This window comes from Lutjanus erythropterus, chromosome 21 (genome assembly GCF_056507025.1).
Source record: "Lutjanus erythropterus isolate fLutEry1 chromosome 21, fLutEry1.hap2, whole genome shotgun sequence".
NCBI classification, from domain to species: Eukaryota; Metazoa; Chordata; class Actinopteri; order Lutjaniformes; family Lutjanidae; genus Lutjanus; species Lutjanus erythropterus.
In genome coordinates, this window is record NC_139337.1 from 20,675,291 (window position 1) to 20,747,379 (window position 72,089).

At 39.6% G+C, this 72,089-nt stretch overlaps 1 protein-coding gene across 2 annotated transcripts; it reads left to right on the forward strand.

The window, feature by feature from the left end:
• Positions 1-3,565: 3,565 nt before the first annotated feature.
• Positions 3,566-50,791, forward strand: plod2 (procollagen-lysine, 2-oxoglutarate 5-dioxygenase 2). Of its 2 annotated transcripts, XM_084746862.1 has the most exons (20): positions 3,566-4,028; positions 21,207-21,298; positions 23,140-23,276; positions 26,331-26,494; positions 30,564-30,676; positions 31,728-31,791; positions 32,157-32,254; positions 33,430-33,531; positions 36,982-37,107; positions 37,213-37,334; positions 38,644-38,748; positions 39,709-39,834; positions 41,121-41,262; positions 42,052-42,114; positions 44,434-44,547; positions 44,858-44,923; positions 45,133-45,237; positions 47,313-47,459; positions 47,681-47,806; positions 49,166-50,791. In XM_084746862.1, exons 1-20 carry the CDS (start codon positions 3,926-3,928, stop codon positions 49,319-49,321), a joined length of 2,271 nt encoding a protein of 756 aa, XP_084602988.1. In that variant the 5' UTR covers positions 3,566-3,925; the 3' UTR covers positions 49,322-50,791. The 2 variants fall into 2 exon arrangements, with proteins under 2 accessions (XP_084602988.1, XP_084602989.1); XM_084746863.1 differs by lacking the exon at positions 42,052-42,114.
• The last annotated feature ends 21,298 nt before the right edge of the window (positions 50,792-72,089 follow it).

The following is a 72,089-nucleotide window of genomic DNA, read 5'->3' on the forward strand; positions in this document are numbered from 1 at the left end:
TTGTAGGGTTGATAAACAGCTGTATTTAGCTGTACATCCATGTGTGCTGCATTCCACTGTCTGCTACCGTCTACTGATACCCAGGCAGATATAAAATGGGGATGGTTTCGTGCAGGTACGCCTTGTTGTCCTGATGAGCTTGTGGCTTTCCACTCCATCCTCACCCCACTTACCACAGCAGTCTCTCAGCTTCTGTACCCACCAATTTCTGTAATTAAATGTAATTTTCTCACCCACATGCACGCCAAATTTAATCACCATTGCCACTGCCACCATCATGAGCACTTAAAACGCAACACATCTCTGCAAATCCTGACGTAGAGAGGAAAAAGACTGCACTGTGACTGGCCTAATATTTCTCTACAGTGTCTCACGTCTCCAAGTACAGGCCTCTGATGGGACATTAAACCGCTCATATAACTACTGGACCTTTTGTCAGAGTGTAATCAAATCCAGAGGACATTCCCCTGACTATTCCAAACGTTTGGTGGGTGTTCAGACAAACGCCAGTGAATTGATGCAAGACGCAGCGAATTCCCTAACGCACGCTGCCAAGATCCAGCATGAGGTTCTCTACCACAAACACTTATATTTTCCAGCTGCAGAGAATTCCCTCACCAGCCTGCAGGACAGAAATCCCTGTAAGTTATTTGTCACTGAGCTGTATGATTACAAATAAGTTACACTCTTATAAATGAGGGTTCCAAAAGGGTTCTTCCTCTAGGGCTGAGGTTCCACCCTGAACCATTTGCTTCTCGAGGTGTTTGTAGAAATGGTTTGTCAAGGGTTCATTGTAAGACTAAGGGAATCAAGGATTAGTAAAATCCTTAAAGAACCGTCAAGGGCTGTTTCTACCATAATATAAAAGGATTCTCGGTAGAACAGCCTGGATGGGTTCTAGATGAAACCCTGTGGGTGGGTTCTTGTTGGCACCCTTATAAGGTGGAAAGATTCTGGATTCTAGATGAAACCACTGGAATATAAAAGTGCCCTCGTAGAACTCCGTGGGTGATTCTAGGTTAAATCCATGGAATATAAAAGGGTTCTCAGTAGAAACCCCTGGGTTAGTTCAAGAACCCTTCTATGGTGTAATGGTTCCACCCAGAAGCCTCTCTGAGGATTCAATCAAGAATCTTTCCACCTTCTAAGCATGCTACCACCCACCCAGGGGGTTCTACCGAGAACCTCTTTATATTCCTCCAAATTAGCTCTGGTTCTTGAGCCGGTTCTGTTCAAGCTATCCAGTGAACCAGGGCACAGAGCAGAACCATTGTTGAGGATGTCAGCAACAGAGTGTATTGCAAAATGCAATGACAGGTCTTCTTTGGCTCCCAAGGAACTTAGAATCTTTAATAAGGGGTTCTGGGTGAAACCTTTCAAAGATGGTTCTAGGTATAACCCTTCATGTTGGGGTCTAGAAAGAACTCTCTGAACGCTTTCCATGTGGATTCCCAGGAACCAAAAAGAATTCTCCTATGGGGCACCCTTTATGGTTCCAGTTAGCTTCTTTATTTCTGAGAGTATTGGACTAATATCTTTGTAAATCTGGGTTAAGCCACTGTTGTTTGAACTTAGTTTGCGTGTGTCTGAGTTTCACAGTAGGGAGGATGCCTTTTTTGGTTGAATGTGTTTCTATTTGAGAGACAGACAGCAGGATTTGAGGTGGTAATTTCCTCGTGACACACTAATTTCCATAAACATGCCTGTCCAGCGCTCACTACAGAAAAAGAACGTCTCGAGTCCAAGTATGTTGAGTTTTCTGGCACGGTTCTGCATTTTCAGGGTTTATCAGGGCCTCACTGGAAAGAAGTAATTTCGCTCATAAAAAACTTCGACTTCTACTCCCTCTACATTCAAAACCATGAAGCGGGTGATGTCATTAAGTAAAACAGTCTGGGCACTGGCAGTCATCGCAACTGCTGCAAAGCCAGACTTAAATGGTTTGAGCCGGGGGGCAAGTCTGTTGCTTCTAATAAAGAATGAGAGACACAAATAAGACAAAGCTTTGGTTTCAAGTTCATCCAAGACACTGGGAGACACAGACATAATCTGACGGTAAATGGAAGATGGATTTAATGTCGGGTTTCTGTTTTCCCCGTCATTTCTCCCTCATGTGTTTATGTGTGTACGGGTGTATACGTTGCAGACAGGAGCAGCTCTAAAATCTGCAGCATCATTTAACTGTTTGATACACTGTCAACAGCTGGATGAGGTCATGGGGTTATTTACTGTACTGTACAGAGAAATGGTGGAAAATGGAGCTGACGTCACTAGTTGAATAACTGATTAGCAGAAAATAACAGAATAACAGAAAATTCAATAACTGATTGATTCCTGGCATTCCTAACATCTTGGGCTCTTTTTTTTTCGCTGTTTAGTGACAAAATGATTAGTTGTTTAATCAAGGATAAAGCAGTCACAGCTCCAGTGGAAAGTAACTGAGTACTGAAGTGAGTATTCAGACCCTTTACTTGATTAGTACTACCACACTGTAAAGTAGTTCCTTCATGAAACTGCTCACAACAAGGTCTGTGGATTATCTTGAGGTCATGATTTCTGGAAACAGACATTGTTTTTGATTCTTTCCAGTGTATTTCTTGGCGCCCTGAGCACCACAAGCAGAGCTGCATCTACTCCCATTACATTTGAGAAAAGGCAGACATCTCTACTGCTGATACCCCAAAAACTCTGCAACTCACACCAAAACAATCTTGATAGATAAACAGCACTACAGCCCAGAGGAAATCAATCCACTTTTGCTTTTAGAGTGAATTTTCCCTTTAACTGCATAAAAGAACATGGCACACTTAAAAATGAGCTCTACCTCTAACAACTACATCTAAATACTGCATTCATGTTAATGTATCAATAATATTAATCTAAAAATACAATATAGGCTAGTACTTTTACCACTTTTAGCAAATTGCTCTGCAAAAATCTTAAATGCAGGTATTAAGTGAAACAAAGTACTTTGCACTGGTGTTTGTACTTTAACTACTTTGCTACACTGTAAGTTCTAACCAGTTAAGTTTTCTTAAAAAATAGGAAACCAATTACACTGAGAAAAATAAGTAACATAACTGTGTTAATTCGTGCATTAGCACACCAACTTATCAAGCAAGTAAATATTATATAATGAAAAACTATGAGGGCAGAAAATACTGGAAACTCAGTGTAAGAAAGTAAAATACTAAAAATTAAGTCAATGGCATTATTTAATTTAAGTAAAGACAATGTTTGCATTTACAGTGTATATAAAGGCATTTTTATGCTATAAAACTAAATATACTGCACAGTAGCTGCTAAAAAAAAAGACAAGTGGTGGACAGTCTATGATCTGAAAAAGGCAAATAATGGATAAAAAGTCACTGCAAAGCACTTTTAGATGTGATTTTGTCATTTTCCTCGTCAGTGTGATGTGAGTGAATGAAGAGCCTGTTGTGAGCAGCGCTGGTCAGACAGGCGCTGGGCGCTCAGGGGGGAGGGGACCGGGGGGAGGGATATTTTACAGTCAGGGGGTGGTGGGGGTTCAAATACGGCTGTGTTTAGTCACACTTTCGCGCAGGGACGTCTCTGTGTCAGGGGGGGTTCACACCGTTATCCTTCACCCTCGACTTTTTCTTCCTCTTCATAACTTCACCGGGAACTTAAGTGGCCGCAGTTGCAATTAAGGAACCACGCCTGTTGCTCTCTAATTCCCCAGCATTGCACTACTTAAACTGCCATAGCCTGGAGCAAAAGAGCAGTCTGAGGAGCTGCTCGTCCAGAAAATCTGTTTTTTTCCCCCCTCTTCTGTATTATTTTATTATCGCGAGATTGCAGGGGTACATTACGACCCTCCAGGACTGATCCCGACCACTGCTTCTGGCTGGGAGGTACAGTAACAGTCCAGTCGGTCACCGGGAGGACGCACTACTTCACAGCAATGGAGTACCTCAAGTTTTATTTTGTGTTTTCATGCTGGCTTAAGTTTGCAAACTGTGTCTACCCTACTGAAACACCTCAAGGTCTTGCGCCTATTCCTAAAGGTAAGAAACGCGCACAAACTTTTTTCTTCTTCTCCCATTGTTCTCCCGAACTTAAACACAGTCTGTTGTACCAATGATGTCCGGAGCTCCATCATATTCAACAGCTTTCAGTCGCACATCTTTTGGCTGCATTTCAGAGCTGTCATGTCAAGTGTGCAAGGAGGCAAATATCTGTTGTTTAAGATGCCATTTAGTGGCCACATGATGCCAGCTTACTGTACAGGAGGCGCAGGTTGCATGCCAGGGAATCTGGCTGTGTCTCGCATTACATATGTTGGAGCGTTAAATGAAATGATAGGCTAGTGCCCGACACAAAAGAACTGTCTGCGGTTTCTCACAATCCTCTTTTAATTTCATGTTGTTCAGCTGCGTGCAGCCCGGCTTTTATACGCACATGCCAGGCTGTAAAATGCCAGTGCAAGAAATAACTAACCAAGTGGAGGCGCGTCTAAAACGCTTCCAGTAGTTTTCCTTCGCTTTGCATTCAGACTTGAATGGGACGAAAACAGGGCAGTCATACAGCTGTTAGACATGATTTAGCATAGATTAGAATGAGTGAGAAATTCATTTTATTTAAGAGCAAACATGCAAATTAAAGAAAATCTTACAGGAACTGTACTTATTCAAGTTTTAATTAAATTTAAAATTTCTTGTATTCATTTTCAGAATACTTAAGAACTTATAGACATGAGTTCCTCTAACTTGAAGTTTAGGGCTGCATCTAACGATTATTTTCATCGTTGATTAATCTGATAATCAATTTCTCTATTAATCGATGAATTAATCCTGTCACAATCAGTTGAAAAATAGTCGAGCACATGGATGTACGTCGTACATCTGTGTACTCTTCATGTTGGGATCAATTTTACGAATCATTTAATGATTATTTTTTATTATTATTCAATCAGCTGATCATTTTCTCCATTAATCAGTTAGTTATGTGGTGCATAATATGGTGAAAAATATTGAACAGAGTTCCCCAGAGTCCGAGATGACGTCCTCAAATGTCTTGCTTGGTCCACAACTCAAAGATTTCCAGTTTACTTTCAGAGTGGAGTAAAGAAACCAGAAAATATTCACATTTAATAAGCTAAAATCAGACAATTTGGCCTTTTTTCATCACACACACAGATTAATTGATTAGCAAAATATTTGTTGACTAATTTAATAACTGATCAATAATTGATTAATAGATTCATCTTTACAGCTGTATAGAAGTCTTGTGACTTGAACTGATGAGTTGAATGTATGCACTGTACAGAGTTCTCATCCCTCTCATTACATAACTTCCCAGCATGCATTGTTTTAGAGTTAAAACTAAAATGAATAGGGGTGTCAAAATGATTGTATTACATAAAAAATCGATTGAAGTGCGCATTCAAATTCAAGAATCGAATCGAAAGGAACAATCTACGATTCTCACAGTATTTTTTCTCTCCATCCTGGCCTAACTGGGGCATCTGGTGGGTTTCAGAGGACAAAAAAAACAACACAACAACAAGACCCAACAGAACTTACTGGCCATTTTATCACACTTGATACCATAAAGACTACAGAAGCTCTGTAGAAGAATTTGAAAATGTAAATGACAGTTGTCAGGGCAGAAAACCAAACCAAGCATCGGTTGTTACAAATCAAAACTCAGTAGTCTAAAATGGCATGACCATCAGAGCAAAACAAAAAAAAAAATGTGCAGAAGCAGTGTAGTCTCTGCTTTGGAAACGGTGAAGCTGTTATAAACCTGTTAAAATTAAATGTTTATGGAGGACAGCCAAGCGCAACCTGCTTGAGTGCTCAGCTGCTGAGACAACCTATACCCTGTACATGTATATTCTCCCCAAAGCACCCCAGATGTGTAATCGTTTATTGACTTGTTTGAAAGCCCTTCCCCTTTTAGTATGTTGCTGTGGTTAAATTGCTCCAAACTGCCTCATTTCATTTAAACAGACAGCTCCTTTTACAGTTACAGGGTATCTTGTAAAAACCTGCAAACAACAACGTAAATGGATACATATGGGTTTTTATATCAGCATTGGTGTCATAAGTACTGTGTGCTTAAAGATAAGTCGGAAAATCTACCTTTCTAATGGAGGAGGAGGCTGTCCACAATCAGGGCACAACAGCTGCCTTCAGTCTCCACAAGCTTGTTTTGTCCTCTGGTCTGGACTGACTTAGGGCGTCTTTTACACAGTAGTCACATTAACTTTACAATGTTTGCTTATGAAAGCCTTATCAGTGCACCTGGAGGGATTATAGCACAGCAGCAGCTTGTTGGGATGCAAAAACACACTAAATAAATCTCTCATGAATGGAGTTTGTTGTAACTCAGCACGGTTAAATGAAAGTTTTTCCTACTGGATGTAATTAATTACATTAACATATGATTATATCAGAATATTTTCATTTGTACTGTGCAATTTGCACAGACGTGTCTGCAAATAAATTCCTCCGTGTGCAAAATAAAGTGTGATCTAAACCAGCTTTCGCTATTTCTTTATGTGAAATCATTCTTAACCTAATAAAGACACTTTTATGCCCCGAACAAGCCCCTGGCGAGTAATTCTACGGACTCCATTAATAGTTCATACAGTATAACTACATGAATCGTTTGCAGTGTTACAGTATCTAACATTTTTATGAATCCCATTCACCAGATAGACAAACTCGAGACCAAAAACACATTGCATTAGGTAATAACACATGATGTGCTAAAGTTCTTTTGTTTCTGTCATTTCAATCCAGATGGGAACCATTTGTTTCTTTGTATTGTAGTAATGAAACACTCTATCCTACCACTTATCAGCCATTTTGAAGCCTGCCTGGATTGTAACGTCAGAAACACTTGTTAATTACACCTATTAAATGACGTTTTAACACCATGGAACTTGATGAGTCAAGTTTTTCCCCCCAAGTTCTCTCCGTCCCGAAGAAAGAAGGATGCAGGCTATTGTGGTGAAAAGTAAAGCAACTAAAGGCCTACATGTTCTCCTATAGAACAAAGTCAGCTGACGTGTCGTCCACCTCAGCAGGAAGAATAAGTTGCATGTACTGCTTTAGTGACTTTCCTTTTAGGTGGGGCAAGATGCTGGTCGTCATAGTGACGAGGCATTACACAGCAGAAATAGTGGTTAGTAAGGAACTAACAAAAGGACTATGGAAAACAATGTGCAGGTTGCATATAGATATTCATATTTCCTGATTTTTGTTGAACTTCAGCTGTGTATGTAGAGATGTAGGGAGTGTATTAAGATTTAAAGGCACAGTTCACCCCAAAATCAAAAATACATATTTTCCCCTCTCTGGCCTGTAATGCTATTCATCCATCTAGATTGTTTTGGTGTGCATTGCCTTGTTTTAGAGATCTTGGGCGTAGATTGAGAGGCATAGTCTGTCTTTTCTTGAACATAAGTTGGTGATGGAAGAAGATGGAAGTAAATGACACTTGGTCTGTGGTGCTTAATGTGCCAAAAAATGTTTACTCATGATAAACCACAGCCTTCGTTGTTAGCAGTTTCATGTAAAAAGTAGTATTTGAATTTGGCTTGAACTGTCCCTTTAATTCATAGCTGTATTGTAGTATAGACATAAATGGTGTTATTTAGCAGTGAAGGGGACAGTGGAAGAAGTAGGAATGCAGACCTCTGCCCGTTTCCCTCGTATGCGCACCTAGACAGTCGCTCTGAAAAGCGGACGTGGCTGTTGGTATGCCAGTTTTGGAAAGTTACAAAACTTGGGCGGTGCAGACCCCCACTGTCCAGACGTCTGAAAGGAGCCTTTCACTTCATTCAGACAGACTGTGTGAACAGCCCTTCTGACGGAGTATAAACTGGATTTTACATGTAGATCTGCCAGTCTAAGATGAAATAGTTTGCTTCAACACATAAATGCTCACTGAAATAACTTCTTAAATGAATTTGATTTGATCATTTGAGTCTTAAACGGACAATTCACCCCAAAATCAATGCTGTAAAGTGCTATTTATCGACCTCGATATTTTGGTGTGAGGTGCAGAGGTTTGGAGATATCAGCTGTAGAGATTTCTGTCTTCTCTTCAACATATTGGGACTAAATGGCACTCGGCTTGTGGTGCTCAAAGAACCAAAAAAATACATCTGAAAATTACAAAACCAGCGTCTCTTTCCAAAAGTCATGACCTCGTTGCTCAAGATAATCCACATTGTTGTGAGCAGCTTGATGTAAGAACTGCTTTCTTCCTTGTAGACAGAAAGTAGTTCCTCTAGATCCTGCTGCAGAAAGAAACTGCTCACAACAAGATCTGTGGATTATCTTGAGTAACTGAGCCCTGATTTCTGAAAGAGACATTGCTGTAATTTTTGGTCCTTTGAGCACCACAGAAGTGCTATCTAGTTCCATTATATGAGACAGAAGGCAGAAATCTCTACGGATGATATCTCCAAAACTCAGCAACTCACTCCTAAAAAGTACAGACAGATTGATAGCACTGCAAACCAAATAAAAAAATAGTTTTTGATTTTGGGGTGAACTGCCCCTTTAAGCTGGTATTATGGTATTATCCATGAGTGACTGAGGGCCCGTTGGGGTCCGTGTAATAAAAACTTTGTCATCAGAGGGTGTGTGAGTATGAACTGTGTGCTCATCCACCCACAATACCCGACCATTTGTGGTAATTGTGTGGACACAACTTTTCCACTACAGATGCAGATCTATTGTGTGTGTGTGTGTGTGTGTGTGTGTGTGTGTGTGTGTGGAGCACTTCATCCAAGCGGAGTCCAGAAAGTTGTATAAAAGAACTAATAGGCATCTGTGGGGTCCGCAGCTGTCCGTGCATGCATCTGTTTGGGACTATTAAAGAGGCCCTAGATCCTGACTGCTTGATAATCTATGAAGTTTGAACATGAAGATGTCGCTGTCTGAAAAATCTGTTTTATATCAACAATATTTTGCAGAGAGATGTTGAGATGATTTACTTGGAAGTTTTTTATTACTGACAGTTACTGGGCCGTATTTCTTAATGTGTGTGTGCATGTGTGAGTGTGTTTGTGTGACTATGTTTGGGAGACACAGCTAAATGCCATTCCTCAGTGTTACTCAGTGTGATCTGGGCTGCTCCACTGGCCCTTGGAATAGGCGTCTTTAGATTAGACCTTTCCCAGACATCTCTGACGTGTCAGCAGGCAGCATTTTATAGAGAAGAAAAGGAAACTCCACCTAAAGTTGTCCATGCCTTGTATACTGTATAATAGCGCTCTATTGCCTGTAATTCCAGTCTAACAAACTAACAAACCCTGTTGGCAGGCCAAGCCTGCAATCATGTCTTAGAACATTGTCACTATATCACCACAAGGTTGGTTCTGTGCCTCCGTTTCAGCCAAATATGCGTTGTGTTGTCTGCTTTTTCACTCCATCTCTCTCTCTCTCTCTCTCTCTCTCTCTCTCTCTCTCTCTCTCTCTCTCTCTCTCTCTCTCAGCACTGTCTGAGGTGTTTTTCTGCCAACTATCAAAAAGATAAAAACAGCAGGATCTCAAGCTGACTGATGTAAAGTCTCTTCCTCTTAATTAGTAGTGAACAGAGATGACGTTTCAGTCATGTTGTCAGGACTATGGCTACAGTACAAATATCCCTTTCCTCTACCTAGCAACTCATTTGTTTTCCTGTCTGATAACTGAGTAGCTGTTGATCTTTGCCAAAAACTATGTTGGCTGGATCTAGTTTTGATACAGCTGACAGGGTGTGCTCTTGCAGTTTCCAGGCATCGTTCAAATTCATAGATATTTAAAAAAAATGTAGTCATTAGTAATTGTCAAGATACCAAAGATACTAAAGCTGGAATATTTATTGTAACATAGTGATGTGAGTGAGTTTTTAAAAGGAGAGAAATGTCTACAGGAAAGTTTGACCACCACGATAAAAAAATCAGTCCGCACTTGTCAGCGCCGAGTCAAACCATGCCACGTGTGGATTTGCATTTTTCAATTACCAGTTTAAAAGCTTTGAGCTGTGCAGAGTGGTGCCAAGTCACACCTGAGATGTTCAGATTTGGGCCAAAGTGCACCTGAACTACCACCGAGCAGGTTGCGTTAAGGTCTTGTAACTGCGGCCAACCTGTGACAAACCCCACTTCTGCCCCTCAAAAAAACGTTATACAAGACTCGCTTTAGTTTTTCCTCTTCTGTCACTGTTTATACTTTCAGGAAGGGTTGAGCTGATGCAAACATTTTCAACCCAGTTTGATAATAAGCCAGATACAAGTCCAGAATTTTACCACTATGGCGCCACACATGACTCTGTTGTTCCCGAGAGCAACATGCAGCCCATGAATTAGCGTGGCAAGTCAGTGTTTGCCAAAACACATTCCTGTAAATGTTACACAATAAAAGCCTGGTTGAAAAAATAATGGGTTCTGTCCACTGACTCGCCAGAGGTGTGAGTGTTGCGTTTGTATTATCAGCATAATGCAAAAACTTTAACAGGACCAATGGGATCAAAACAAGGATTCATACTTAACTTTTCTGCTAAGTTACTGACTGTACTGACAAACTATAGCTGGCTAGCTAGTTCACTAACAGAACAAAGGAGGACAAGTTTATCAGAGTTTATTGAAAAAAGGAAATGATGGGCTCATTGTTAATTAACTTCCCAGCGCATGTATTTTTTACAAGCTAGTTAGCAACTTAGCTCTGCACCACTGGCTGCTGAACTATGATGAGTATTCTGCTACATGTGCAGAAGCTGCTCACAAACACAACCAAACCCACAATTAATCAATAAGTTTACTGTTAGGCGAATGTTATGTTTTGTTTATGATGCATCAGTTCAGAAGATGGTTGTTTATGTTGTTTGTAATTGTCATTTTTGTGCTGGATTATAGTTTTAACCTTATGAGTGAGGTGGTTGTTATATTTTTTGAGTTAAGCTGCATTTTGCTGACATGACTGCAGAGTTAGCTCCTGCACTGTATGTTAAGATGGGCTTAACCATGCTGAGAACCTCCTTTTGTCACTAACCAGAACATCTCATTAAAATAAATGCTGGTTCAGTTGGTTAGTGTTTCTACATTATATCTGACCAATAGAACCAGAAACTGATCCCAACTCTCTTTCAAGAATCTGTTTACTGTTTCATATTTTCCACCAGCTGTATGGGAACTGTGTTATGTTTCTGCTGATGAAAACCCAACTTTTATTGGTTTTTACCACTTCAAAATAAAAGCTTTTAAAAAGTAAATAACAGTGGACTTCTATTGTTAAGGATTTATAGGAACAATGCTCATCCAAGTTCTTACAGCCACTCGACTCAAGACAAGCACGTCATAAAGACACACAAATCCCTGCTGTGCTGGTCTGACGTGCCGAGTCAAACCGAGTCAGGCCAAGCCAGCACAAATGTATGGAGATGCCTTGCAGACTGCAGCGTTTTACTGGGAAACTTTCCCTTGGTTGAATCACAGCTTTAATACACTCACACTGGAGAGAAAACAAAGACATTTGCTTTTATGGAAACCTTCTGGAATATTGCTTTAGGTGATTGTTTAGGTATTTCAATTGCAGATTTTCAAACCACAGCCTTTGTTCTGTTGTTTTATAAGCCGGTGATTTCATTTTCGATTTACTAATCACTGAAGCCTTTTAAAACAAATCTGCTAGCTAAGAACATGCAGACGCCAAAACATACACAGAGGGAGCAGCTTACTATTTATCTTTAAGTATTTTCAACATGTGGCTAAGATGTGATTAAAATCCCTGGACTGCAATCTCTTTGCTGTAAAAATATTATCAAAATGTAATAGCTCATATCATAAAACTGTTCTGCTTTCCAATTGCAGTAATTTCAGCATAAAAATAAATTATCAGATTTATTAAATTGCACTGTTTAAACTTAAATTCTTAACTTCTAAGTGTGAACTAGGTGAAACTAGGTGTGTGTTCCTGTTAATAATGAGGGATTTAAAGCTCTACAGTGACACTGGACTGTGGCCAGCTGAGGAAATGACTGTTCTAACTGTAATCATCACTGTTGACAAGAGCAATGCATGACACAAACCAGATTAAAACAAGTTGTTTTTTTTCCCACATTCTAATTGTTTTTATTGGGTAAAATAAATAAGCTATTCCTGATTTAAAATGACGTGTGACGAGACTACTAAATTGTTTCCTGGCACAATGATGGTGACATCATGCCACATCCTAGGGCTGAAGTGCCTGTGGTTTGACATGTGTAATTGGAAACACAGCCTTTTTTTTCTGCGGATGCTCTACAGGGCTCGTGTATTATGGATCTGGTGTGTTTTATCAATTATGGTGGCTCTGAAACGTCGCTTGAAAATTAGCTTTATTTTAGTTGTGGACGGCTAAACAACACACAGTTTTTTCTAGTCCCTTGGGTTGCCATTCTTCAGATATGGTGACTACTGGTAATTACAAACACATGAAATACACCCATAGGTAGTGGTATTTTTTAGGTGAAAAGGAATGTCAGCATGCCTGCGGGCTCCAGGCTTTTAGACATCAAAGTGCTGCTTCTGTGCCAAACCTACTTGTAGTTACATTAAAATTCTAATGCATTCTAAAGATGGAAAATCTTTAAAGTGACTGTAGGTTGGATAGCATGCCTCTATGAAATGAATGGATGGCAGAGTTATGTGTATGATGACTTCACAGTCAAAGAATGACAACATATTGATCTAAAAAGACTGTCCTTGTTAGATGCATTCAGTTCCATACACAGTCCACAGATGTGTTCAACCATACTTCAGATTTTGATCCTGATCTATCATTCGGTTAAAGTAATTATTAATATTAACGTAAAATGCAGCCATTGGAGATGTAAACCTGTGAAGTGGAAGGTAAAGATGACAGCTCATAAAACCATTTAGAAAATAAATACGGTTGTATCAAAGCTTTGTATGATCACTCAACAGGAGCAATGCATAATCACATTCAGCACAGACATGTGGACGTTAACCTGCAAAGAGAGCAGGTTGTGCTAGCACTGCTAAAGTTAGCCACACTCTGTAAACCAACAGTTACTGGCCTTGAGTGGTTTCTTATTTTAAGACTAGTTGACTAGTCCAAATTTAAATTTCCATTTAGTCCAGAGGAAAATAAGTCACTAGGAACATCCTTAGTGACAACAACACCACTTCTTTCTTTAGCTCTTTTCCCTCCTTCATTACACCGCTATTTCTGTCACTTTTCCTGTGTACAACTGAGTGCAACACTATGAACACTTTCCAGGTACAACTGAGTGCAACACTATGAACACCTTCCAGGTACAACTGAGTGCAACACTATGAACACCTTCCAGGACAGACTCTCTGAAAATGTGCGTCATTGTCTCCATATTCAAATGACAGTGTCTCTCCCTTTACCCGGCCTTCTAGTGTGGCCATTATGAACAGGTATAAACACATTTAATTTCCAACATGGTTGGATAACACAACATGAACTACTTCTTTTCTAGCATAACCTGGCCTTTAAACCTTTAAGTGGCTATGATATATATTTTTATAATGAGAATAAGTCAGATGAAAATGTGAAAACAATGCAACAGTGTGAAAGGCGTTGCTTGTAGTAATGAATCTATTAGGAAGTATCATCTGAATTTGCAGCTCCTCTCAGCTTTACAGAGATTCATAGAAAATTTCAGCTCATTGTTTATCTGTCCGGTCCAAAAAATTACTCTCCCTAGAGTTGATTTCAGCTGCAGCAGGCAGCTGATTTCAGTGGAAAAGCACTAAAAATATGCTACTCCACTAACCAAATGGCAGACAGACACAGTTAGCAACTAGCTGGGAACATAGTGGAGCATTTAGCAGCCAAAGAGCCAGATATTGCCCTCAGGTGTTGGTATAAACCAAAAACCGAGTTTACAGAGTATTTTGGACTTTTATTTGCCAGGTGGCCAGAAACACAACTCCAAATGAATCATGAAGTTACTCTGCAACTGCTGAATGTCTAATCCAACTTCTGAGAAGTTCACTATGTAAGGGATGATGTAGAGCGAGCGGGTCACTGTAGAGAAATAAACCCTGACAGGGTTCTCTATAGTGACCCGCTCGCTCTACATTATCCCGCTTATTATACTGCTACTTACTAAAGAAATCAAAATGTTGATTTAAATCCAGAGATCAGCAAATGCACATGTTTGTGCTGATGGTCAGATTAACACTTTCCTAGTTCCAGCTTTGACCTAATATCCCAATATCAGCACCAGTTAAATGTTTTTATTTTTTAATCCATCATTAATCCATGTTTTGTACGATTTTGATTCATAAACTGAAGTATAAGAAGCACCAGAATTACAGTAACCTTTACCACACACAAGAACATGACGCTTGCCCTTTTCATATTTTGCAAAACTGGATCTAAATGACGCAGAGGAATGTTATGCAGGTCGCTGTGGACAGAGATAAGCTCTGTTTCTGCTCTGACTTAGCCTTCTCAGTGCCTAAACTATGGATTGTGGGTGTGTCTTTTCTTACACACACGGCATCTGATTTCTCTTTGCTGTGGTGCAAAAATCTGGAACCGATTTATTTGCCTTTTCATTTCTCTCAGCTTAGGTATTACCTTTTATTTACTTGGGACCTGTCTCCATTTTAGATGGCAAAACTATTTTGATCTTGTTTAGACCTTGAAAACATGGTAAAAAAGTCTTTTTCCAACCGTGCAATACATACCAATAGAATACTGTTAAATCCTAAAGGTCTTCTTATAAAACTAAGCTTGAAATGTTGCCACCACAGTCTCTTTTAGAGAAAGTTGTTGCCAGGATGAAAAGGTGGGTACTATCTTGGGTAATACAGGGAAGAGTTTCAGCTGTACAGTCTGGCAGCGCACAATACTGCTGAAACCTTGGCACAGCTCAAAGGCCAAGGTCCATCCAGGAAAAGTAAATGTCTGGGAGTCTTTTACACTCAGCACATTTAAACAATTTCTTGCCATTATCCATGTACCACGATATATTAATGTCTACTTTCATTACTTCAGATGCAGGGAAGGAACACTCAGACGTACTGGAGTTCAAGTTCATCTTATAGTGTCCTGCTTCACCTGGAGATTAAAGGCAGGCTCAAAGGAATGTGGCCATTAACTGAACTACTTGCCCTTTCCTCTGTCTGACACTTTACAGATAAATCTAGTGAGGTCAAACAGTTTATTTACTTTGATGACCGAAATAGAAAGAACAGGGGTTTGTGTTCATTGTGTGTTCCCGTCAAAGAGGAAAGATCCTGTTATCCTCATGTTCAAGGCCGGGGCACATTCCCATGATACCTCTTTCCGTTCTGCAAGAAATGCTTACTTAAGCCGAGCCCAAGCCAGTGAGTCAGAACTTTTGCTCATTGAAGTGTGAAAGTTTACCTAGACGGCTGAACCCCATGTGGTATGGAGAAGGAGTGAGAGGGAAAAGACCACTTGGCGTCCGTGCCTTTCTTGGAGAAGAGTCACAGCAGCACTGTTTGAGCTGCATTCCTCGCTCCTGTGGGCTGTTCTTACAGAACTGACATGAGAGTGTGCTCTGTTTACTCTGACTAGACACTCATCCCCCCAAATCTTGGCTGTCTGAAATCCTCTCCTTTTGAGTGTTGCCATCTGTCTCTCAGTTATGCTTCATTATTAGTGTGATTATGGTGTGATTTCATAAAAACACACAAAAAGAGAGGACAATTGGCCAGGGATTTAATTTTGGAGTTCGATAAGTAGGTAGAGTTGTACTTTTGCTGTCTGTAAACAACAGGTTTTCCCTCCTTAGGGACTAATTTGAACAATGACACAATATGTGAGAAGCCAGACAGAAAATAATATACAGTCCAAAAGCTGCATGAAAAGGACAAATACCCAGATTGGTCTTGAGACTTCTGAAACTATGTCTAAACTGTGGGCAAAGATAATACTCATACGAGACATTTTGGCTAAAGCAGAGTGACTGACTGTCCAAAATTAACATTTTGACTCAGCCAAGGGGACTGGTAGATGGGAAAATACAATGGCCAAGCATATTTTTACTGGCCAGATTAATAAATTGCCTCTTGGCACACTGGCGGCACACAGACCAACTCATCACCACAGCGTCAGCATCATGCAATAGCCAGCTTCAAACAACTCCTTTATCTCCAAACCTCCATTTTTCACACAACTTTCTTTTTGTATATGCTTCCTCTTCCTCTCCTTCCTTTTTTTCGGTGGGTTTTTGTTTCAAAGGTTGGCTTACTGCATGTAAATATCATCACTTAATAGCCATTTTATTAGCCTAACAGTAGCTAGCAGCAGTTGAAGAGGCCAGAAATGTTCCCAGGAGTCTTTCCCAGATGACGTACATTTTTAGAAGTTACTACTCGTGTCCTTTGTTATATTATGTTGCACAGTAAATTCTTTTAAGCAATTTTCAGATAGCATTTGAAAGAACATAATTTTAGGTGAGCAAAAGGACTGATTTAAGAATGGGGTTGCGTTTAGTTATAATGAACAGGGTCATTTGGAGAAGGAAACAACACATTTTGGCTGTGTGATGATATAAAGTATGGTTAGATGTACAATTTAACAGTGCTGGAGACAATATTGTATATCCAGCCAAGGTTTCAAACTGTAGTTCACATGAGGCCACTTTGAATCCCAAGGGATTTTTTTTTTTCACCAGCAATTGTATATGGAAAGGCCATAAAAGCACTGCCGATGTGTTTGAACAACAATTTTAATGTAGGAAATTAAAGTGTCTGTCTCAATGTCTTTTAAATCAAAGGTGGTTTGCATCCCCAGGCTGTACTTAACTGGGAGCTTGCTTGTTGGGATGCACTCATGTGGTCTGCATGTTTACGACGAGGGGAAAGTGTGTGGTTCCACAAGGTCAGGCCAGAGTCACCGAGGGTTAATTGGTGGAAGCTCTCAGGCTATTTCTTCCTGGTGGGAATTGTCGACCTAACTTCACAGCCAAGTCAGTAATTTTATTGTCAGCAGTTTAGTGCAGGGATACTGAACTTGCTTTGCCTGGGGGGGAGGCACTTTCACAAAATGATAGAGAGCCAGGGGCCAGTTAATAACCAATAATTAATAATAAAGTTATTTAAGAGATAAAACAATGAAACATTAAAAGGCCAATAACTAATTTATTTTCAAATTAACGAATTTATTAGCTTATTAACTAAATTAACAGTGGTTGACAGAAAAGTCAGACATTTTACTGCATCTAATAACTACTACTGTGCATGCTTAGGTCACTTTTAAAAGAGTTATTGAACAGGCACCTGTTCTGTCATGTTCAAATGATTTATAAACAAATCGGAAATTGCTCTTACTAAAGACCAAATGAGTAGCATATTTAAAGGAGAAATAAGTGGTATATTTACTGTACTGAATCATAAAATAACCATAATATGGCATCAGAGTTTAAGGTTAAAGAAACGAAATTACAAGCTTTTTTGCCAACAGTATTATGGCCAGCACATTCTCCGGAACAACTGTCTGTTTGCCCGTTCACGTTTATTAGACTTTAAATTAGTGTCGAATGTTTCCTGAATGAGCAAATGACTGTTTATGAGTTTGTAAGAAATCCTTAATAATCTTTTAGAAAGATTAGATCTTTGTAATGGTTAAATGATTAATTAATGGGGCTGGCAGGCAGTCGGTGTTTGTTTTCGGGATAGCGAGCTTAACTTGACACTGACAGACAAACACAGTATTTCTTTATCGTGGCTTGTCATTGTCAAAATATAATGTTGTGTTCCTGTTCGGTGTCCCTGCAACCTGCCTGAACTTGGAGTCTGGGGAGAAGGTAGCAGAAATAAACAACTCGCTTCAACCATGAAATATACATTCATTGGATCAGAACTATCCTCAGCTTAACTTTTCCTCTTCACCAGCAAATACTTGTCTTCCACTACAGAGCTCATCATCTAAACTAACTGAACTTTGCACATCCTGAAAGGCCATCAGACAAAAATTAGCCTTCTCTGTTACTATTTAATTCATCCCTGACATAACTGTGCCTCCTTCCTTGGAAAAACACTGTGAACTGATTTATTTTCATTGTGAAACAGAAAATGGTCAAAGGGCCACCCAGCACCCTGTCTGGAGCCAGAACTGGCTGGCAGGCCTGAAGTTGAGTATGACTGTTTTGGTGTTTTGGAAAAGAAAAATAAGTAAGTCAGGCTAACTGAATTGAGCATCTCGGCTCTGGCTTTCATTGCACGCATACAAACAAGGCTACTGGTGGTGAATTCATTGGGATAACTGCAAGGCAAAATACAAAACATGTGTCCTCGCTGCAACCTCAGCAGAATACAGAAAGTTCATGGAGGTTTCTAAACATTTGCAAGAAATCTCATCGGGAAATACTTATTCGACTATCTGACTGTTTGTCGAATAACCCCTCTGCCCACACCTTTTGACGCTGGACTGGTCGCCTGTGCACAACCGTTTCCGTAACTTTCCGAAACCAGCAATCCAACATTAACACCCACTTCAAGCAGCGATTGGCCAGCTATGAGAAAGTTAGCTGGGTTTGAACTTTTTTCTCTCAAGCTTTCTTTTTTTTTTTTTTTTCATTTGTCACACCAGTTATTTCTGGCACTTTTCGTGTATTCAACACGATGACTGGTTTCCAGGAAAGACTGTGTGTAACTGTCCTCATATTAAAACAATATCAACGATATTTAAAAAAAAATAAATCCCAAGACTCCCCTCACACTGCAAAAATAGAGGAAAAAGTGTCTAGTCTGATTAATTGCACATCTTCATCTATGCATATATTACATTTAACATACCTAATTGCCTGACCTGGGCTTCACCTTTGCCACCATAACAGTCTGGTGCAGGATTATAGGAAGCATGTGACCATTAAAATCACTTCTTTTACAGAGCCGCGTGGAAAATGTGTTTCCAAATGTGGGACACACCATCCCCTCCTTTTACTATACTTGATCATCGTCTACCTTCAAGCCAAAAACAAGAACAGGAACACACCTGTGGCTCGTTACAGACATCCCTTCCCTGTGTGTTTTGAAACTCGCGTAGTTCTGAGTCTGCCCAGTTCTTCGCTATATTTCATCTGATGCTGTTAGGTTAGAGGCGGACGGGGAATTATTTCCAACCTGTAACAGAAGCTCTGTGTCAGACGAGTACTGGAATGGCTATTAGAGCGACGACAGGGCCACAGGCTAGACTGGGATGAGAGAATGGCTAAGTCACGCTGACAGGAAATGGATGGGGAAAGAGCTGCAAGGACACTGCTTGTAATGTACTTTAGTCAGGATGAGTGGGTGGGAGGCAGGTGATTTTGATTTAGCTGACAAGTAATACTTCAGAGTAGGATCTAGGCTTTTAAATGTCCTCAGGGTTTGTTTAGTTTACTTCTTCAGTGTAGAAGTAAAGTATAAATACAGGAATGTGTCAGGAATCTTAATCGATGTCCAACTTTTCAACATCAACAATGGTTGTCTGGTGCCTTCTGTATGCATATATATAATTTTTTATTTACTTTTTTTGGAATTAACGTTTTTATTGAAATATACACAGACACTATTATTACCATTAGTTTTAAGATATCCAAAGGCCCATGGTAAGTGCTCACACTTAGAACAACCAAAATAAACATTAAGCAATTGTAGCAATAAGGACGCCTTTTCTATCGGTAAACATTGTGCGTTGTGATGTAATCGCGTCAGCACTTAAAGGGCCATTACAACCAGATCATCACAGTGTTCTAGCAAAGCTGTGAGCAAAAACGTGGCCTCATGACCTCTAAAAGTTCTCGCCTTCATCACTGACTCTTGGTAATGTGTGTTTTTTTTTAAATCTGGAGGGAATGTACTTTTCCAGAATCTGACTCTGGCCCACCTTTGACATCCCTTATATTAATCCCTGCAAAGTTATGGCTTGATATATCAGGCTGTTCTCTTTGGTCTCCCATTAGACATAATCTTGGCAATACAAGTCCAATCGAATCTAAACACTTCCATATGTGTTCCAGTACTTTTGACCAAAGTGGGAAACAAGTTTAGATTCCCAGATTGCATTTTTTTTAAAAAAAGCTCTTCTTTCTGCTCTGTTCACCTCCAGTATAAATTATTGGTCAGTTCATCCCTACAGGCCTTTTTCAGGATATGTTACATCACTATCTCATCTTTCGCCTTCCATATCAACCACAGTGGGACTGTATGACCACTCACTCGGTTTGAAGGGAGGTTGACATCACCACATCTTTTTAAAAGCTTGAATTTTAATGCGTTCAACAAACTATGGTATAGGCCTCATCAAAATCAGGGTAACAGAAAATTGCTACAACAATTAAACAACAGATATCTGGTAATCTTTGACCTCCAGAGATTGCTAGTTCTTTAACTGTGTTCAGGGGCAGAGTGCACTTCATATGTTTTCTTGCACACGTCCAATTCTACTTGCCAATGTCCAATAAATAATTTACAAGGGCTTAGTGGGACGTAGCGCTGTATATTAAATAGAAGGCAGATTGGCTCTTGAAAACATGAAAAGCAGGATTAGTATTCAAGAGGTCTTATGAAACCATATTAACGAGTCATTAACTTTTTGTTGGCCTGTCTCAGTACCAACACAGACCAACATTTTGCACATTCTGAAATGATCTTTTGGAGACTGGAAATGAACGAGGGACCCTTTTTCATGCCATAATAGAGTTTAATGAAGCAGATCTAGAGATCAGGGTACTTCCTTCCTTGCCTCACAATCACAGATTGCAGCCTTTCTAATCAAGGCCACCCTCGGATGGTTTCACAAAACATAATAGAACACGTGAAAACTGCTTTAGTGGGTTTCGTCTGCTTCTCTCTGGCTTCACATGAGGCTAAGGTGCTGATTTGTATTTGGTCTAACCCTTCCTCGAACCTCAGATTTCAGCACCCAAAGCCACTGGAAATGTCCTGGTTTGTGGAATTTCTTTTATCCCAAGGAGAAAGAAATCACTGAGTCCATTTTGAAAAATATGCTTCTGTTTTTGAATCAAGTCAAAAGTACAGTAGATGTTGCTAATTTGAGATGGAGGTTTAGACAGCAAAACCAAATAGTTAGCAGCTTGTTGACATAGGTCTGAGGTTTACAAGGACCTTGGTTCACAGATGTGGGAATCTAAGAATATAAGCATGAAATAATATACATATTTCTGTGGATATTCTGAAAAATATGTGATGACTTTAATAAAATTGTGGAAATGTATCTCTTCTTTTTTAGAAAATTTGCTTGTCCTAACTGTTGCAACAGAGGAAACAGATGGCTTCCTCCGCTTTATGCAGTCTGCACGTTATTTCAACTACACTGTGAAGGTAAGATCGTCTTCTCATATTTTGAAATTAGGTCCAAAAATGTGCAGCTTGTCCCAGCTAATGATGCTACACACACACACACACACACACAGCCCCGCCAAATGTTTTAAACATGCAGCTGATTGATTAGGCTTGTTAAAGGAAACAATGAAGTGCAGCAAGCTGCAAAAACATTCATCTTAAAGGGCCACTCCTCAATGTAGGTCCAGAATTCCCCTCTGTGGTTGAAGCAGGCAGTAAAAAAAAAAAATAAAGATTTTTTTTTGGGTCCAGAGCTCAGAGTTAGTGCACCGCAAGCATTTACGTGGTCCTTTGCCTCTGTGCCCGCTGCACCAGTTTGTATTCCATCTCATGCAGACACAGACTTGCAAGCTACTTTTCTAGCCATTTGAGCCTTTACTTGAGACTATTATGTTGTCAATTTTCTATTTATCTTAGCTTCGTTATATTTTTCAGGCTTCATATGCAACCATCTATGTACAGCAAACTCAATGAGACCACAGTAAACAAAGAATAACAAGAACCTGATAATTTGACTCAGAACCTCAGGACTATCACACGAATACAATAAAAGTCAGCTTACTCAGCTAAGAAAGTTCCACAGCTGCTTCATGTGGCGACACATAACTAGGACCTAACTGACTAGGTTTATGATCCTGAACGAGTCCACATTATTATGGACACAATACCAGGATGGAAGTTTACTGCATTGAAGTTTACTAAAAAAAATGGATGCATAACTAAAAATAACTGACACGTATCACTGCAAAGATCTTACTGCAAACTGAACTATCAAAACTCTGAACTGGACTGGATGTGCTAAATGAAATTCTCAATACAATGAAATATGAAATTAAATATATATATATATATATATATATTAAAGAGAAGTGTCACATCAAGCCGTTCCTGGTCATCAAGTAGTGAACAATAAATAAAATAGAAAATATGAATTTATATGCTGCTGTCTTCTGTCTTGCAGTTTCTCTTCCAGATAGCAGCTGTATTTCTCATTGTGAATTTTGACTTTGAGTTTTGACCCTTTGAGCTTGCTGTAGCTGGTCAGTGTGGAGTGTTGAGTTAACAATATGAATCTGTTTGTTAAGCTAATATTACCACAGTCATGATGCTAATTTCTGTTAAAATGTCAGTGGGAATTCCCATTATTTCTTAGCATCAAGCTAACTGACTAAGCGTTAGTTATATTAAGAAAAAGCAAATCAGGAATCCAAAAATTGTTTTAGGATCATGAAAAAAAAGAATCACAATACTTTGGAGAATTGATTTTTTTCTATAACTATAAACTCAGGATGCAACATTGTGTGCTGTTCAGTATGAGGTGGCCTTAAACTCCAAGGCTCACACTCATATTTACATCTTCATATACAGCTGTGTGCTTTTTTTCTTTCACAACCTTGTTGCAAATAATTTTGTGTGATCATGTACTCTGGCTGTACTGACACAGAGGTTTATAAAATGTGCCCTTCCAGCTTGGAAAGTCTCCCGAAAGGGTAAAATAATTGCCCTTGTTTCCAAGATAGTTTCTTCAATCCATTTTCTTGAATCAAGTGTAGTTTTCTTGATATTAATGGACCCATCTTTCTCTGCTTTCTTTTTTTACTCCTTGGAAATGTCTTGCTTATAGGAAAACGTGAAAATATTCCTCCCACTAGCAGAATTCCTAACCGGTTTTGAGACATACACAAAAGACACCGTTACGTAAAATGAGTGACATAAAAATGAGTGAAAACTTGTGAACAGTGCTGCTGGGCTGCCTCGTGGTGAAATCAAGCCGGTTCATGTCAGGCTCTGTAACTCGCTCTTCATGTGCTCTGTCTCAGGTGTTAGGAATGGGTGAAGCTTGGAAAGGTGGTGACGTGGGTCGTTCTATTGGTGGAGGGCAAAAAGTCAGACTACTGAAGGAGGCCATGGAGGCTCTGGCTGACCAGGAGGATCTTGTTGTCCTTTCCGTGGATAGGTATGATATTTTTATGCTTTATTTAGCTCCACATGACAGTATTATTTTACCATTTACATGCTAACTTAAAACCAACTACCTTCCCTTTGTACTCTGACTTTTTTAAATAATTCAGATTCAGTATTTTGTTGAGTGAGAGCATCTTGGTCAGTGATTCCCTGCAGGGTCTGAGACGATGTGCCTCTCCACAGACAAAGCTTGGAAAAAGATGCCCCCCTGGGATCATGATTAAGTTATTTTATCCCTTAAATACTCAACAATTATAGTTAAATATTGTTGTTTTATAGAGATTGAGTCTCCCCTTATTGTTTGTGGAGGCCTGCCTCTCATTTTGAAAACCTCTGCCTTAAAATTCTGCAGAGAAGAGAAATTCCTCTCTCTGGTTTCATATACTTACAGCCAACAAGCATAACAAAGAAAAAAGATCAATTTGTTATTCATTTTTTCTTTGCTTGCTTATGTGTTTCCTTGTCATAAAGATTTTCAGAGCTTTGTTCTGATTCGGCTTTGATTTGAAATATAAAGCATTGCCATGAGAAGAAAGGGATGCAAAACACCTCTAATTGCTGTGTAGATCTATGAATTAGAAATTAAACTAATTTTCACAATCACAGACTGTAATAATTGCTTTGAAAGCGATGCCTCCTCAGTGAGAGATGTGTGAGCACATTTATGTAGCACTAAACCGCCCTCTGCTCATTCATGTAAAGGCATTATTACAGAGCATCGGCAAATATATGAGGTGAGTAATTTTCACATGCAGGTAGCTGAATTATGAGTTTTCAAACCCCATGGAAAGTTTTCCCGAGATAATGTGAGTGGTTTAGAATAATAACAGCTTTGCAGGCCATATTTCCTCAAATAGAGCAGAAGATGATGATACTTGCTGCACCGTGTCACATGAATAATGGGAGCTATAATTGCTGTGTAAAGTTGTCACACCCTTGAAACAGGTAATTGGAATGTTTTTTTTTTCTTTTGGAGGAAATGACTGTAATGTGAGGAACTGAATCTGCATTTTACTTAAGATTATGCGCCGTTCAAACGCGTTTTAAAATCTATAATTCCACTGGACCACCTTGGCTGTTTTGTCAGTTTCTGCCTCTGATTCAATTAAAGTTTTACATTTCATCCTGTGTGTCACTCACTTACTTAAATGTAAGTGACACCAAAATTCATTCACGCCGTCGTTAAGCTATTCAGAGTGGGCTGGTTTCCCACAGTGAAAAAAAAATTATTGCACGCAATTCAAAAGCCATACACCTTAAATGGAAACCACAATTGCCGTTCACAGCCAGAGCGTTTTACGTGACTTGGCTTTACATCAGTCACTCTGTGCATTTGAACTGCCAGAAATTTGTCATATGTAAAATAATGACTTTTAGGCCACAATGGGAGATTTAACCAATTAGGGAGGTTACCTTGTTTCCAGACACCACTCCTTCATAATTTCAGTATAAAAATAAAAAGAAGGTGAAGGTTCATTTGTGCATAACCCTTTCAGATAAGTTTGCTCCTGTTTGGTGGGTGGGACGAGAGCTAAAGCCAGCAATTATTAGATTTTTTTCAAAGCTTTGACAACAGTGGGGGTAAAGGTCAAATCATGGTGCACGTGCTTCCTCCAGTCTCCAACCCGCTGGTCACCTCGGTGTCGCTCATGCTGCCAGTGTTTTGTCTGTCCGCGTCCAGTTCACACTGGAGCTACCGTCTCTTTCTCTGACAGACGAGGGAGACGGTTGTGGCGGAGTCAGTCCGAGGCCAGCGTACTGTGTCAGATCTTAAAGACAGAATGTCCACACTATTATTTCCAAGTTATCAGAACAGATTGATTGAGACGCAGCTGTAGAAATCTGATCTGATTTGAGTACACCTCCAAATGTTTTTTTTTTTTTTTGAATCCAATTAGTAAAAATCACATTAAACAAAACCCTGGTGCCTTCCAAACTATCAAATTCACCTGGCAACCCTGGAGCAGATGAGACATTTAATTAAATGACTCCTGGCTACCAAGAGTTAAAAACCAGTAAAGATCTTACACATTATTTCAACACTGAGTTGTGCTCTTTAAAACCAAATATCACAGTTACACTACAGTTTGCACTTTCTAGTTTTGTTATAGAAGCAAAGCAATTCATCATCTCACTACAGTAACACTTAATTAAATATCTTAAATGATAATACAGGCCACGCCCACAAGGAGAATGTACAAGTTCATTCCCAGGCCAGGTTAGTCTTAAATTTATTTTCCTGTAATGAACTTTTTAAACACTGTCATCAATGTTTTTTCATGGACGGCAGGTCATTTTACACTGCAGCAGTAAGTATGATTGATGACTTAACAAGGGACAGAGAGGGCACTCGTATGAACATGTGGCAGACAGATGTGGGTGCTGTAGACGCTTCCTCACCTACGTTAGATTTCCCATCCCTCATTACACGACTGACTGAAGTGGTTCAGGTTGTCTAAACGAGGGAGTGTCTTTCACTTTTCCTACCACCTTATAAACTGGTGTATATCCAGATTTTTTTTTTTTTGGATAGATTGATTTTTATAGTAGTGTGAACAGTACAGAAGAGGGTTTTTTATAGTCAGTGAATACTTATGACTTCACACCTCAAAGTAAAATCACCAGGAACTTTAAGAGTTTCCACATCCTAAAATATCTGCCCTTTGAATAATAGCATGCTTTTAAACAAGTCACCACAAGGCCCATGTAAAGGGTTCGACACTTTTTCCTCCATCTGTCACAGCGCTCCATTGGCCGTGTATGCATCACTGCAGTTTGTGTGTTTTTGTGACGTGTCAAGGTCTCACAAAGCAGGACTCTTTTGAAATACCTTACAGAACAATCCAAAAAGGCTTGCCTGTACAAATGCCCACTCGTGAAGAATGTCTATTGTTTACATTTAGATTTCTATCTCCGTCAAGCAAATAGAAGCCTTGGTTTTGTGACAGATGCAAGATACAACATAGTTGTTTAAGAAAACTGTCAGAGGGGGGGAAAAAAGGATGATACTGATCTGCTGTATTTTATCTTCACTCCTCCCTTTTAGCTACGATCTTATCTTTGCTGCGGGACCAGAGGAGATTCTCAGGAAGTTCCAGAAAGCCAATAACAAAGTGCTTTTTGCTGCAGAAGGACTGATATGGCCGGATAAGCGGCTGGCTGACAAGTATCCCTCAGTCCGCAGCGGCAAACGCTACCTCAACTCTGGAGGTGGGTTCCCAAAAATTCAAAATATGATCATAATGCTGAAATGTTTTGACCTGTTGAATCCTCTCTGTCATGGCTGGTAGGACGTTGAGTTGACACTGGATAATGCAATAGTGACCCTCTACTCCTCAACAGACCTTTTTTAAGGCAGCAACACTGATATGAAATAGTAAACAGTTGTTGCCAGTGACACTAATTAAGATCCTGATCTGTTTATTGTAACAGTCTTTCCAGTGAGCCGAGATAAATAATAGCAGCACCATAGACACACATACAATATGTAGACACCACTGCATCGCAGCAACAGCTGCCCTATTGAACGGGGCGAGGATAAAAAGCACCATAACATTTACATTTTTCTCTTCTGAGTCAGGTTATATCAAGGGTTTGTGATCTACACGGAGGAGGTAAACAGCGTTTTTTCCTAACTTACGCCGTGGAAAGCCTTGAACATAAAAACGACTCTTTGAACTCGGTTGAAAAATGTAAACGTTATAGTGCTTTTCATCCAGAAAAAAGTGCAGCTACTGCATTTACTTTTGTGTTAACAGGTCAGTCAGTTTTGAATCAGTCAGTCAGTCGAATGAAAAAGGCACCTGGACAAAAGTCATGCTGTATTCTAACTAAACTAATTATAGATCATTCCAAATATGATATGTTTTAAAAGTAGCAAGTAGCCACACTGTGAGGAAAAAAACAATTGTATATAGAAATCAAGATGCATCACTGATCATTTTATAATCGCACCCTGGGCCTCTGAATTGTAATAAAATCATGAGGTGCCAAAAGATTCCCACCCCTCGTACCTACAGTGATTGTGTTTTTGGTTTTGTGCGCTGCGAAAACGCGGGTGACCTACACTCAATACTGTGCCTGAACACATCGTGTCTACACCCAGATGGAGGAGTGAAACTGCTGCTGCTGCTCTGCTGATGTGCTGGTCACGCTTCACCTCCTGTTCAGACACAGTGTATCCCTAACCCTCCCATGACCCCCATGTTTAACATTAACCCTACCCCAGCCCCCATGTTTAACCTTTGCCCTAACTGAATAATCCCAGTACAGTGTGATGGTTATTTCTGTGTGTGTCACTATGGGACATTGCAAAAAATAACAACTGATTATCTGAAAACAATATTGAGATCAGTGAAGCAACTGTCACTTCACAGTTTTTTTTTAATGATAACTATATAGAAATTGTATGTCGAGGTAGACTAGTGTTTAAGTAACCTGATTGTAAACCCGTGACCACTAAGTGTATGCGTTGGTTTACATTCCAACGTCAGCTGTCGCAGTTTGAAGACTTGCAGGCGTAGTTGGAATTCAGGCGGCTCAGCAGCAGCAGTTCACACTCAGTGTTATTAGTTTAAAAAGTGCTGGGGAGACTTCAAGGAATGACAACAGACGGGTGTTAGTTTTAAAATATAAAACCACAGGACTTTTATTATTATCTCTTTCTGTAAAATACAAGTATATTTTCCCTGTAAACTGGCTCCTTGTGGTATTTCCTGTCCAAGCGGACAGGAGGTGACAGAAGTCCATTCTTATGAATATTAACTGCTACTTTGACCCTTTTCAACCCTGCAGACTCTAGATTTTCTGAGTGACCTCCCTCCTCCAGTTTTCCTTTGCAGACATCTGCATTACATATAAGAGGTTTTTGGCACAATGTGACACAAAATACATGCTATGCTGTATGGATGCTGTACATTTCTAGCAAAGTAAAAATCTCACGCATAATCCACATGGCACGGACAGCTGCATCCTGCCATTTGTCATGGTCTAGTCAGAATATAGAATTACTACCTTCTCCTGTGGTCATCAGGCTGGTCTGACCTCCCATACTGGAGCATAGCTGCCTCAGACTGATCAGAGACTGTTTTTAGCGTTCATTGTCATTGACATGACATGTGGATTTGTCTTGGCCCCCAGAATGTGCCGCAGTTTGTGTAAAATTGCAGGTTTGTTTGTGTTCCAACGGCTACCGCCCAAATGACCATTGGGGAATGTTTTATAGCATCTGGACACACAGTCCTGTCTGAAAGAGAGTGCAGTGTTTCAGGGATGGAAACAAGATATGGCCGTGCTTGTGTGTGGCAGTGACTGTGTGTGAGTATATGAAAGGTCCAGTGTATAAGATTTATGAGGATTTATTGTCAGAGTGACAGACACTGAATATAATATCCACAAGCATGCTTTCATTAGAGTATAACCACTTGAAAATAATAATCATTTTGTTTTTGCCACTTTAGAAAAGGGATGCCACGACATTCAATTTAATAGCACAATAAAAAACAAAAACAATAATAAATTCAGCCAAAAACTTTTCTGAGCTTCTAGGACAAAAGACTGAGGGGATTATTTACTGAGCCTGATACAAATCACTGTCAGGGGAGCATGTTGCCCATGTAATGGAGCAAAAGTGATTCCTGCTGCTGAACTTTGAATATGAATTGAAGTCAGAGTGAAAGCAGTACTGTAAATTTACTGGCACAGTGACAGATGCAACACTTATATTTTCATGACAGCTCACACAGACCGGGTGGTAAGAAGTCAGGATGGTAACTACCAAGTTAATCTCCATCAATCATTAGCTAACACGTTATGTAGCATTTGGTTAAAATACTTAACTTACATATTACTATATAGATAATATGTCATTTTTACCCCAGCAACATGTTTTTACCACCTTCAGAATCTGTTTTTTTTTCAACATAGACAAGCCTAACACATATCTAAATACAGGAAAGGAGAAAGCTGACTGAGATTATGCTGTTTACATCTATGTTGTTAATCGAACATAAAGATGAAGTGTTTTCTTCTTTTGTCTCAAACATTTGATGGCACTGTTTGTGTGAATTTATTATTAATATGTGATGATCCATCTTGAATGAAAATGCTTCCATCATGCCTCAGTTTACTGTTTGTCTTATTGATGAGTCGAGACGGAGCTGTCTCTGCAGCTACACGTATTGTTGTTGCTCTTTAGTGCTGGTAGTGGCTCTTCTTGTTCCTTTGTAGACAGCATACATGCTGTTCCCTGTCAGGTTTGAAAGAACTGCAGATCCAGTACCTGTTACCATGGTACTGTAGAAAAATGAGTACCGTCATGTTTTCATAATTTTTGCATCGACTTGGTACCAAAGTATCAGTTCCTGTGACATCTCTACCATAGAATTTCAAACTATTCACTAACAAAACTAATAAAGGGACCTGAAACCTGCACATAAAATGAATTTTCAACAGTCTGTCAAAGCAGACACATGATAACAAGTTCTGTTATTCCATTTTACGTGTTTCGTTTCTTGCAACTTTACAGTCAGAATATTGTGGACTCTTGTTTTCCAACAGAGCGTGCAAAACAGTGGATCTTTCCAAAGGCAATGGGTCAAAAAGGCATCCATTTCACAACCCTTTCTGGGATCCGTTGATTTTAAAGCCATCATTTTGTGGATAGGCTACCAATTTGCGTTAAATGTCATGATTTCCTTTTATCTTTTCCGTGCTCCAGACATTTAGATTATGTCATGTCTATCCATACACTTGTTTACAGTGTCTATGGCTTTTTTTAAATGATGGGATGCACAGCGATGCACAACAGAAACATAACCAAACCCTGCAATCTGTTACTGTGGTCAGTGTCCTTGAGCAAGAAAGGGAAAAAAAAAGAGGGAGACAGGGGAGAACTGGAGAGGAGATGGCCGTGAGAATGTACATTTGGAGAGAGTGTGAAATACTAGGACACACTGTTCCAGGAGCTCAGTGAATTGTGAGACAGTAATGACGTATAGATTGCAGCTTTCTTGCTGCCCATTATTGCAGTCCTTTCTATCTACGGACTGTGTGGGAAGAGAGAGTCCCTGCCCATTTCTTGTGTGCTTAGGATCATTGCCAAAAATCACACTTTGTGTAAGGAATTCAAGCTTTCTAGAGTGAAGTCTTTACACCAAGGAGCCAGCAGATGCATTATAATTGTTACCCGCAGTCTGCCAGTTGTATATGACCTTGTAAACGTCTCTCAACCCCATACTTTACAGCTGGATATGAGTTTCACACTGTATATTTCTTGCAGGTATAATCGGCTACGCCCCGAACATAAACAGAATAGTTTCACAGTGGAACCTCCATGACAATGATGACGACCAGCTCTTCTACACTAAAATATACTTGGATCCTTTGCAGAGGGTAAGCTGGTCTCAATTTAAAATCCCAATTCCAAAAAGGTTGGGACTTTTGTACAACATCCAGAAATAATGGTGAATCCACATTTCAGATCGTGACCTCTGGGTTAAAGAGGAAAAGGTCTAGATTGTTACTAGTAGCAACTTAAAAAGTGTCATGGCTAACTGTCACATCTGTGAAGGCCCCATTAATGCTGAAAGGTACATACAGGAGTTGGAACAACATATGCTGCAGTCCAGTCAATGTCTTTTTCAGGGACATTCCTGCTTACTTCAGCAAGACACACTGCCAAGACACATTCTGCACGTGTTACAACAGTATGGCCATGTAGTAAAAGAGGTTGGGTTCTTGACTGGTCTTTCTGCAGGCCAGACCTTCCTCCCACTGAATGTGTGTGGTGCGTTATGAAGGGCAAAGTATGACAACTGACACCACAGACTGACAGCACCTGAAGCTGTATAGTATCAAGCAATGATGAGAAAGAATTTAACTTTCACAACAGTTAGTATCTTCAGTTCCCAGTGTTGTTAAAAGAAAAGGTGATGTAACACAGTCCCAACTTTATATCATCAAAGATCTTGTCTTTGTACTGTATTAAATTAAATATAGGTTTAAATGTTTTTGCAACTCCATGCAGTCTCTTTTTATTTACATTTTACACAACGTTCCAAAATTTTGGGAATCGGGGTGGTAATACTGCCTTTATATGACACACAAAAGCAAACAAGAAGATTGGCTATTTCTGTGTTGTTATTCTTAATTCCTGCCACCACTGGTTAGATTCTCCTTGAAATCAGATGAAACAAGTTACCGCACGCAGACCGGAAGAGACTATGTTTATATTTTCCCAGGCAAAAAAGAAGCAGGAGGAGATTTTATTCTTGACGTTATATTTTGCGGTTATGTCGGTGGAAACACTACCACTTTTGTCCACAGGGGCATCCAAAATCAACACAATATCAAAGTTCCTTGTAGATGCTTTAATGTGAAAATATATCCCTAGAAAACATATCTTGGATGGCTAAGATACTAACTGTGTTTTCATATCTTTCAGGAATCTCTCAACATGACTTTGGACCACAAGTGCCAGATTTTCCAGAACCTGAATGGGGCTGTCGGTGAGAAATTACAGCAGCTGAATTCCATAATTCAATTTCCTGCGAATCTGAATATTATTTTTAGGTAATGCATCATAGTGATCAATTGGACTTGGACAGACGTGATCACTGATAGAGGTTTAAAACCCCAGTTTTATGCTGTCACTTGTAAGTGGAAAAAATGACAACTTGGGCTTTAAATAACTTTCTCTAGTAACTTAAACTAACATTGTACTGTTTTGCTCTGTGAAATATTGCATGTTTTCAGTGAACTTGTAGGCTTGGCAATTCACCCTGTAAGTTATAAACCTTCACAGCTCTTGTCCATGTGGTAAGTCAATTTTCATAGCCTGGCTTGAAATGTCTCCTGTTCCTTGTATTGGCAGATGAAGTGCTTCTCAAGTTTGGAACAGGCCGCGTAAGAGTTAGAAACACGGCGTACGACTCTCTGCCAGTGGTTGTCCATGGCAACGGAAACACCAAAGTGAGTAAAGAACATGACGCCTTCCTCAGGCACACCTAACAGTGTAATTATGGCACAGCATAAATACTTTTAAGTTAATCATTCTCATCTTGAACACTAGCTTTGGGGTTGAGTTATTGAACTCTTCTTTCCCATTTGCAGATGACTTTCTGTTGGCCCGCGCCTGTTAGATTTTTATCCAACTAACATTCATTTTGAAAGCTTGCATTTCAGTGCATAAATTCCCACACATTCAGGAAATATACATACTTTTCCTACAGTTCTTGCCAATAACATTTTCCATAAAAATCAGCTCATTATTCAGTGGAGTAGAGAAGTCGGGCCAAAGCTGGGCAATAATTCTCCGATCCATATGTCCCTAATTTTCTTTTTGGGACTGCTCACTGGATATTAGAGTGATGGGCTCAGCCAGCTGAAAAGCGAGATGTCCGTATGATACCGTCATCGTTCTGTGGAGGTCTTTTCCTGGTCTTTTTCCTTCCCCCATCTCTTCACAAGTCTCACTCAACCACTGGCCGCCCGTCTCTGGTCTTCCTTGGTCATAAACCAAACCCACCAAACTGTTGAGTCATTCTTCCCAGAAGCCTCAACATCTGGGGGAACAGCTCTAAATGGTACATCACAGAATTCTTGTCCTAGCAGTGGTTTCTACCGTTTGGAGCTTCTTAGTTATATCTGTGAGCATTAGTTTATTTTTACTTTCCAGTTATCAGGCCAAGTTCAATCTGGTTACAAATTCAGGATCAAAGTGTTAATATCTGTGATAAGACAGTCATAAACAGTAGCAGCACTGAAACTATCATGTTTCCCACAAATTTGAACTCTTTGTTCACTGAGCTGGCATAATTATGATTACAATAGGTTGACGAAGACAATTCAGACAAAAGGAATGATAACACCGGACTATAAAGTCCCACTTTCACAAGAGGAGAAATTTTTACAGCTGTGTGATCTGTCCGACAAGTGAATCTGTCTCGTGATTCTATCTTATCTTCTCCCAAATTCCTACAATAACTCAGCGGCCTGAACATCCACAGTCAGATATCCCAAGGTAGGATATTTCAAACACATCTAGATAATAAAACGCTGTTCCACGGAAACTTGGAGTTGGAGTCTTTGCTTATACTGATATTAATCTTGTGTAACCACCTGCTCTGTAATCTTTTTCTTTACAGATGTACTTGAACTACTTGGCCAACTATGTCCCCAATGCATGGAACTATGAACATGGCTGTAGCCACTGCGATGACAATCTTGTGGACTTGTCTCAGTTAAAAGTAAGTTCTTCAAATTAGGTCATTTTCCTTCTATTTCCTGTCCTCCCCTGTCCATTTTCAAAGTGCAGCTGTGGAAAGTTTGTATTAAGCCACCTCCCTGATGTGGACATAGGAAAGGATGAAATGTCGCCTGATCTTCCAGAGTGAGCCATTCATCAGTGTCTGTGTAGACAGTAAGAGTGGAGCCTGGTCTGTTCCCTTTCGACAGATAAGCAAGACCGTTGGTGCTGCACACACTCCCTTTCCAACAATAATAAGCCATGTGCCCGTTGGTCCTTTTGGACCCTTTTAAAAGAGCATAAATGCCAGGGAAACTACTTGGGCAAGAGGAAGCACTGCACTGCTGTGGTGCAGGATATGGCTTCTGGGGTTTTTAGAAGGGCTCATTTAAAGGGGTGTCACTGTCGGCCAGCTTGCCTTTTAGTGGCATTCTCAGTATGGGTTTTTATCCACAATAGTAAGTTATAGCGGTTATGCTGAAAATTTGTCACAGAGTTCAGCCAAGGCTGGCGACGTATAGGCAGAAGGAATGGCAGGCACTAGGAAATGTCTCTGGCCGTGTGGTTACGTCTGTCAACAACATTAAAAAAAACCTTTACCTCTCTTCTCTTCTCGGTTTGTGTTTATATTATCCCACGCAATCCAACTTATACTTTTCTATTATATTGTGCCTGGTACTTTTCTATTCTAGGGATAGAAAGCACTGGTCCCATGGACTACCAAACCCCCAAATTTGGTGACCAGAGTATAATTTTGGTTATGTAAAAGTTAAGTAAAACCAACACAATAATATTTAACACAGCCTTGCTTTACTGTGACTCCTGTGTTTTCCACTTTTCCCATGAATTTTGATGTGGTGTTTCCTGCTTCAGATGAAAAACGAGCCAGATTTGCAGGCTAGTTGAGTTGTTGTCATTTTGTTGCTTCATAATCCCCCTTTATGTTAGTATGTGTAGTAAACTCATACTTCAGGAGCTCTGCACTTACTGTTACTGTTACTTGCTGTACTTTTCACTGTTTTCATAGAATGTTAAACTAAAATGTGCAAAGGAATGAGGATGTGTGTGAAACTGTCTCGCAGTATGGGGATAAGACTCGATGACAAGAGGGGACCATGTACGTTGAATATGTGGTGGCCACAGAGTAACTTTTTGTGGCCATGATGGCCATGGTTAATGTTGAAACCTGTATTCTATTCTCTTTGTCAGCATAGTAATGAAAATCTTGTTAATGAACAAGATCCCTTGATTTTATCTACTTTATTTCTCTAAAATAGTTAAGAACACACCAGTTCAAAAGTGCAAAATGTGCCCCTGTAATTAAATAACATCAAGGTCTTCACACTACACAAACAGCATAGTCTGTTGTCTGTCAGAAAATGTAATTGAAGCAGATTTTCTTTTAGATCTACTGCAAGTCCATAAATAAATGTGCTTCAATACTTTAATTGGAACTGATTCAATACAAACAGCTACATGAAAGGATTCTCTGTGAAAGTTGGCCTCAGTGACCTTTTATAATGAAAGCAGAAAAACACTGCTTCTTAATAACAGGCAAGTTAGTAAAGACATTTTGTCTGACTGTGCCACTGTGTGTGTTTGGGACAGAGGCTTCTAGAAGATCAGGTCATGTGGAAACACTGGTCATACTGTGGTAAACCCAGGTCACTGGCAGCCTAGCTTGGTTCTTTGTGTACTTTGGTTTCGGGAATGAGCTAAGGCCATGCACACTGCTAGTGTTACACTACCAAAGCCTTAAACCGAGCTAGCCAGATCCCTTTCCTAGTTTTATCTCTTGTGTTCAAAAGAAAGTCTAGATGTAGCTTCTGTCTGATTTAATAAAAGCTTTAGTTATACTTTTCTCTACCCTGTTTGTCTTTTCCCTTGTGTATGTCCGTAACAATTTAAGCTCACATTGGCAAGATGTATGTGTTCCCCTTCTTGTGCCTGAGACACAGTCATTGCGGAACTTGCAAATTAGATGGTTCTGCGTGGATCCCTTTTCATGCCTGGCCCAGACCTTTACTGTGAACTGGTCAAGAGGATCAGGAATCCAGACAGAGCTGTGTGGGCTGGAGCTGGAGTGTCATGGGAAAATGTTTCCGCCTCTTTTCTCGGTGTCTCTGGCTTTATGTCTCTTTATATCTTCTTTGCCCCAACTGTCTGAGCAATAATTTAGTACATGGGCTGTCCTCTGGAAAGAGAATACGTGGCAATCTGAAGTCAGGAATTAGAATACCTGTAAAAGAGTGCATAACAAGTGGAAGTTCATAAAAGTAGATCACTGACATCAACTGTCCTGAGGCCAAGTTACAGAAACCTTTTAAGTTAAATTAATATAGAAAGAGTCTAAGATAGAATTTTCCCAAATCGGTATTTCAGAAGTCCTAACTAACTTCAGGAATCCTAACTTCAGCCTAACTTCAAGACAAATGAGTTAGAGGTTTTGGAGACATCTATAGAGAAATCCAAAGTTCTTTCCCAAAAGTACTTTTTGGGAAATTTACAACAGTGCTAATTCTGGAAAGAAAAGAAAGACAGTGGGCTAAGATAGTAGACACAGTCTCCGCCGTATCTGACATCCACTGAGTTACAGCCATGTACTGGTATTTAAAACTGCCCATTGAGTCCAATGAGAATTGCAGGCCTCGAGCACATACCAGAAAGGTTTTCTCGCCTCTGGCTTTACTTCCATGGTATGTGGTCCGCTGAATATCCGCAGTAGTGTTTCCCCTGCTGGTCCCGCCAGTGAGCTCCCGCTCAGCCCATGGACTTTTACATTGTGATGACGTCACGTATTTTTAAATCACCTTTCTAGACTACAGGAAAGTTTTACAAATATAAAACCTCCATGGATCAAAAAATTATAATAGCGTAATAATCGCGCTGTTTGCCATTTTAGGTGCCTTATCAACAGTTTTGCATGTATCTCTTTTATAATTGTTAGTTATAGGGAAAATGCTTTTTGGACGATAGCGGAATATTTTCCTGCAATACTGCAAGTGGTCACTGGGAAAAACTGGTAGCACAGCTGAACGGAAATGCCCAGTCCAGGTTCTTTTAAACATCTTAAGTTAATATAGGGACATTGACTTACGGACTGTAATGGCTTTTCTCCTAAATCAGGTCCTAACCCTAATTACCATGGTTACCAAACAGTTAAGATTGAGTTAAGATGTCCAATCATCTTTTGCAAAGATTGTACTAATCATAAATGTAAACGGTTGGAATTATTTCTTAATGTAGCAGAACATTGCAGAGAAGAAAATAACAGAGATCCTATTACTTAAATATGAGTGATATCAAAACACAGAGTCTGTTCCAACTTTGCTGTTTGCTTATGTCTGACATTAAATGTCCAAATCATCAGTGATTTATGTTAAACAGTGTTCCATTACGTAGCTGATTTGTTTGACATAGTACTAATTTGTCACTTCTTCTTTCTAAACAGGAGTATCCAAATGTGTTGGTTGGAGTATTCATCGAGCAGCCAACTCCATTTCTTCCTGAATTCTTCCAGCGGCTTCTGACCCTGGATTACCCAAAGGATAAACTCAAGCTTTTCGTCCACAACAATGTGAGTGTATACAGCTGCAGCTGCTCTTAGGTCCTCTGCAGTAGATCTCTACCATCCATGGCTCCATGCGACTTCTAACCCATTAATATTGGCTCCCCTGCTCAGGAGGTTTACCACGAGAAGCACATCCAGAAGTTCTGGGAAGAGAACAGAAATGTGTTCAGCAGTTTCAAGGTTGTGGGACCAGAAGAAAACTTGAGCCAAGGGGAGGCCAGGAACATGGGCATGTACGTGCCTCTTCTCTAAATCTATCATCTCTCAGAACTCTGTGGTTTGAAGAACAAAATTGATGAAACCAGATGATGGTGTTTTGGCCCCAGATTAATCATAGCCAAAAGGAACACTTAACCTCTAAATGATGTGTGCATGATTTAATTATGCTCTATTATATCAAATAGTACTCTTATATTGCAGAACAGTTTATTGCAGTGTTTCCAAGGTTTTAATGATGGTCCTTCTTGACCCTCAGATTTTCATTTTTGCATATATAAGGTATGTGGTGTGGTAATATGTCCCTTCTTGGCTAGAGCATGAAGAAATCAACACGCCAAAGTCTCGCTCCTTTTTGCTCTGTGCGCCAAAACGGGAAACCTCAGTAAACTTTATCCTTTCCTGTTTCCTGTACCCAGATATGCTGAAAAGAAAATCAAATTTTGAAGATTGTTCCCGGGGGCCACATATAATCACAAGTTTACTAGTGTTACCAAAACACTTGGTTACTGGCAAGCCAATGATTTATGCCGATTAGCAAGCTAGTTAGCTAGCATCTTGCTAACACTAACTATCAAATGTAAAACTTACTGGTTCTGTTTGAAAAAAGAAAATTAGTTTTGAAACTGAAGCATACTGGATAACATAATGTTGATTACTGATGTAGACCAATAAGGGTGTGATAGGACAGTATCCAGCCAATAATATTTGTCAGCCAGTTCTCTAACCAGATGCAACTAATTTAGTTAGCTAATGCTTGATGTAGATTAGCTAGCTAGTTAGCATGTGTTTTGCTAACTTTTGATGACGTTTATGGTCTAGCAACATCTTTTAACCATCTTCAAAATGTGTTTATCTTTTCAACATAGCACATAACATATTTAAGTACAGGAAACAGGAGAGGAGAACCTTGGTCAAGGTTCAGCAAAAACGGTATGCAATTGTTTTTGTGGTACACTAAATAGCAGTTAAAAAAGTGCAGTGTTTCTCCCAGACACCTCCTACACGGACCATCTCTCTAATTGCTCAGAGTTAAGTAATAGTCAGTTGTCACAGTGATAATTCAATCTGTGAGGCTTCATCAGATCCTATCAAAAGCACAGCATGCCTAAAAGCATTGGTCAGGACAGCCCTATAATGAAAAAGTCTAAGGTTTATTAACAGTCTCTAATCTTCCTCAAATCACATTATCCACTGGAAGCTTAAAGATAGTCAGTGTGAGACTGACTCTGTGTGATTACTTCCAAGTATTTCATTGACTGTAATCAGCTCTGTATTGAATAATCACTACTTTCTCTGCCTTGCCTGTGTTTCTGATTTCATTAGGGATATTTGCCGTCAGGATGCCACATGCAACTACTACTTCAGCATAGATTCAGACGTGATGCTCACCAACAGGCAGACCCTGAAGCTCCTAATTGAGCAGAACAGGTAATCATACATTAACTGGAATAGAAGCCACACTGGATCCTCTTCTACAAGCCTTCCTGGTAGCTGTTTGTGATTGTTGAACCGTTGAATTTATCCCTCAAGTGGCAAAACCACAGGAACATTACAGCCGGGTGAATGAAAGTTTAAAAATAAGCTGCTCTGGCTTCCTGTTTTTTGCCTGGCCATATGGAAACAGTGGAAGAGTCTACTGCACTAACCTCGAAATGCCACTTTGCATTGTACAAAAAACAAACATGCAAACCCGTTTGCCTTCTGCAGCTCATGAATGTGAAGAAACCCTCAAATAAACTACATGTCAATGTGGCAGCGGCATGGTATTGTGACCTGCTGGATGCATGCAAAGTAAAAGCTTCTTTGAGGATATTTAAAGACGGCATGAGAATTCTCTGCTGGGACTGAAGCTGTGGGAGGAAAATGCCAATCTATCGTAACCAAGAAAATTTAGCATTAGTTTACAGTACTGTAGTGCATCCGTGTCAACCAACTCTGTGATTTATGGCTCAATTATTGTAAGTCTGCTCAGTTGATTTCATACGATAGAAAAAAAAATCCCTTTCATTGTGGTTTGGGTTTGTAAGACTAAAAGAACAGCAGTGGAAAAATCCTGTGTTACTGTATTCCATGCAAATTCTGAGAAAAAGACCAGATTCAGGGTTTAAAAAAACAGACAGGCAGCTGCAGCAAGCTGTTGAACGTATCTGAATACAGTCCAGTATGATATACTGATCTGGTTTGCTTTACTGTACTCGTACGATCTGTTAGTAACTTGGCAGTGATCATATCTTTCCATGGAGAGGTTGATCTCTCCGATGCGGCACGCTGGTTTTACCACTTAGAGACCCAGTACATTAGGTGGTTGGCTGTCTGTGAGATGTCACTGAGTTTTATCTGCTCTGACAGAATTACCATCTCTCCACTCTGCCTCTTGCTTCCTTACAGAAAAATAATTGGCCCCCTTGTCACTCGTCATAGCAGGCTGTGGTCCAACTTCTGGGGAGCCTTGAGCCTGGATGGTTATTACGCTCGCTCTGAAGATTATGTCGACATTGTGCAGAGAAAACGTGTGTAAGTCACAAGTGCAATAAGGGTACACACACCGGCTTTGCATTTCTGTGGATCACACACCAGTGTTGGATCACTAAGCATGTCCATGACTAAACTAAATCTTTCTCATCAATGTTCAGCCATAAACAACAAGACATATAAACTGCCCTAGCTACATCCTAGAATACACATTTCAACATTAATTAAAGGCACAATCAACCTGAGCAGTGATTTAGTGCTGAGCATCAAAGCCTGAGGCGTGAAAAAAAGCTGCACTTCTTCTCACTGACTGACTGGCTTTTTATGTGTTTAAAAATAAGTTCAAATGGCGACCAGATGGCACAATGGAGTAAACATTCATCCACCACAGTGGAAACCCCAAATTAATCACCCATGGACAGGGCACAAAATTAGCACCAGCCACCAACTGCTGGTAAAATATGCAAATGGAGGTTATTTCACTCACCAGCCAAACAATGAATGGTAATCTATCAGGGATGGCCGATATGTTAAAATTTCCCAACTGGCCGCTGTCAGCCCATCAGCCGGCGATTGCAATATATTCATCGCGTGTGAGCAGCGAGTTTGCAAAGTTATGTAAACTTTGTACATTTGGTACGCCCAATAAAATGAATAAAACATTCTTGCACCTATTTTCTCTAACAGAAATATACAATTGTACACATTCTGAATATAGGTTTATCCATTTCACCAAACTAAGACCAGTTTAATTGCCTTATTAACTCATCGCACAACACACTTCATTCAAACTTGTTCTGGTGACATCACTGGAGTATTTTGGAACAGTAGTGATCTTGATTGGAGTCGTGATGTTAAGATCCCGTCGAATCAATCGCAAACAGGTCTCAGCTGTCAATCATGAAGTGAAACCTCTGTCTCTAGCATCAGTGACTAAAAAGCAAACTTCTTAGAACATTTGACACTCAACAAACATCAGAATGGTAACTACCTAAAATGCTAGAAACAATATGTACTTTAAACTTTTAGTTTGGCCCGTGTCCTATCTGCTAACCTGGGATCTGGAGACAGCTTAAACCTCCATGACAAAGACCTGCAGTATAAATGTTAGAAAATGGAAGGATGTGGGGAAAAATTTTCAGAAAAAACACAACCAAAATCCTTACAAATGGTTTGCCACGTTATTTGTATGAATAACATCCTCTACCACATATGACATGCTACCATATTTTACTGTGCAGTTCACCAACACGTCCTCCCAACAGCTGCTACAACACATCTGTACTTGTGCAAATCATCTCTTTTTGTCCGTGTCTTGTTGTTTCCAGGGGTGTGTGGAACATTCCTTACATGGCACATGTATATCTTGTCAAGGGCAGTGCCTTGAGAAATGAACTGAAAGAGAGGAACTACTTTGTTCTGGAGAAACTAGACCCAGATATGGCTTTGTGTAGAAATGCCAGAGAAATGGTAAGAATACTCAACCTCCATCTTTAGGGATTCACATCTTTGTATTGTAAATTTATTGTGGAGATATTGTAGTTGCATGAAATATGTAGCATTTTTAAAAACATGTCTGTACTAGAACATAGCCACTGTAAGAGATATTTACACTAGAAAATGCTGTATAGAAAAGATTCAGTAGGTTAAAAATACAGTGAATCTTAACCCTGACAAAAGTCAACAGCTCAACGGAAACCAAAGACGGGCAAGTATGAGCGGTTTGAAATGTCTTTGTCTGTCATGAAGGCATGAACCTCCTCTGTTTATGGTTGCTGTATGGTGCTGTGGTTGTCTGCTACACTTGTATCCCATCATCCTTTACTTTCTTTAGTATTCATTGTCATGAGACCATAGACAGAGCAGAGTTGCAGTGCCTGGCTGGTTTGCTGACAAAAGTTGTCTTGGTTGTTATGGGTTTGTCTTTAGACTTGTAAACTGTTCATCCAGCTGTTTTATGTCACCGAATCGTCACCTTTGCTATGCACAAAATAACTGGCATGCCCAAACTCAGTGTGCTTTTGGATTTCTTGGCCTTTTCCCAGATCCCAGCATGCACTACTCCCATGTTAACCCACAAAAACATCAGCTTCAGAGGGAACCTTGCTCCTTTTTCATGCAGGCGCATTTCCTCTCCACCTGAGTTGCTATGTTTGTGACATATATACATATATATATTTCAACTGTCACCCTGTCTCTCATTCTGAAACAATAATTTATGTCTACATAAATTTACATGATGCTTCTCCTTTATTTTAGACCAGTCACAGAGAAAAAGACTCCCTTTCACCGGAATCATTCCATATGCTCAGGCCCCCAAAGGTTTCCATTTGTTTTGATTGTTCTGCTTTCTGAAACATCCATTTCCAATGGGTTGGCACTCAGAAACCACTCTGAGCTTTGGCTCAATTTAAAGACAGACTCTTTTTCACATGCAAAAGACCTTTTTTGATTGAAGATTTCTTGGCATTCCTTAAAAGTGCAGGTATTTAATTAAATATTCTCCATCAATTATCATGTCATGATTTATACAAAACAACATCTTAATATTGAGTTGCTGTCTTGCTGCCTATATCCTCACGTAAGAAATCACGATGTCTGGCAGCTCTTTGGAAATTGATGTTGACATTTTGCTTGAGTTTACGTTCAAAAGCAGATATTTGTCTGAGCTAGAGAGAGAAAGACCTGTTCTATGTCCTGTGTTTATAATGCCTTCCAAGAGGAGAACAAGGAGGAGAAAGACGGTTGGAGAGTCAGTTCACATGCAAGTCCCCTGTCCTGATGCTTTACCCTGAACAGCCAAACCTCCCAAGAACACATGTAACCAGCTGCTCCCTCTAAACACACTGACTAATCTCAGACTAGGCTCCAACAATATTTCTTTTTCGCTCATTTAAGCCACCTGGTCTAAATCACAGCTTTCACAAGATGATGTTGCACATTAGCAATTTGGACACCCACACCAGGAAATTGCAAAACCCTTCCTAATTCATCATATCTTATCCTCCACAAAGCCTAGTCTGATAGTGAGTCCAAATCCACCCCTACACAGCACACAGCGCCCTCCCCATGCTTCACGTTAGAGGGAATATCATTCCTGGATCTGCTTTGTCCCAAGCTGCCCAGCTCCCCTCTGTTCCTGTTCTCCCAGCCTTCTCACCTCACTACCCCACCCTGTCCTGTTCCCAACCCACCAACATCCTGCAGCCCACCACCCATAAATAATCCAAGATTATTTATATCGCATCTATGTCTCTATCTAAGTTGAATAGAATTGATTTCAGTGTGTTAAAGCGCACTTGAATCACACTTTATTTTCATTTTTGTGCAAATGAAACTGAAGTAGTTTGCCACAAGTAACAGTTTGTCAGTTTTTATGCCAGTGCTAACCATTGATGAGTGTTCAAGTCAGTGTAATTACAACCCCAGTTCTGAAATAGTTGGGACACAATGTGAATAAAAACAGAATGCAATGGTTTGCAAAAACTTTCTGACCTATATACAATTGAGTGTTTCCAAAAAGTTGGGACAGGGTCATGTTTTCCACTGTGATGCACCATTTTCTTTTAACAAACCTCAGTGTTTAGGAGCTGAGGAAAACTATTTGTTGAAGTTTATAATGTGAGATTCTCTCTCATTCCTGCTCAATATACAACCTCAGGTGCTCAACAGTCCAGGGTCCCTGTTGTCGTATTTTGCACTTATGCAACATATGCATAAAGTGTCTTCTTGTTGTCTTGCTGAAATAAGCAGGGACGTCCCTGAAAAAGACGTTGTCTGGATAGCAGCACATGTTGCTCCAAAACCTGTGTGCGCCTTTTGGCATTAATGAGGCTTCACAGATATGACAGTTACTCACGATGCCATGGACACTAACATGTCCTCATACCATCCCATCACAGATGCTCGCTTTTGAAGTCTTAAGCCCAGAGGGCACAACGTCTAAGATTTTAAAAAAACACTCTGAAATATGGACTCGTCAAGCCACAGCCCACTTTTCCACTTTGTGTCAGTCCATCTCAGCTGAGCTCAGGCACAAAGAAGTTAGCAGCATTTCTGGATATTGTTGATACATGACTTTCACATTGCATGGTAGGGTCTTAACTTGTAGATGCAGCGACGTGAGTTGTGAGTTTTTAAAGCAGTACTTTAAATCTGTACTGCCTGGAGGATCAAAGGTCATGGGCATTCAGTGTTTGTTTGCAGCCTTGCACCTTAACCTGTACAGGTTTCTCCAGATTCTCTGATTCTTTTAATTATATTATGGATTTTAGATGGTAAAATCCCTAAATTTCTTTTCTAAATTTGCAGCCATTAAATTCAGAATGAGTGTATATTTACAAAAAAACAATAAAGTTAATCAGTTTGAACAAAAAAATATCTTTTCTTTGTATTGAATTCAATAGCAGAAAGATTATAAAGTTTTTGCAAGTTATTCCATTCTGATTTTATGTACTTTTACACAGCGTCCAAACTTTTTCGGAATTGGTGTTGTATAACCCACAGTTACGCATTGTAAATGTGCATGTGTTATAGTTGATTAGATATGGATCTGTAAGGAATCATTCTTTTGAGACACTGCAGAGATTTCAACTCTAACTTTTGTGAAACTGACTGAACTTTTTTTCCTGTCTGCTGCAGGGAGTCTTCATGTACATAACAAACCGGCACGACTTTGGGAGGCTCATTTCCACAGCCAATTATAACATTTCTCATTATAACAATGACTTGTGGCAGATATTTGAAAACCCTGTGGTAAGTCATTATGCTCTCTCATTATTCTTCATTATTCCACAAAAAAAGCCATTTTTCAGAATAGCTGAGATAAACAGCAGCCACCTGTAAAGGTTATTAGCCGTAATGGAAGTATTGCAGATGTGAGACGGTTTTGAAATAATGACTTCAGTGTGATAAGACTCCTGACTGATAAGGCTTTGTGATTTACTACTGTATCTTGCACGCTGGGACCTGCCCCTGTGAGAGAGGGGATTAGTTCTGTGAGGTATGCAGGTCAGCAAACAGTCAAAAAAAATGGCCACTAATCTGAAATTCTTTCTCTTTGCAGGACTGGAAGGAGAAGTACATCCACAAAAACTACACTCAAATTTTCACTGAGAACTACCTGGAGGAGGTTTGTGTTTGTGTGTGTGTGTCTGCATGTGTTCAGACACAGACAGCGAAGACAGACAGTGAAGGGAATGACATAATATTGCACAGAAATCCCAACATCTGTTTTTAACATAATGGGGTTATTACATTACAGTCACCGCAGTCCAAGGTGTAGGTGTGACTCAAGTCTATTCTCAGAAGTCTGTGTGTGTGTGTGTCTGTGTGTTGCAGCCCTGTCCAGATGTGTTCTGGTTCCCGGTGTTCTCAGAGAAGGCCTGTGATGAAATAGTTGAGGAGATGGAGCACTACGGGTCCTGGTCTGGAGGCAGACATGAGGTCAGCACTGTTAGCTCAGTTTCCCTAATAATTATTATGGCTACAAACTATGATTATTTCTATTATCCTTTAACTATCTTTTACTTAATAAATTGATCGTTTCATCTGTAAAATGGCAAACACTAAGGGATAAATGTCTGTTGCATGATGCCAAAGGTCAAGATGTCCACTGGAAGTCCTCTTCCAGTTGCTTACAGTTAAACAAGACTGAGAGTTTACGGCCATGCTAGCATGTCTTTGAGTCGACGTTTAAAGCCGTTTCAAACCAGCGCGCAGCAACCATCCTGACAAATGTCTACCTGTGGCTGCTGCCGCTACAGTCCAAGACTATGGTGACAGGCAGGTGCTTTAGTGAACATCATAGCTTTGGTACAACCCACCAGAAAATCCACAACACTCACGACAGCTTGCAAATAGTGTAAATTACATGCTAATTATGTGCTAATCCTTATAATATGTGAAGAAAAGAAGTGTTAACATACAGCCCAGCCAGTCACAACCTATATGATCAATAATTATTGATAAACTTCACTATCATGACAGGTTTTTCAGCTCTATCACCCAGGCCTGTAAGAAATACAGTGACATCATCGTCCATTGCAGTGTTTCACTTTGGACATCATCATATGCCTGTTTGGTCGACATCGCCCAACCCTTCTACTTCTCCCTGCTAGAAGCACAAAAATCAAGGAAAAATGAACAAATCAGCTAAATCTGAACAAAACTGGGTTTGCAAAATGATCTACCTCTGATACACTTCCAGTATGGGAGGTACAATGCCATAGAGCCATGCCTGATTTAACAGAAGGGTTAGGCATAGATGTGCTTTAAGTGAAAAGCTTCATCAGCATGCTAACATGCTCACAGTGGCTGCAAAAATGTTTTTGTTTAGTATATATAATGTTCACTATCCTAGTTCATTTTGTAAGCATGCGAACATTTGCCAACACTGCTGGCATGGCTGAAAAATCCAAAGGAATCCTGTTAACAATGAGATTTAAAAAGCTGCAAATCCTCTGTAATTTGTGGGACTTCCATTTGATAAATTACCTATAGCTTTCTTATTCAAATTGTTGCCCCTTTTTCCCCGAATAGGGCACATATTTTAGCACTAAAGAGCACTAACAAAAGTTTTTTGACAATAGTTTGGCATCTTTTCCAGCAACAGTTGCACACAGTCAGCACAGTTGGAGACAGCAGTGCTCATTTTCTAACCTTCAGAAGGAGCCATTTGCTGTAATTTATTCAGTATGCATAAAAAAAAAACCTCTCACAACTTTTAAATTGCCTGAGTTAGATAATTATCATAAAGATTAAGGCTTCAGCGTCCCATTGCGGTTAAGTGTTTGTTGAGTGTGTGCTTTTGTGTTTTGTGTGTGTCATTAATCAAACCCAGACACCAACAGAGAGACGTGGACGTACTGTAAGGAAATAATCCCTTATGTTGCCTTATAAACTTTTAACAGTCATGTCTCTGATGACTGAATGAGCTGTTACTTCCAACTTTTCACACTCTTTCTGAGGATCAAATGTTGCAACATGTAGGGGGGAGTAAGTTCACTATTCTTCTTGAGCTACTTTTTGAATTTTTATGTCATATATTTGTCAGGACATGCACAGTCTCACACTCAGACACATGACGGGTGCTCAGGGTACGGGTACACACATGCTTAATTTTATTGCCATCCTCTCCAGGTCCGTCATTTAAATATAGCCAAATAAATGGTTATGATGTTGTGTTTTATGTTTATGGCGTCTAATTCATGTGGCCTGTTTTATGTAGTTTGAAATTGGTAATTAATGTGTCGAAAAAGTTTGCCTTGAAGACTAAATGTGCACACATACTTTGACTAACTCTGTTCGGGAAAAGGCTGAAGCTGGATGGGTCATTAAACCTCACGCAGGCAGACAACAGTACAGCCTGCGGTTTTAAACACACACACACACACGGGCACACACAGAGACACATCATCATCATCACTTTCAAAACTGTGGTCACACAGAGGATGGTGGGTCATTTGTTCCATCGTTAATCACACTGCAGTGTGCTTTATTTTCTCTCTTTTTTTTCTCAGGACAAGCGGATCGCCGGCGGCTATGAGACCGTGCCGACGGATGATATTCATATGAAGCAAATTGGCTTTGACAAAGAGTGGCTACACTTCATCCGAGAGTTCATATCGCCCGTCACATTAAAAGTTTTCTCTGGCTACTACACTAAGGTTAGTGTGGCCTCATGGAGAAATAAAATAGAGCCTACCTCTGTTTGCCCAAAAGCTACAGCTGAAGAATTAGTTAGAAAATTTCACGGAGCCTGTTTTCACATGTACAGCGTGATACATTCTTTTATGAAATGTGAGCTGTAATGGTGGCTGACAGTTTTTCCATTGGATGATACACCATCTGTCAGCTAACTTGATGTATTTCTGCACCTTCGTCACAGGGTTATGCCTTAATGAACTTTGTGGTAAAATACACACCTGAGAGGCAAGCGTACCTGAGGCCCCATCATGACTCCTCCACCTTCACCATCAACATCGCCCTCAATAACAAAGACACAGACTTTCAGGTAAGGTGTTTTGTTAAGGGAGATTTTTTGCACTGCACATATACTGTCCACGGTGATAACAGTGGCAGATTTAACATCAAAACTGGGAGTTGCTGAAATCTTTGATTCCACAGAGAAATAAATTTTGTCGGTTAAATCATTTCATAAGAGTAGCTGGCTAATGTAAGCTAATGCTAATGCTTTAACTCCTTGAGTCTGCTGAGAAGTCCAACTCCAGCTGAATTTTTCCATCCGGCACGTTTTAAAACAAGAACCCTGTGAAAGCGTATTAAACATGTCAAATTACTTAACGGCTGTGTACATGATAGAGTTAACATTAATGCTAAAAGACTGAGTCTAAAGCTGGCTTACATCTCAGAAAACTTTGGACAGAATGTGAAATATGACATGTATTTGTTTATAATAGATAAGAGAAATACATTTGTTAATGTGGGAAAAGGAAGCACTGCGATTAGATTGAGTGCAGCTGACCTAGACACTCATCACCCCAGGAAGAGTGCTAGACTAAACCCGCTTAAACCTAAGACAGTGAGTCAGGTATGCATCGTTGTTAGCCCACTTTGATTCTGCACCAGCCCACATTCTCATCAACTAACCCTCCATATAAGAAATCCCAATGTAACTCCTGGGAATAAGTCGTGAGTTTGGCAAATGCAGCAGTATCTCACAGGTTTGGCTGGAAGTAACGGTACTGCAGTGAGTAAACCACCGGTCAGGCTAATGTTCGCAGCTTACATTAGAGCAGATAAAGTTTAATCCATCCCCCACACGTGTGCTCTCGTGTTTTATGTCTCTGAAAGACTCCAAAAAAGCCCCATCAGTCTCCAAACTCATGAGACAGAAAGTATTGCTCGTCTCAGAGCCCCATGCAAACCGCTTGCTAATCAACGATTGGACAGCTGCTGTTCCTCTGATGGTTTTAGCCAAGGGTCAAATTCCACAATGAGCAGGAACTTGGCAACGATGGCAAGGAAAAACTGGAATGTAGCAGTGGATCTATATGCAGGGCTACAACCAATGATTATTTTCATTACAAACTCATCTTCAAGGTAACATCCTCAATTTTGTCCACAAACCAAATATATTTAGTTTATTGTCATAGACGAGTGAAGAAACCAGTGAGGAAGATTAAATGTTGACCTTCTTTCTTTGAAAATGACTCAAAACAATTAATCAATTATCAAAATAGTTGCTGATTAATTAAATAGTCGACTCAATTAATCCTCTACTCATTGCAGCTCTAAACTAGGATCACAATTACAAGTGATCACAATCAAAAGAGCCAACTCTATTTATTTCCTTTCAATTGTCTTCCAGTTTTTACAAACATTAACCACTCTATTTCTTTCTTTGTATTAGGGCGGAGGTTGCCGTTTCCACCGGTATAACTGTTCCATACAGTCACCGAGGAAAGGCTGGAGCTTCATGCACCCAGGACGACTGACTCACCTCCACGAAGGTCTGCCCACCACCAACGGCACCCGCTACATCGCAGTGTCCTTCATCGACCCTTGAACAATCTGATTATACTGTAAATTAGTCTTTTGACCTTGCTTTGCTTTTTTTCTGTCATGTTTGTTTTGTTTTGTCATTCCATGTGTTTTGCCCCAGATGTTTTGTTGATGCAATTGCAATGCCAAGCAATTGCTTGAAAAGAATAAAGTAAAAGGATTCTCTGTCAAACAGAGTGAAGCGTGGAAAGGGAAAGTGATAAAAGTAATTCACACTTTAAATACAAAAATTATAAAGAATCAGGGTACACATTGTGTCACATTCCCATTTATTTTTTGATTCATCACCGGCGTTAGCGAATTTTCATCAGGAGTTGTTGGTACTGTAGCTTGGCATGATCTTTACAGTACTGATTTCACATTGTCATGGTAACCATCATTAATGCACACTTGCAGCTTTGCTAGCATTAGGGATGATGCACGATTAGTTGACTAGTGGATTACACGTTGTCAGTTAAACTAATATATATGTAATTTTACAACATCAGTTAACGGTTGTGTTTAAGATGTCATTCAGCCCTCGCCGTTAGCCAGACTGCAGCCCCTTCCTATCTGCACTAATATCCAGATGTTAGAAAGTGGGACAAAGATGGCATCTTGTAAAACCAGTGCTGTTTTGCTGTATTTTCTTTATCTAGAAAATGAGGTTGTATGCAGGCTGTGTAAAAATAAGCCAGCATAACCACTCGACCAGCGCAGGCATGTGGACGTTAACCCGCAAGGAGAGCAGGCTGCTGATGCTAGCTCTGTTAAAGTTAGCCACACTTGTCAAACCAAATATGACAATGTTTACTGACCCAACCCGCAGACGCTGTGATCCTGCTCAGTCTGAAACGATAACGCAGTTTTACTGTTTTACTACTGACTGTTTTCTCACTTACTAGTCGTCTGGTCTAAATTTAAATTTCCGTTTAAACAAACGGAGGTCAATTAGTCATTATGAACATCCCAACTGTAGCTAGCACGAGGTAGCTGTTCTGTGTCTGTTCGTATTTCAGGTAAAATATCACTGAACGCATTTATACTGTACTAACTTGTCATTGCTTCAAAAATGACTACTGGTGCTTGGTTAACTATTCATGTTTCTGCTTTAGAGATTAGAGTCAATACTTGGTGGAGTGCAAGTGAAGTGGAGTTTTTCTACCCTGAAAAAGATTTGTGATTTTGATTAAAATAAAGTTTGATATGTTCCCAGTGAAAAAGAAGTCAATTTCTGGAACTTTGCACACTAGTAAAATTAAGACGGCAGAATTCAATATGAATTCTGTTTGGATGAAGTTCAATATTCTGTTTTACTTGAAAGGGTTTTCTTCATTCTTTGTTGGAAATTGGTAACATTCACTTTCTTTCCCAAAAACATTTCTGCATTATTTTTCTGAGAGATATGTGTGAATGGATTTTTGAAACAAATAAACAAAAAAAAAAGTTGTTTAACTTATTGTCAAAATTTAATAAAAGTCTTTATAAAAAACAACTGTTTTCTTATTCATTATTTAGATTATTAGCTGCATTTTAAAACATAAGATGATGATTTTGCATTTAAAGTACGTGACAGAAAAGCTAACTGGTATTTTTTTGTTGTTGTTTTTGATTTTGAATTGTTACTCTACAACCCTAATTTCTGATGTTTTTGCTTTTGATTTTCTTTGGTTTTGTGTCTAAATCACAAATGAGGAAAACAGTGTTTTGCGACTGACAGGCTCAGACTGTTATTCTAACTGTCTGACAACATTATAGAAAGAGTAAGATCTGTTTACACACTCTCGCCAAACTAATCAGACTCTCCTTGCAAAACTGTAATTTTAATATTGTCTTTCCACTGTTCCAACAATCACCAACTCTGATTGTTAAGTAGAAATAAAACCCTTAATTCAGCGAGTTAGAAGTGAAAATATTCTGGCTGTACGCATCATTTCTCCCCGCTGCTTCTCTGATGTCCTCCCCTCATATCTCTGACCAAACCAGAGTTGATGTTGGTCATTTTTGGAACAATGGAAAGACAAGCCAATACCTTTTAATTTGTTTTAAGTCAAGTTTGAATGTACATGATGTTAAAATTATAGTTTTGCAAAACAGGGAAAATAGGTAGACTCCTTTCTACAATCTCGGCATACAGTAACGATTCGACATCAAGAAATCCAATGCTCTCTTTTGTTTCTTCTGGCAGAAGCACAGCAATGTCTGGAAGCGATTACTCGGCACAGCAGACAGCCTTCCATTGTGTTATCACCATATCAGTTCATCTTTTAAATCTGTCAGGTTATTCTCCACAGAACACGTCACTTGTAGAAACAATCAGGCCCCGTTTGGCCTGGAGTTGTGCTCTGCTGCGTGGGTTGTTTGGAGTGTGGTGTGATGATGAACACCAGTGCAAATGTAGTTCAGTTTACCTTTGGGGCTGACTGTAAACATGTCCACGTAACCTTATGGAAGTTGTGCAGATGGGGGTTGTAAGACTGATGACAGGACAGATGGGGGAACTATGGAGGGTGGGGTCTTTAGAAAACTGTCAGAGATCTTTTATTTATATCTCACCACCTTTTGATCAGCCAGCTGGATTAAGCTACTGGGACGAATGAAATCTGACCAACTGTGAGTACTGGAAACAGATAAACAGGAGAATTGGGAGCAGTTAAATGCCTCCAAATGTGTAGTGTCTACAGTACAAGACACTGCTGTCAGGTATCTTTACTTTACCTTTACTCTCTACATTTCAATAAAAATGTATGTATATTTTACTCCATACATGTTCAAAACAGGCACGTTACTTTAGCTTTAATGCATTTAAGGAAAATCATGTATGTTGCCCTCCCAACATCAAGGACTGGAGATGGATGGGACACAAACAGAGAAAAGTCGATTCCTCAGTGAATCCATCACTGCATATCACAGACAACAGATGTAAGAAGATGAAAAAGCAACAAGACAAATAAGATGTAACAAGATGAAAAATGACATGAAAGACATAACGACAAAAAAAGGTGCAACAAAACAAAAAGATGTAACAAAATGAAGTGACATAAGACAAAAAAGATGGAAGACAAAAACGACATAAAAGATATCAGACGCAAAAAAATGTAACAAGATAAAAAATGATATAAGGTGAAAAAGACGTAACAAAGTGAAACACTAAAACAATGTAAAATATGTAACAAAAGAAAAAAGATGTAACAAAATGAAAAATTACATAAGAAGACAGAAAAGACAGTAGACAAAAAAGATGTATCAAGACAAAAAATGTAGAGTATGTAACAAGAACAAAAAAAAAAATTACATACCAAGACAAAAGAAGATGAAACATGGTATAAAATATATAAACAAAAGAGATGTAAGAAAATGAAAAATTCTGCAAGCTGACAAAAAAGACGAATTCAAAACCAAAAACAATGTAGAGGACTTAGGATTAAAAAAACAAAGACCTAACAAGTCAAAAAAGACATAATTAAGGTAAAACATGGCGGAAAAGACATATCATGCTAAAGATGTTACAAGATGAAAAAGACGTAACAAGGTGAAACAATTTAAAAGACATAATAGTATGAAACAGACGGAAAGGGAGACTTGAATACAAAGAAAAGGTTCAGAAAGCTGAACAGCTGAGCAGTGCCTGTACTTTTTCACTTTTACTTGAGTAAAGAATCAGCACTTCTGCTCTTACCTGAGTGTTTATTTTACATAAATATGTGTACTTTTACTTGAGTAAACGATGTGTTTACTTGTGCCACCTCTGACTGTCAAGAAACAAAGTACAATCTCAACCTCAGTGCTTCACTTATCAGACATCATCTCAGGTCTCACCTTGCGATCAAATCTCATTACTTTTTAGCACCCGCAGCCCCCGAGGACTCGCCTCCTCCCCCTTAGGCCCTTGTTTTTACCCTGCAGGGTTGACTCCCTGACTGGGAGCACGTTTCTGCTCCCTGTGCAGCTGGGATGAAGGCTGAATGTCTGAGTAGCAGAGAGGAGGAGGAGGAGGAGGAGATTTAGGTCAGCATGGGGGAAAGGCTCTCTCCTGCTGAAAGAGCCCTTTGTGGCCGTCATTTCCCCTGCTCTGCCCCGTGTTCGGACCCTCTGAAAGGTGACATTGATCCGGGCCAGGCGTGCAGGAAAACCTGCATTCCTACAAAACTAGCAGGTTCTCTCAGGAATGGTTTTATCAAAAGGCAAAAATGGAGGAGAATGTTTCAAGCCTGATTTATTTCTGAAGTGAGGCATAGAATAAAGCAGACTGAGTATTTGAAATGCAAAAGCAGGTTGTTTTAGATCCTTTGCTACCTCTGAATTATAAAAGATTCAATTCCAGAGTGCATGTGTCTAAAGTCAAAGCCGAACACACCAGGAGGCCAAAAATTCCCTGTTTATGTACCAGTGTTTAAGGTCAATGGCTCCAGAGAAAGGAAACGTGATCCTGTACCAAAGTAAATTCAAGTGTGCCACTAACTGCAGGGTGCCCAGCGACATATAGTCATTTAGCCATTACTGTGGCACATACTCTGGTCCTGACTAAACACAGGATTTAAATCAAGTGTTTGCAATGATGTGAGAATGTAAGTGCCTGAGGCCAGTCGATTGTGTGGTCATATCTGGTTCCTCTCGCCTTCTTAGATACTGTCTGAGAGGGTGAAAACATGAAGCGCTGTCCAGGTTAAACATTATATCACCTTACACTCCCACAGCTCATTCATTCTGAGTGAAGACAAATGGATAAGCCTCACAAATATATAGTTTCAATTAACTTTATTTTAATTTCCTCTATTTTATTTTATTTTCCCTTTTTCCTTTTAATTTCCTACAGCAGCTGAGTCCAGGAGAAAATGGTAATAGTTGGGAACTACTTTCAGCTGCGCATTGATACACCTGCTACTGATTATTTTTCTATATATTCAAATACTTTTATTGGATTTTCAAATGTTTACATATTACACATTATATGCAACAATAAAACCTGCTTCAGCTGAACCCCATTCCCTGGGAGACTGACCAACACACCAGGAATATAAAAACAAAATAAAAAACAATATATTATAATAATACTAAAACTAGTAATAGATATTCAAAGGATTTACTAGAAAATACACTAGAAAAGTTTAATAAACAAAAAAAGAGATCATGAAAGAAAGAAAAGAAGACCCAGGAACACTTTCACACAATATTACAAAGAATATAAATCAAAACAATAAATAAAACAAAGATAAATATGCATCAACATGCATGCTGTAATAAAATAAATCAGTCAAATGATTCTACAGTGAGTCTATGAAGTTATGGTTATCAGTTTCAGGCATTAAGTTATATTTCTTATAGAGCAGACATTATTAATATATTCAAAGAATAGCTGCCATACTTTTTGAAATTTATTAACCGAGCCCTGAGTCATATATCCGAGCTTTTCCAACTTAATATTACCCATTACCTCCTCAAGCCAGCGGCTATGCATAGTGGGGGGGAGCTGGATTTCCAATTATACAGAACGAAACGTCTTCGTCAAAGAGACAAGAAAGCAACAGTGTGGGCTTCAGAGAGGTTCAGATCTCTACCAGCAACAACACTACTGAGATTTTTGGGGGCTATGTTAATCATAATGAAGAAACATGTCAACTAAAGAATCAATGTATCTCATTCATGAGGTTTGTTTTATCGGTTTTGACACAATCGAGGTCTATGGGACAGACGAAGAAGAGCTAGCTCATAGCCCACTGGATGACGCTGAACTCTGGTGATGCATGCATCAGGAGTGGAAATGTGCAGAAAACTACAAGAATTTCTAAAACTCGACAAGCTGCAGGTATTAAAATATTATATTGTTCAGTTCCAAAATACATAAATGTTTAGTGCATTTGTAGATCCACTGTGGTCTGTAAGTTGTAATGCACATGTCATGACTGTAGACTGACTGTGGAAAAACTGAGACTTAAGCAGTTTTAATAGATGGAACTATTTATTGATTGAATTAATGTTTGCCATGGGTCCTACTTTAAAGTGTCACACACTGTCAGGCGAGGTAGAGGCACTCGGACGCAGCAGACACAGATTTACTCATTTAGTTTTAAACAAATGACATTAATTACATAACTAATGTTATAAGCAAGAAATAAGTTGACATTTTGCTTTGACGGTTGTTTTTTTTTTTTTGTTTGTTTGTTTTACTTTACAGTAGTTTATTCTTGGGCTCCCCAGGGACCCCTGTCAGTAGTCCTTGTTTGTTAAATATGTTGGTAAGATGAGAGTTAAACATCTAACTCATTCTAAATCTAGCTTAAATCAACATATACGCCCATCCCTTGGGGTGAGCCATCTGTGCAGGATGCTGTGCAACTTGTTGATCCAAAAACCATCATATGCAAGTTAAATACGTGTGTGTGATATATACAATGTACCGCACGGTTCACTGTCTGTAAATTTCTCAAATTATGTTTGGACGAGACGGGGAGGGACAAGGGTCTCTGGGTTCAGACACAGAGTAATTGTGAGTCAGACATTAGTGGAAAAGTACTGGAGGAGAACACAATGCAGTTAGAAAATGTTCAATACAGCTGGACACAGACACATGCAATCGAGTGTGTATGTGTGTGTGTGTGTGTGTGTGTGTGTGTGTGTGTGTGTGTGTGTGTGTGTGTGTGTGTGTGTTAGTGGGTGGGCGGAGGTAAGTTTGTGTCCATTATTTTTCATTTAATGAAATTACATTTCATACAAATGGGACTTCAGGGAACAAAGTATTCTTGGAACTGTGTGTGTGTTTGAGCAAGATACATTTAATACAGGAATGTTTGAAAGCTTGAAACAAGACCCCCTTCTGTGTAATTTGCTACATGGCAGTGTGAAACCTCTGCCAAGCGTCTCAGTTTTTAACATTCCTTGCAAAAAATGGGGATGATGAAGCACGAGGCCTGCTGTTGCTTTGAAACTTGTTCATTAAAAGGTGCCTGCATGAAACCAGAGGAAATTGAGAATTAAATAAATATGCATAAAACAAAAAAGGTGTTCAGGGCAGCTACTTGCTCAGTGTCAGACCTAAACCTCAACTTTTCCACTTGCAGTAGTCGCTAACTTACTAACTAGCTGATGGTTGTGTTTGTTTGTGATCGTGGAAGTTATCTTCACTTTTAAACAATTAATCTATCCGACATCAGATACAAATCAGACTGATATCAGGCTGGATTTGTGTTCATGAACTCAGTTATGTATTAAAGTTTTATTCATGTTACATTTAGTCACATGCAGAGACTTCCTGTCTTACTCTTTATGTATCTGACGGATCCCAGTGTTCTCCTGGAAGTCATAGGAACTAGCAAACATTGAATTAATGATGTATGTCTCTGCTGGAAACATTTGGGATACTGTAACTCAACAAACTATTTAACATATGTCTAACATTTTTAGATATTTTAATATGGAAACTTTTCCTATCTTAAAACTATATCAGGCTTTCGGATAGGACGTTTCTGCAATATGGGATTCTTTATGATTTTCAAGAGTAGTGCAAAGCAAACAGAAAATGCCAGCTTATTTTCAACTTTTTCTGTAAAAAAAACAACAAAACAAAAACGGGTTTGATTGCAGAAAGATTACAAGAATCCACATTTAACCCGACTGTAAGTTTCCTTTTTGATTAAAACCTGCGTACTTCTATCATCATATGGCGAGGTTAAGTGCTTCGCCAGCTGACGAGATGGAGCTTTTAAATTCTTCAATTTTAGCAACTCCAAACCACTGACTCTGGCAACAGTAGCAGCACTAACACACTATAACAGTGTTTTTATAAGTAAGCTTCATTGGGTTCTTCAAAAATGTTCATGTGCAGAGCTCTGTATGCAAAGTCCCTGTTCGTTTTTCTCACTCACACAGGTATCTCTGATTATACAGTGTGTGATACAATGATGGACTTAGACGTGTCAGGTAGGAGGTGATGTAGTGAACGTGATCCATGTTGTATAATTTAACCGAAACACTACTTATTATTACGAGCCCACCATCATGCATCTCCCAGGTAAGTAATCAAATACATCCACAGTCCACAATACCAATTATAGTTGATTGTATGCTTTGAGACTATCAGCAGACTCCCTTTTTACCGACCAGACTGTTTACCATCTCAGAGTAAACTGGGTGCAAGTGCCATTTAGCCAAATTACACAGCAACGCTCTGTAAAAACAATCAGCAGCCCCACACTCCCAGACAGATATTGATTTATGGAAAAGACAAAAGTGAAACAGAAGACGGGTGGAGGATGGAGAGTTGTCGAAAGCTGCAAAAAGATCTGTTTATAGTTAGCAGAGAAAAATATAAGTCGCACAAAGTGCCTTTTATGAGCTATTTCGGGGTCTTCTGAATGATCCTTCAGTGTGTTTAGTCTGGTTTTGCTCCTTCAATCGGTAGTTTGTGAGCTGAACAGAAGATAAAAGAAAGGGAGGGTAGAGTATTCTGGTGTCAGGGTGTGTGCGGGTCCCCAGTGTGTGTGGAGGCTACGTGTCTTGGGTCAATATGGGTACAGAGGGAGGAGCAACAGGAGACCAGTGTTCAGACCCCCAGAGCCCCCGTGTGGGTACAGACTGTCTGTGCCATTTCTAAGGTGGACGCCAAACAGGTTTGCCACATAGTCATAGTCAGAAGAAGTTCTGTTTACCAGAAATATCACAGCAGCTCAATCTTTGCTGATTCAAGATGGTTGTTGCAACAATCACACTGATTGTTCAGTGACTGGCATCACTTCAACATCCATGTCAGAAAGGACTCTTACCTATAGTCTTTTTTATCCATCTAGATTGTTTTGATGCGAGTTGTCAAGTTGTGGAGACACTGGTCTGTAGAGATGTCTGCCTTCTCTTGAATATAAAGGAAATAGTTTACTGTAACGATTAGTTGATTAGTCTATTAGTCAGTCAAAAGAAAATTAATTGCAGGTTCACTTCCAGGTTCAAGGAAGACACCATTAACATTTACCTACGAGCACAAGCCTCTCGTACGTGAGTAATTGCACGCTTCCTTCTGCACGTTTATATAGCTGGCAGGTGTAGTTCAGTAGAACTAAAATACAGTATTTCCTGCATGAAACTGTTCACAACGAGATGAGTAATTCATGATATCTAGAAAGAGACACTGCTGTTGACTTTTTAAAATGTATTTTTTGTTGCTTTGAACACCACAAACCACACGAGAGCCATTTACTCCCATTACATTGGAAATAAGGCAGACATGTCTAATCTCAGCAACTAACACCAAAACAATCTAGATGGATAAATCGCACTACAGGTAAGAGGATTGATTTTGGGGTGAACTGATTTTCAGCAGTTAGATGAACACAAATTTATAGGCTTATAAATCAGACTCTGTTCACAGAGACTGTGTGAGCACATTAATGATAAAACTTGGGACAGTTCACACATAAGAAATATGACCTTGAAGTGGGTAAAATGCTGCATTTTACAAAAGCACAGGAAGGAAGACATAAGGTCCGTCCCGACTGGCAGTGAAACAGCCCAGATGTCAGGCGATGCTACTGCAGTGTTTGTTGACATCTGTCCATAAACTTTGTCTCTGTTTGTTTATGCACTCAATTTCCTTGCTTCTTTTATCAGTGTTAGTTTGTGATTTTGGCACAGAGCTGGCCACCCACACTCTTCATGTCCATGATAAGAATCTGGTGCTTGGGGACAGTGGGTTGAAATTGTACGATACATATATAAATATATAGAGCTAGAAATCAGTGTTAGAGCCTCGTAATTTAGCTTCTGTGATAAGAGGAAGGTTATGAATCATAGATGGAAATCTACCAGAGGTTTTAGCATAAACCTACAGACCACAAGACATGTGGGGCCAGAATATAAATATGAAAATACATTTCTTTTACATAAGTTTACCAAGCCTAAAACTATTTTGCAGGGTATGAGTATCATACTTTATCTAAGATACTGTTACAGGGTTCCATTCATCAAAAAGGCTGTCTTTTTTACCTTCTTTACTATGGTGAAAAATATTAACCGCCCTTAACACAACGATCTATAACAAAAGGCATTTGAGTAAGTTTTGCAGCCTGTGTATGTTGTGTCTGTTAGCTGTTGGCTGGTTAAGAAGAGTGAGAAGTCAGCTGTCAACGGTTGTATAAAACAGAGCAGTCAAAAAATTAATTACTGCCTCACTGTTCATGTCTGTCCAGACTCATTTATGTAGAGAAGAGTTTGAAGGAATTTAATATTATACTTAACACTATATTGACCTGTGACTTTAATAAAAGGTGTTAAGTGTATTTTCTGGCAAGTTACTATACATGTGTGACTCCAGTGAATAATTTCCAGTGAGAAATATGCTGTCTTCACTTAGAGACTATTTTTACAGAGGGACACAGATGACTGATAGAGAGCTGAACATTATGATGTCACAGGCAAGTTGACCTTTGACCTTTAGGAGGTAAAATGTCATCTCATTATTTTATCCTATTAGAGATTTGTATGTAAATTTTTGTCACAACTAGCATATGAAATCTTGAGTTATGGAGTCCATCCTTGAGTTCAAGTGGACACTTTAACTAAGTTTAAAGTAATTCCCTCCCAGTGTTCCTGAGATATCAGTCATAACTGCGCACGCAAAAATTAGGCTGATTAGTCCAGTAGTAGTCGAAATTAGCTGCTGACAAGCTTCAGGTTTCTGGTAACATGCTAGACCAACCAAAACAGTGAAAATATCCCAGTTATCTTCAACAACAATATATACAACTAGCTAATTAATTATCTGAAGATGTTGATGCCTCACTTAAAGTTTTGTTGTCCATGGAGGGTTAAGTCCTGTGTAATGAGACTGTGAATACTCAGCAGCAGCCATGCACTCGACTGCAGCCCTTTGCTGCGCATAATTTGATTGGCACCCTTAGTAAAGAGTTCAGTACCAACCGTTGTGATTGCATTCTTGATAAAAAAATTCTTAAAATTCATAAAGATGACTTCATGCTTCCTTAAAAAAAATCAAAGATGCCTTAAGCCTAACCGTGGGTTTCAACAACAAATTCACCAGCAAGCATCTATCTCGACCTTTGTCTACTGTGATATAAGACCGTGTCATCTGACTGTGCCACAAGGCGTAATCAAGGCTTATCCAAGAAGATATAATGAATCAACGACATTCATTTTTCCAGTGTCTAAGTCTATATTTATGTCACCCTTTACACTATATTTATGTCACTTCTGAACTCTGTCAGTGAATGCAGCATACATCAACAAAAACAAAGAGAGAAAGAAGCGGGTTATAGCAGTGTTCGTGCCATGAGAGCATTCCCACCATTACTGTTGACCTCATGCCATGAAAGCTTTCTCCCAGTGCTGGTCTATCCAATGGTATGATATAATTGTACGTTCTCAGTTGTGTGGCTCATGCTGGATTTGTATTTAGCACTTCTTCTTCAAGCCCTATCAGATACTGAAGACGAAAAATCCCTCGGGGCGTGTTTGTTTTCAGCTAGCCATGTGAACCTGTTGCCCTCCGAGGAGCCAGAGGCAACACAGCAGCAGACTGGCAATCTGGTGACCACAGCACATCAAGACAAAACCAGTGGTGATCCACCCTAATCCTTTTAATTGGCTTTCTGGCTCCAACTTAAAAGACCAACCGCAAGTGAGGGATTTTATTTTCCCTCGGTTACCTCTGGTGCATGTACAAAGGAAAGCTTCCACACTGGACGCTGTGGTCTGTAGCTCAGTGTTGTGGCATTTCTGCCTCCATCTGGGCACCCTGCCATGACCCTTTTTTTTTTGTTTTGACTTTCACAAGTTTACGTAGAGGGATAATTTATGATCCGGGTCAAGTGTAACTAACCATGCAATACAATATCAAATGTCATGAGGGGGATTTGTCTTAAAAAAGGCACACACCATGCATACAAATACTGTATGACTGAATGGGTCTCCACAAAACAATTTACTTTTTGCCGGTTTCATCCCAGAATATAAAAACAGATGCATAAAAATATCTACTTGTTTTCCATAAACAAAGCATGAAACCTAATACAGAGTGGTTTTAGGTTTTTACCATGACATGTTGACGAAAGGGCTGAAACCTGAGCAGACCATCATTGTAGTCATAATGTGTTCAAGCTTCCAAGATAAATAAATGAAGTAGAAGAAGAGTCTGCAGCCACGTTAGCGGATGTGTGCGGCTCTGCTGAGTTTAATGCAACGTCAGAGTGCTACTAGGGCTACACGATATGGTAAAAGTCATATTGTGATTATTTTGACTGGCATTACGAGTGCGATATGTAATACAGTTAGTGGAAATGACCATTTTTGCATCACAATTTTAATTTTTACAGACATCTCTGCAGCACTACAGTACTTAAAAACACATATGTATGTTTATGTATGCATGTATATTACACCTGGCCATATAGTGATTTCGTTGATAGTGCAATTAATTGTACAGGCCGACGTGCTACAAAGGAATTTCACTCACAAACACAAATTTTCAGCCAACTCATCCAGTAGATGTTGAGATATTTCACTGGAAAAGGGAAAACTTTTAGCCCAGGAGCCAGACAAATCTGCCAAACTTGTGTTTTCATTTTCTCTGGCAGATTTGTCTGGTCCCCCTTTCATTCAAACAGAATTCTACCGGCCCTGGATCAAGTCAGGCCAGTCACAAACGTTTATTTAATATGGGTCTGGGTTATATAATAATAATAATTGACTGAGGCTTGTCACTGATCCACGCCACACGTTTCGGCACTCTGATTGGGTGTAGGTCTAATCAATTGCATCCAGACAACAGGTCCGTCGAGTGCAATGCCTCAGGCTCCTGAAACTCATATCTAACTGTCAAACTAGACAGTGCTGATCAAATATGAAATCGAGAATCTGTTACTGAATCGACTATTTCTCACCAAATCCTTTGACTTTCCACCAGGGGATAGGGTCTAAAACATTAAGATTCATCATCTGTACCAAACTTCCAACAGTTCAACAGTTGCATCTACCGTTGGCGCTAATTCTTTTTCTTTTTTTCTTTTTTTTTTAGATAAAGATGGAGAGATGGATCTCCTCCATGGCATTTAATTAGACTCAAAACCCACACACACAAAAAATAGGCACATGCATGTGAAATGAGCACAAAACAGCATCCTCGTGAGGGAGTATTTCTGCTCTGTGTACACAAATGTGTGAGCTTGACCCTCTGTACACACTCTTGCTGATATTGCCCTAACACAGATATTTCAGTATTGGCGTATATTAGAACGCAGATTTTTTTTGTATTTTCTAATGTCCATTTTATGCTTAATCTTAATTCAGGTTGTTCTCTTTGTATATTTTTCATTCAGAGTTATTTCTAATTATCAAAAGCACCAGTGAAAGTTTACCATTTTATGCATTTCATGCAACGCAAATAGGTTTGAGAGGATGTTAAGCACACACTGAGGCTTGGAAGAACCAACAATCGAATTCAGGATAAACCAAGTAGTAATATATTGCCAATTACAGTATCAAGGACACCTCCAGGACAACATAATAACAAGTATTGTACTGAGAAAGAACCTTTTACCAATAAGAAATAACTCAACATAAGTTTGCATCATGTTTTGGTGAGAATGAATGAAGCCGATTAACAATCTATTTAAATCCAGTGTGGTAGGCCGACTGGTAGTCACTGCCATCCTCCTCGGCGTGGCTAAAAAAGAAATCAAAGGACTTGGACTGACAGAGGAGAATGAGTCATTTAAAGGGCTTATTTTGGCTTTTCCATTTTACCAATTTTAGCCACGTCTCAAAACTTTCAGCGCAAACAGTCCTAGATGGTAGGAGGGAAGAAAAACAGTCTGCTATGTCTTACTGCGACTTTGTAAACATATCAAAATGAACTGCTGAACTACAAATGGAATTGTGTGTTTGTTTACCAAGTCTGAACTTTCCATGAAGAACAGCAGTACATTTGTAAGGGTGTCTGTTCTCACCATCTGGTCAATCAAGATGTTTAGTGTTACAGTAAATAACAGCAAAATTGTCTTTTCGGCCTATGGCAGGAGATGAGCTGCATTGCAGATACATCTGTCAGGTGCTCCTCTGTGTAATATTAGGTTTGGTTTGATTCAATTACAGAGTGAACTGGACTTAGCAGTGGGTCCTCTGTGAGATGGCAGAGTGAATTTAATCTCTGAAGGTCAGGGTTTGGTTGAGAAACAAGTGCGCAGCACAATGCCAAAGTCAAGTGGTGGTCATTACTGAGGACACATGGGAGCCGCACCCTCACACCCTCACCCTCCCCTCTGCTCTCAACGCACACGTAAACACAGAGGTTAGAAACCAAGGGGAGCCGTGAAAGCCAGAAATCACACATTTCTCTCAAAAGCAACACAACCTCCCAGGAATGCAGGCTGGTTCACAAGGTCAAAAGTTCTCTTCGCTCTCTAAGATCTCTTTCTGTATCTCGCTCTTCCTTCCCTTCTCCACCGCTTTCTCCGCCTAAACTGTAAAGGCATGTGAATGTTAAAAATACTCATAGCGTGTTTTTGATATTTTCTGCTATGTGGCTTGGGAGCAGCCAGTGAGCTCAGTCGTGTGGCAAAAGTCCACAATATGTATGATTTATTGCAGGAAATGTGCACTGTAGTACACATGTTTCCACTTTTGTATACATAGCCTTGCTTATGCAAAGTGTGACACACAGGGCTCCTTCAACCTCTGATCACGCATACTGTCGCTCTTTTCTTAGCTTTATAACAATTGTTAAAATGTAGCCTGGAACTTGGCAGCATTATTCAAAGACCCCAACACTTCAGCCTGCAATACCTCTTTGTTCTGAATCTTTTACAGTCTGCAAAGACGCATGAGGGAAGTGTGTCATCATAGAGATTGCAGGTAAAGTCATTTAAAGTCTGTTAGATTTAAGATACAAAAGCACCTTTTAAGTAAGGCAATACTGACGGCAGTGATGCCACAAAAAGCAGTAAAATCCAAGCCTTGCTGGAAAGACAGGCAGACTTTGTGAAAAACACACTTATTATATAATCTTTAAGTTTCATACATTTATGTCCACAGTATGTCTCCAGCTGCAATGCATCACGCAGTCCCTTAAGACAGCCTCATATTTCATTGCTCGTCTTTACGTTGGCATGCTGATGAATTCTCATAAAGCAGCTGGAATCCTTTGTGTTGGAAATGGGAAACTCATCTCCTCTGGTTAGGCACCTCTCCCTGACAGAGCTGCAGGTGATCAACCCAGACTTGAACTGGAAGGTAATCAGGAACATCCGTCATCTAAAAACAAACCATAAAATCCTTTATCATAAATTTCCTCACAGGGTACCTTGAACTCGTTCCTATGTCTTGCTGAAACATACCATTGTGGGGGGGGGGGGTTTGTTGGGAATGACAGTCCACCTGTCAATATCAAAGATTGATTTATATATATACATGAGCCAAAAAAAAAAAAACAGGAAACAGGATTTTGTTTGAGTGTGGATATCAATTATAAGTCTCATGGGTAAAATGCTACCACAGCACTTTAATTACAAACATTTCAACCACAAAGTCACAATGAAAAACTCATAAATATAAAGCCGCTTGCTTTAATCTACTAAAGGATTTATAATTTGGGTGTATAGAATGTCAGACTGAAACCAGATGATTTTCCTTTGGCAAAAAAACATTAAAATGTTCTAAATTAGGACTGAACACTATTCAAAAAACACATATCATGTTGACATTTTGACAGATATTGCAACTGTGAAACGAGTTACAATTTTAGTGGGAATGGTATTTTTTGCATTTCATTTTCCCTGTAAAAATAAAATAAAATTGATGATGTGTGTGTGAGACTTTGCTGAAGTCTGTACCAAACAAGACTGTTCCCTTACGTCTGGAGCAGAGGTTTTGAAAGTGGGTGGGGGGCCTCCCCAGGGGGCTCCATAGCAGTTATCGTGCCTAAACCTACCCAAACTGTAACCGTTTCACAGTGTTGTGCACATATTAAGTGACTTTTTCACAGCGTTAATCACATACTAAAAAGGTTTTCAGTCCATGTCGAGTGGAATAAATGCCCTTGGGACAAATGCTGGGTATTGGAGCTGAATACTTTTAAGCAAGTAACCAAGTATCAAAACTTCCCCAGTAAAATGATGCCTCCAACTGAATCTTTTTGTACCCAGATCTAGAACAAAATGAATTTGTATGGTTTCATTCACTCATGATGGGTACTGAATGAAGTACTCTGTATCAGTATCACATTAAAGGGACTGGTACTGGTGTCATAATTTCATAAACGACACCCAGCCCTACTTTGGACAGAACATTGTTTTAATGTATTTGGTGTAGTTGTAAGTTATGTAAAACAGCAATATTCGGCTGTCTTGGTTCAACTGTTGAGTGTCTGTGGGATCAGCAGCGCCTTATTCCATGCTTTGTCTGAGGGAAGGTTTCAAACTTTGAAAACCCCTCGTCTGGAGAAGATGATTTGCAGGCTGAGGCATTTCCATAGCACCATGATGCTTCATTTATAATGGTATGTTATGATATATTTGACCTTTATTTAAAAAAAATGCAGCTCCTATGATTTGGATATCACATGTGGCCATATTGCAATCTGGCGATATATATACACACAGACACACTTTAATTCTTTTGAGCAAAAATATGCTGTAGACAGGCAAAACTGCACTGCACACACTCATCTACTTACATCCACAGATTGTTTCAAGCCACTCATTTGACTTAGTCAGTAGGCTGAAATAACTAAGGTCAACCAGTGGTTGCTGTATGTTTGCCTACGTGCATATTCACACACCACTTTCCTATAATTTTCACTTGCACAGGAAACCGGTTAAATGTACACATACGGCCACGCAGGCCTGGGTGTGTTGATTGCCTTCTGTCCCGCCCACAATGTGCTGATTCTGCTACTGAAATCTCACAGTCTACCTCCACACTTTCAGGAATTTCCTTATTGCTGCATGTATGTTGTGTAGGTGTGCTGTATCTGCTCTAATTATCCACTGCACTGAATAAAAATGGAAATGACTGATAAGAAGTTAATAAAGGCCAATTAAATTGTGACGCTTGTACACCTGGCTATTTAATCATCTGTATGCATTTCACTTAAGCTTGCGAGAAATTCTTGACAACTGCACACCTCATAATGCAAATATCAAGAGATTTTGCAAGAAATTTATGTGTACATTAGCAATAATGATCTCAAAATGGCTCTCAAGTGAGCCATGATGGAATGAAAAACATTTAACTTGCAGGACTGCCTCATGTGCCAAACTCAAACTCATCAAACCTGCATATATTGCTCTAAATTGTGCCGCAATCCACTGTTGCCGAGAGGAATGTATCACAAGAAGTAAAAATTTACAGACTGCTAACAAGGCACTAAAATGTGCTTTGTAAGAGAGCTCAGTTTGGATTCTGCAGCCTATATGAGGACGATCAAAACCTTTGGCTTGTTTTTCATGCACGGAAAAAAAATGGAAATGGGTGTTGAGAGAAAAGTGTAATGGGCAAGGTGTTTTTCCTCATGGAGTTACCGCAGCACTGCCAAGACAGTTGTAACTGCCAGAGGTCCAAATGTAGGGCAACATTAAAGCACAGCCTGAAACTAATGAGTCATGGTAGTCTGGGCATGGGTGACATCATTTCCTTTTAGCCTCAGTGGCTCTGGAATGTGACCCCCTCCCTCCCTCCCTCCCTCCCTCCTCACCCACCCTGCCCTCCCCCTCCACCCCCACCGCTGCTTTGTCTCGATTCAACAAAGCTGCGAAATTCATCTACAGTGGAGACCAGCACCCAGACCTCTGAGTGAAAGTCAAATGTGACACAAGAAGCCACGGAGCTCAACTCATGGGGATCCACAGATAAGGAGGCAGTGTGATAATATAATTTCACTTGAGGCACTTTAAGCTGCATAAAGGAAATAATAAGAGCCCTAAAATGACGGATATTTTCCCGGCTGCTATTTACAGAGATGCGCTGTAATCCAGCCTCGTCAAATTGCAGGGTTGTGCCACAAAAAATAGGCATTAAGTGAGTTTTTCTTCCATTATGTCCCGGGCATGGGTGGAAAATAAAGCTAAATGCCAAATTGAATGGTGTTATTACTGCAATGTGATGAAATACTGTGGAATTTAAATGGGGCCGTGTCGCAGATGCAGAACTGAATATGAATACCAAGAGTGAAATACATTGAAGGGATTTGGGGAGATTGGGGAGATATGTATTCACAGAGAGGCCAAAAAGATTCCTGAGCATGACGTCTTTTCCTAAGAGCTCCTTCCCCTGCACTGATACTGTGACTCAGGCCTGATAAAGACGGATAAATTCTCTGGAAGTTGGAAATTATGTGTGAAGGAGAGCGCTGTGAACGCTCATACATTATGGCTGGAAACACTATAGCCTCTCCACTGCGTGGGACAGACATCTGGTCAGTGAAGTATGGGAGTGGAATGTAGCCAATCATGCAACACTGTTAGACTAAACCCTCGCTCACAGGAGGTTTGGTGTCTCTGAAATCCAGGGTAGACTGAGATAATTATGGTGATTTAAATTTTAGTCTAGTAGGCTAACATTTTCTTGTTATATTGATATATCTTAAACTGCCTGAGAGAAGAGCAGCAGTTTCTTCTTTGAATACGCAGGAGGTCTGTTTATGATCTATAAAATAAAGTGATGGTGCTGATGTCTTGAGGTACAGGAGAATACAGAATATACACGTCCCAGCTGCATAATACAAAGCAAACTAACTCATGAATCCCCAGGGACAGTCTACTTGAAAATGTCTCAAACAATAAATGGCTTAACAATAAAGATTGCCTGCTTGCGTGGAGCAAGTAAAATGCCATGTTGGGCTAGTAAATCTAGCAAATCACTTGCCTGACTGGGCAAATGGTAAAAAAAGAATGAAACTATTAAACTATGTTGATTACCGATTAATCATTAGTTATTTTTCAAGCAAAAATGGCAGAAAAATGCTGTTTTCAGTCTCTCAAATGCAGAGATTTATCATGTTTCTCTCTCTTTTAATTCATAATAAACTAAATTTTTGGGTATGAACTGCAAAAACAAGACATTACCTCCTGACCAGACTTTACAGCCCTAGATTAAACATGACAGTTGTCTTTTGTGGTATTTGATAATGCCAATAAATACAGGGGCAAGTAAAAATGATTTTGGGCAAGTAGATTTCTGACTGACTTACCCAACCAGGCAAGTGAAAAAAAGAAAAAAACTGAACACTGACTGTATTTTTTTTCCTTCTTTTTTGATTAATTTGTTTGAGTCATTTTTTTTAAGTCAAAAAATTCCACTGTCTTAAATGTAAATATCAAAGCCCAAACACATCTTGGGCTTCAATAAAGTGATAAACATTTGTCAACATTTTCTGACCAAACAACTAATCAATTAATCAAGAAAATAATCATAAGATTAATCAACAACCGTTACCTGCAGCCCTTAATTAATTTGATTTAATATCTGGGTAAGCTGAAACCACTGCTGCACATCTGTACCTGGCTCTACAACAAGAAACACTGACTCTGGTGGCTTTATGGTATCTTGCTGTTGTCCTTTTGCACATTCAGTGTCACCTTGGTGGTCTGTCAGCACAGTCAGAGGGATCTATGCAGGTCTGTGCATCTGACTGATCAAACAACAAGATCCCAAAGTGTACCCAACTTACTGTTGTCAGTCCCATCACAGCAGATCAGCCTGGTACTCATTTCAGTGCAGAATGTCAACACAGCTGTTCAAGCTGAAGGACGGAAAAGTAGCAAGACAGAAGTAGTGGCATGTGTACTTTAAACGCCGTAAAACTGGACATCTGGAAACGGTGCTGTGGGTGTTCAATGTTGTCGTTGTTTGGGGTCAACTGGAGTCTAACATGGGGTCAAATTACACACCAAATAAACTAATAAGTGCATGAAATCATGAAAATAATAACATATCTTAATTAAAAATGATTTAAATTATAGTTTTAGATACATAAAAGAAACCACATCTTAAGCAAAACAACTAAAACTGCACTTTAAGTCTCAAAGAATGTATAAAATGTGATCTTATAATACAGTTCAAAGTTTGGATGCATTTGAACTTAAACATGCTGCTTATGTCAGCCAACCTCCACAAGGTGTCACTGTGAGAATGACCCTCAGCAGACGTGCCTCAAGTACAAAAATCCTCCATTCTCATGCAGGATAATCACAACATTAGAGGAAGAGATTTAAAAAATATGCTTCTGGAAACCATTTGGATCAAACAACTGATTAACATTTCGCTCATTTGCATTTGTCAAATGCTCATTCATCAAAATTATCAAAAGTTGACTGAAGTTGTTGTCAACATCATTAACAACAAAGCAGAATTTCAAATGAAAAAGAAATATTTGATCACTGAGATGAGAAGCTTGCATCTGTTCCACTCTTCTTCCCCCTTGTGGCTGAGGATGGGACACAAAATCAGTCTTACTAATGAAGGAGCCACCATCAGAATTTCAAGCACGTATGTTAAATGTCTTAATTCTTGCCCTTAGATACTTCGGCCAACAAAATGTTCTCATGAAATTTGACTTCTGTTTAAAATAAATTATTTTTTATGTATAAGCTGCTGTTTTATTGACTGTCGAACTATCAGAACCATTTCTAAAAATAATAAATTAATAATAGTATGAGCAAATTTAATGCTGTAAGAGAGGATGTATTTGAGGGGGGAAAGTGGGATTTTTTTGTTCTCTGACCACAAGGCAGCGCCAGTGAGCTGCAAATGGAATCTGCAAACTCCAGCCTGCATCCAAAAACCCAGTCTGACTCCTCAACTAACTGCTCTCGGTGTCTGCGAGCTCCTAATTGACGATGTGGGTTTTGAGTTTCTGCGCCATTCATTGGGAGCAAACTGGGTCATAATTTACAAACATCATTTAATAATAATGCCAATTCATTAGTGCAAGACCCAAGCAATCTCTTTCATCAGCTGAATAGAAGAATGCCACTGGGGCTTGAAAACGGGTCGGGGGTGGGTGGGGGGTGGTTGGGGTTGGGGGGAGCTGGGGGGTAAACAGCAGCGCACACTCGCCGGCTTAATGTGGCTGCCTGGCGGATTTCTGTGCCCCTCAGTGAATTCGCGATCAGATGAGCTTCATCTGCAAAGTATAAGTAAATGTTTTTATGAGGCACAGCGACAATTTGGGAATCACTGATGTCTTTGACAAAAGCATAAAAAATGATGCGCTTTCTTCTCCGCTCTGTTCTCATAAACAAATTGAACGGCCCATATCCTTTGTAATAAACTTAAATCTGCAACATATTTCCCCTTGAAGTTGCTAACATATTGGTGTCAGTATTTTCAGAAGCAGAGAGAGGGAATAGTTTGGAAGTGTTGTCAAACAGAATTGTTATTCCGTCCGTCCTGCTTTGGAGAAGATCAGAGGAGACTGCACAAGTAGAAGAAGAGATGAATGGTCATGGAGGAGGCTTGGTTTATCTTCCCTGCGTTTGTGTCCGGGGAGATATGATGGATGTCTGAAGTAACCGTGACTCTAGGTGTTGTCTGGATGGCACTGGCATAATAGAATGTGAGGGATTTTTCTCAAGGTGGGTCCCGCATCACCCAAGGATAAGGACACTTATCTACCAAAATTGCGGTCCTGAGAGACAACATCAGGTGGCAAAGGAATGAAATTGGCTCTCATCCTGCTCTTTGTGCCTGATAAATGAAAGCCCCACAAGCACTTTGCTCTCACATTATTGAATCAGCTTGCAAATCCTGGGGACTGACTTATATCACAGACACTCTGAACGGTAAAAGCAAACATAAGACACGCTCGTACTCTGTGTAAGAAACAATCGTAAAATTATTATCAGGGCTGGAATGATTACATTTTCAGCCAAGCCCCAGAAATCTTCCCCCCTTAAGTCTGAAGATCAATTAATTGTCATTTATCACAAAAACTTGTCATGCATTTGCTGATTTTAGTCTCTAAAATCTAAGAATTTCATTGTGAAATATGGCTGTAATCATTTTCATTACAGATTAGTCAGCTGAATAGTTTCTCTATTAATCATTTGGTCTAAAATGTCAGAAAATAGATAAAAATGGCTGAGTTCCCAGAGCCAAAGACTTCTTTAAAGTGCCTGTTTTCTCTGCACAACAATTCTAAACCCAAAGATACTCTGTTTACTATTATATAAGACAAAGAAACATTCACATTTGAAAGGTCTTTTTACATGTTGCAGATACATTTTTCGTCAGTTGACTAATCAACTGATTGACGTTGTAAATAGTTCTCTGTCCAGTGGCTGTATTCCCCCCTGCAGTCTGTAGTGCAATGCTTTTTACCCACAAATAAAAGCAGCTCCCCCAATTACATGCATTTGTTCACAGGCCAGTCTTGCCTGGTCTCGCTTCTTTGGCTACTCTGACATTTGGCATCCCTCAAGGCTCAAGTCTTGGCCCCCTGTTATTCTGTGTACACGTTCTGCCACTTGGACATACACATTTATGATATTCACGACCGTTGTTATGCAGATGATAAGTCAATCAAGGTTAAAAAACACTTTAGAAGAAAATTTTCAGCAGTCATCTTGACCGTCGGAAGTAAAGATATGGCCTAAAACTTTCACCAGCTAAATGAAAATAAATCTGACATTCTTTTTGGTCTATCGCTATTTTACAAAAACATGTTGGCTCCCTGTCTACAAATGTCAAACCTGCAGAAACCAAAATGTAATATCTGACAGTGACCTTTTCTTTGAAAAACAAGTTACAAAAGTCGTTCTATCATGTTTTTTATCAACTGAGGAGCATCTCAAAAG

What these genes read in the sequence shown, in the direction of transcription:
- plod2 (XM_084746862.1), top strand. Translation starts at nt 3,926, where the DNA reads ATGGAGTACCTCAAGTTTTATTTTGTGTTTTCATGCTGGCTTAAGTTT. An exon ending in ATTTCAACTACACTGTGAAG is followed by an intron (nt 21,299 to 23,139) that starts GTAAGATCGTCT and finishes GCTCTGTCTCAG; the next exon opens with GTGTTAGGAATGGGTGAAGC. An exon ending in GTTGTCCTTTCCGTGGATAG is followed by an intron (nt 23,277 to 26,330) that starts GTATGATATTTT and finishes CCTCCCTTTTAG; the next exon opens with CTACGATCTTATCTTTGCTG.